The following is a 72,089-nucleotide window of genomic DNA, read 5'->3' on the forward strand; positions in this document are numbered from 1 at the left end:
ATGAAAATATTCCCAAATTCTTTCATTTAAAACCGCTATATTACTAACAACTCAACAGAATATGAGATAATGACTTAGCGTAGTAAAATCATCTTGAAAATCAATTTAACAAAATAATAATAATAGGGAAGAAAAACAAGAAATGACGGTAAAGTAGTAAACTAATGAAAATAACTCGATCCTCGAAATCAGTAAATCCAAAGATATGAATCCTCAGAATCTCATATGATAAATGCTGAAAGCTAGTAAATACACCAATGAATACAACACACAAAATTCATTGCGGCGCGCAATCTGATCCCACCGTACAAGTACAATCCTCCCTTATTTCACCTTATCAATATCAAGAATAATACATAAAATCCGTTGCGGCGCGCAACCCGATCCCACCGTATCAATATCGAATCCTCCCTTATTTCACCATATCACATAATCCTCCCTTATTCTACCCGTTGCAGCGTGCAACCCAATCTCACTGTATTATCATATATCAATATCATAATCCTCCCTTATTTCACCCGTTGCGGTGTTTAACCCGATCCCACCGTATTATCAAATTTCAATATCATAATCCTCCCTTATTTCACCTGTTGCGGCGTGCAACCCGATCCACAAGCAATTTAAATTAACAACAACAATCTAATAACTCAATTTATAAAAATTTCTAAAATCAAAGGGTATAGGTACACGGCAATAAAGTAACCACGTAATAATCAAAGGAAAGCAACAATTAACACAAAGTAACAAGGCAAGCTAAATATACAACAATTAAAGTGTACAAGTAAGACAAGTAAGGCAAGTAGAAATTAGGCACGGAGTCATGGAAGGGACGCAAAATTAAGAGGTAACAAGACAATAAGGAAGGCAATAAGTTCAACTCAAGCATATAAAGAAAAAATAACAGGAAAGGGGTACAATAAGTGCTAACAACATCAAATAGAGCATGTAAGTAAAGGCATGGAAAGAGTCTAGATAACCTAAGCCAGTCAAATACCACATATAGCCTGTGTACACACTCGTCATCATGCGTACACGACTGTCACATAACACAAATAGCACAATAAACTTGAATCCTAAGGGGTAGTTTCCTCCACACAAGGTTAGATAAGATATTTATCTCAAAGAAGCTAAACCGATATTCTAAATAACCTTCTCGTATGAAAAAACCTCTGGACAGCTCAAACCTAGCCAAAATAACTTCATATTGTAAATAAAAACCATATGAAATAATTCCGAATAATAAAGTTTCGATCTTTAAAGAAAACTAAAAAGTCAACCCAAAAGGTCAACCCTAGGCTCGCACTTCGGAACTCGATAAATTTATAAAAATCCAAACACACATTCCGATACAAGTCCCACCATACCAAAATTATCAAATTCCGACATCAAATCAACCTTCAAATCCTCATTTTATATTTTCGAAAGATTTTACAAAAATTCCCATTTTTTCTCATTCAATTAACTAAAACATGAAATAAAATCAAATTAGGATAAGGAACACTTACCCCAAACCAACACGTGAAAATCCCCTCCAAAATCGCCCAAATCCTAGCTCTCTAACTCAAAAAGTGATAAAATATCAAAAGCCCTCGAAATAGAGTTCTTTAAAACACTGCACAGTGATGCCCTTCTCGAACGCGAAAGAATACTCATTTTCGCGATGCACAATTTACTCTGCCATAAAATAAAGCTACGCGTTCGTGGAACTTCACTCGCGAATGCGATGAACAACTCCACCAGGCCTTCGCGAATGTTGTCATTACTTCGAGAACACGAAGAAGAATTCCTCAACTCCACCGAGCCCAGCTCAAAACACTACACGAATGTGAATGCAAGGATGCAAATGCGAAGAAGACCACCACTTACACTCTACGAATGTGAAGACCAAGACGGGAACGCGAAGAAGAAATGAAGCACCAGAAATCAGCAGAACTAACATGGTCCAAAATAGTCTAAAACCTGTCCGAAACTCACCCGAGCTTCCTGGGACCCCGTCTGAACATACCAGCAAGTCCCAAAACATAACACAGACTTACTCAAAGCTTCAAATCATGCATAACAATATCAAAACCACGAATTGCACCTCAAATCAAACTTAATGAACTTTCAAATTATACAACTCGCGCTGAATTATATCAAATCAACCCGGAATGACGTTAAATTTTACATGCAAGTTCAAAATGACACAATAGAACTATACCAACTCATGGAACCAAAATCTTAACCCGATATCAACAAAGACAACTCCCGATCAAACCTCTGAACCTTCCAAACCTTCAAATTTCTAATTTTCGCCAAAATGTGTTGAAACCTTCTAGAAATATCCAAATGCGAATCTGGGCATATGCCCAAGTCCAAAATCACCGTCCGAACCTAACATAACCATAAAAACTTCGATCCGGGGTCAAACACATAAAAGTCAAAGTTGGTCAACTCTTCTAACCTAAAGCTTCAATAATGAAATTCATTCTTCCAAACTAATTCTAAGTCACCCGAAAAACCAAAACCGACGATACACACAAGTCGTAACACATCATACGGAGCTACTCATGCCCTCAAATCATCGAGCGAAGTGAAAATTCTCAAAATGACCTATCGGGTCGTTACACTTCATCATTTCGATAGTTTCACTGGTGCCTCGTCTGGAGTTAAGGGTAGTTTTGGCAAAGCCAATCCTCCCAGGCCATTTTAGTCAACGCTTCAAGCACCCCACGATGCTTCAGACAGTCATGGTCCTTATGTGTCTTATCCTGAGCAGATAGCCTACAGTGCATCACCACATCCTACTACTGCACCTCCGATCCAGAGACATTAGAGTGGTTACCCAGGTCGACAAGGCAAGTTCCAAGGTTAAGAGTCACATCAATCGAGGACTTGTTATACTTGTGAAGATCTGAGGCACCTTGCTAGATTTTTTCCAATATCACAAGGTGACATGCAGCAGTAGAGTTCTACAGATGGCCAAGGAGACCGGAGATGATATTACTTTTTAGAAGGCTGTAGATATTGCCAGACGAATCGAGATGGTTCGTGCTCAGGAGAGGGGGGTGTTTGATAAGAGGCCTCGTCATTTCGGTAGTTTCAGTGGTGCCTCATTTAGAGATAGGGGTACTTTTGGTAGAGGCCATCCTTCCAGGCCATTTCAGTCAGTGCTTCAGGTATCTCACGGTGCTTCAGGGAGTCGTGGTCATTATGTGCCTCATTTTGGGCAGCCAGCCTATAGTGCACCATCACCTCCTATTAATATGCCTATGATTCAGAGTTATCACCATGGTTATCCGCCCCGTTAGGGTCAGCTTTAGCTTCAGCAGCCACAACAACAAGATGGGTGTTTTGAGTGTGGAGGTACTGGTCACATCAGGAGGTTTGGTCTGAGATTGTTAGGCAGCATGACACAGAAGAGTTTTCGTGCCATGGTTCTGGCACTGATTGCTCCACCACCCGCTCATCCAACTAGAGGCAGGGGTCAGGCAGCCGGAGGTGGAGGTCAGGCCTTCAGAGGTAGAGGTTAGGCCATTAGAGGTGGAGGCCAGCCAGCTAGAGGCCATCCCAGAGACATAGTTCAGAATGGTGGGGCCCAGCCCCGGTGTTATGCTTTCCAAGCTAGGCCTGAGGCCGAGTCATCTGACACTGTTATCACAGATATTGTTCCAGTTTGCCATAGATATGCTTCACTTCTTTTTGATTCGGGCTCTACTTATTCCATTCTACCAGTAGGGTTATTTCTTATGTGAAGGCTCGATGTATAGTCGAGAACGGATGTCTAGAATATTTGGCCTATGTTAGTGATTCAAGTGCGGAGGTTCCTTCCATGGATTCAGTACCTGTTATGCGTGAGTTTCCAAAGGTGTTTCCTGCAGATCTGTCAGGGATGCCACCCGACAAAGATATTGACTTCTGTATTAATTTGGCTCCGGGCACCCATCCCATTTCTATTCCACTATACCGTATGGCCCCATCAGAGTTGAAGTAGAAGTTGTAAGATTTGTTTGATAAGAGATTCATTAGAACTAGTGTCTCTCCCTGGGTGTGCCTGTGTTGTTCGTAAAGAAGAAAGATGGATCGATGAGGATGTGTATAGACTATCGGTAGTTGAACAAAGTCACTATCAAGAACAAGTATATGTTGCCGAGGATTTATGAGTTATTTGATCAGCTTTAGAGTGCCAAGGTATTTTCAAAGATTGATCTGAGGTCTAGATACCATCAGTTGAATATTAGGGCATCGAATGTCCCTAAAATGGCTTTTTGGACTCGGTATGGGCATTATGAGTTCCTAGTGATGTCATTTGGATTGACAAATGCCCCAGTAGCATTTATGGATTTGATAAAATGGGTATTCAAGCCCTATTTAGATTCTTTTATGATTGTATTCATTGATGATATCTTAATCTACTCCCGCAGTCGAGAAGAGGATGAGTAGCATCTCCTGATTGTATTTCAGACTCTTAGAGATAGTCAGTTATATGCCAAGTTTTCAAAGTATGAGTTTTGGTTAGACTCGTTCACTTTTTTAGCGCATGTTGTATCGGCCGAGGGCATAAAAGTGGATCCTAAGAAGATTGAGGCAGTTCAGAACTGGCCTAGAACTACTTCAGCTACACAAATTCAGAGTTTCCTGTGTTTGGCGGGTTATTATCGCAGGTTCGTGGAGGGTGCTCCGTATAGATAGTACGATGAGTGTGAGTTAAGATTTCAGAAGCTCAGGACTGCTTTGACTACGACGCCGGTGTTAGTGTTGCCCACAGGTTCAGGATCTTACATAGTGTATTGTGATGCATCTCATATTGGGCTCTGTGGAGTATTGATGCCGGATGGTAGGGTGATTGCATACGCGTTGCGGCAGTTGAAGGTTTATGAGAAGAATTACCCTGTTCATGACTTAGAGTTGGCAACCATTGTTCATGCGCTGAAGATTTGGAGGCATTACCACTATGGCGTGTCGTGTGAGGTGTTCACGGATCATCAGAGTCTACAGTATTTGTTCAAGCAAAAGGATCTCAACTTGAGGCAGAGGAGGTGGTTGGAGCTATTGAAAGACTATGATATAACCATTTTGTATCATCCCGGTAAGGCTAATATGGTGGCCGATGCCTTAAGTAGAAAGGTTGTGAGTATGGGTAGCCTTGCGTATATTCTAGTTGGGGAGAGGCCGTTAGCATCAGATGTTCAGGATCTGGCCAACTAGTTTATGAGGTTAGATATTTCGGAGCCCACTCGTGTTCTAGCTTGCATGGTCTCTCGATCTTATTTGTATGAGCGTATCAGAGAGCGTCAGTATGACGATCCCCATTTGCTTATACTTAAGGATACGGTGAGTCACGGTGGTGCAAAGCAGGTTACTATGGGAGATGATGGGTTTTGCGGATGCAGAGTCAGATTTGTGTGCCCAATGTGGATGGGCTTTGTGAGTTGATTCATGAGGAGGCCCACAGTTCCCGGTATTCCATTTATCCAGGTGCCACCAAGATGTATCAGGACTTACAGCAGCATTATTGGTGGAGGGTAATGAAGAAGGATATAGTTGTATATGTAGCTCGGTGTCTGAATTTTCAGCAAGTAAAGTACAAGCATCAGAGGCCTGGTGGTTTGCTTCAGAGGCTGGAGATTTCTGAGTGGAAGTGGGAGCATGTTACCATGAATTTTGTTGTTGGGCTCCCACGGACACAGAAGAAGTTCAACGCGATATGGGTCACTGTGGACAGGTTGACCAAGTCGGCACATTTTATTCCAATGGCAGTTACCTATTCTTCAGAGCGGTTAGCTGAGATCTATATCTGCGAGATCGTCCGTGTTCATGGTGTGCTAGTGTCCATCATTTCTGATCAAGATACACAGTTCATCTCACACCTCAGGAGGCCGTACAACCTAAGTTAGGCTGAGTATATCATATCACCCCCAAACAGACGGACAGTCCGAGCGCACCATTCAAATATTGGAGGATATGCTTCGCACTTGCGTTATGGATTTGGGGGTTCTTGGGATCAATTCTTGCCACTTGCATAGTTTGCCTACAACAACAGCCGAGCGCACCATTCAAAGATGGCTCCCTTTGAGGCATTATATGGGAGGCGGTGTCGTTCGCCCGTTGGTTAGTTCAAGCCGGGAGAGGCTCGGTTGTTGGGTACCGATTTGGTTCAGGATATCTTGGAAAAGGTCAAGATGATTCAGAATCGACTTCGCACAGCTCAGTCTTGGCAGAAGAGTTATGCCTACCAGAGTGTTGGTGATGTTGCATTCATGGTTAAAGAGAGGGCATTGCTCCGTATTTCACCTATGAAGGGTGTGATGAAGTTCGGAAAGAAGGGCAAGTTGAGCCCTAGGTATATCGGGCTTTTTGAGATTCTTGAGAGAGTGGGTGAGGTGGCCTATAGACTGGCATTGCCACCTAGTTTATCAACAGTCCATCAGTGTTCCATGTTTTCATGCTCCGGAGGTATCACGGTGATCCGTTCCATGTGTTAAATTTTAGCTCAGTCCAATTGGACAAGGATTTAACTTATGAGGAGGAGCTGGTGGCTATTTTAGCCCGGCAAGTCCGGAAGTTGAGGTCTAAGAGTTATCCTTCAGTTAGAGTGCAGTGGAGAGGTCATCCAGTCGAGGCAGCCACGTGGGAGTCCGAGTCAGACATGCGGAGTAGATATCCACTCCTTTTTACCAGTCCAGGTAACTTTCTATGTCCGTTCGAGGACGAATGTTTATTTTCGAGGTAGAGAATGTGTTGACTCGATAGGTCATTTAGAGCTTTGGCCTTCATTTCTATATTTTGAGACCTCGAATAACTCCGTTTAACCTTTCTCGATTTACTTGTGTAGTTCGTGTCTTTTTCTGAAAACTTTTTATTTGAAAAAAAATAATAAAATATGAAATTTAGCCTTAAAAAATGATTTGAGTTGACTACGATCAACGTTTTGTGTAAACGGACCCAAATAAGTATTTTGACGGTCCCGGTGGGTCCGTATCGTGATTTGGGACTTGAGCGTATGCCCGGAATTGAACACTTCTTGTGCAGATTCTGGTATTGGTCCCAGCGGTGCGTGAGGTACGTCAGCTCGGATCATTGCATACGGAGACTTGAGGTAGATCTGCTAGCGTCCGCAGACCTTGAAGTACCCTTCCTCTTACCTATTTTCCTGTTCATTTCCTGCGAAACAGTTGTATTTATTTTAGACTTTGTTTGTAGGACTTCTAGTTGCTCGTGTACTCGTGACTCCGGATCTTTGGGAGTAGATATTATCATATGACTATGTTGGTACCGTATCAGATTGGTTTTTTTTTTTTCTCGTTGCTTATCATTATTTTGTTTAAATTGTTAAAAAATAGCTATTTAACTATCTCACGTCGGCTTGCCTAGCAAGTAGATGTTAGGCGTCATCACGACCCCGGGGTTGGAATTCCGGATCGTGACATTTATACAATTTATGTGCATAACTATATACATTTATTTGTGCCACCAACTAGTTATTGTACGAGGCGGGGTGCGTAGAACTAAATTAAAGCAGCCGTAATGGCCCCATTGAGTTCGATTATTGGAGTATACTCTATTATTTGCATAGAAATACATGTCTTTTTGGATGTCATTTTGTTTATTTACGCTGAATTTTATTAGCACTTGAATTTTAGAAATAAATTTGAGGCAGGGTAAAATACTTAACCTCATTATGCATAATTAACACAGAGAGACAAGGGCATGATTATATCAAATAAAATCAAGCTAAAATAAAACTCATCAAATCTTGATTAAAATTAAATTGGTTGCTAACCTCCTCGACGTATTTCCATCGTAGGAAATAAACTTTCTTTTTATTTATGTTTGTTAGCATATATGCTTTTCGGACATAAGCACATGGTCAAGAATATCGGAAAATTGGTCGGATCTCTTATTTTTCATCCCTTTTTGTTCTCTTTCTTTTTTCTGTTCATTATTTTCTTTTCTTTTTTTCCGAAGTGTTTATTTATTAAACTATTAATCTTTTGTGGGGTTTGGGTATTGGGTGGAAGAGAGAGAAGAAGTAATTATTTTGCTTTGTTCGCCTCTTGTTTTTCTTTGTGACGTATGATTAGTTGATATTTTGTAGAAATAAAAAACGACTAAGGTTTTTCTAAACCACATGAGTTGTCATAGAATAGAAAGACATTCCATTAGATTTTTGGAATTAATAGACATTCTTTTGAAACAACTATAATAAGGAGCTAGTTTTTGGCAAATATTAAGAGAATATCAGAATAGTTATCTTAAGCTATTTCTACTAAACAGTTCTTATTGAAGTTTATGTATCATAAACTGCTAAAGATTTCGATGTAATTTTCGTAATAACTACGCCCAGTTCTATTAACGTAAGTTTTGTATAATAATGATAGCTAGTTGGATCCTATAACTTTGAAGATTTATACATTTTTTGAGAAACTGGAATACTTGCATTAATACTAAGAAACAGTCATATTACAATACGCTGAGATGCCTCTTGTATACATTTACATATGCTAGCAACTAGTTGGGTGGGGTGCTTAATACTAATTAAAGTTAAAGTAGATGCGATAGCCCCAACGCTAGTATTTGCTGATAAGTGGAGCACATGGATTAACACGTAGTAACATCAGAGGCGTTTGTCTCATTCAATCTCCACCGTCCAATACAGTTGTATTCTACCAGTCATGTAGATAGATTAATTGTATTATTTTGTCATGTGTAATAATTTAGTTGGGGTGGTTACACTTTGTTAGTAGTTAGCTAGTCAAGACATTAAGTATATATACATACGGTAGCTTGTACAGTAGAAGGTTAAGCAGAAATAACAGTTTATATTTTTCACATCTCAAAATATCTGGAAGCTTCCAATGAATTTTCACATGGTATCAGATCTAAGGACTCTCGATCCAAGTTTGCTTTGATTTTTGATTTTTTCAACATTAATTCTCAAAGTTTTATGGATTTGATATCCAGTTTCATCTAAATTCACTAGATTCTACTGCAATTTCAACGCTTTCATCTTCTGGGTCAATCCTGATTTGTTGGATTCTGCTATGATTTTTGCATTTTAACCTTCCATTTATGATTCTGAATCTGAAACTGTGGTTGAAATGGAGAATATAGACTGTGATCATCCGTACTACTAGTATGCATCTGAATCCCCTAGTATGACACTCGTTTCGGCTCCTTTCAATGGATCTAGATATAGAGGATGGAGGAAATCTTTGTTAATTGCATTATCGGCAAAAAATTAGTTGGGTTTCATTGATGGAACCTTACTGTGATGACCCGATAGGTCATCTTTAAATTTAATAATTATTTTTGTATTCTTAAACCTCAAATTACACCATTCAGCTTTTCTCGACTTGTGTGCACAATCCGCAAATTTTTTGAAAAGTTTTTATGTGAAAAATTGATTAAAATGTGAAATGAAACTTCAAAACTCATTTGAGTTGACTTCGGCCAATATTTTAAGCAAACAAACCTGGATCAGGGTTTTGACGGTCCCGGAGGGTCCGTATGGTGATTTTGGACTTAGGAGCGTGTCCGTAAAATTATTTGGAAGTCCTTAGTTAAATTAAACTTGAAATGGCTAAAATAGAAATTTAAGCTTGGGAGTTTGACCGGGGAGTTGACTTTTTGATATTGGGGTCGGAATCTGATTCGGAAAATTTGAATAAGTCTATTATGTCATTTATGTTTTGTGTGCAAAATTTGAGGTCAATCGGACTTGATTTGATAGGTTTCGGCATCGAATGTAGAAGTTAAAAATTCTTAAGATTCCTTAAGCTTGAATTGGGGTATGATTCGCGGTTTTAGCGTTGTTTGACGTGATTTGAGGTTTCGACTAAGTTCGTAGGATGTTTTAGGACTTGTTGGTGTATTTGGTTGACGTCCCAAGGGCCTCGGGCGGATTTCGGATGGTTAACGGATCAAAATTTGGACTTAAGGAAACTCTAAAATTTTGGCCTTCTAGTGTAATCACACTTGCGGATTTTTGACCGCAGGTGCGAGCTCACAAAAGCGAGTCTTGCATCGCAGAAGCTTGAGGTCCGCAGAAGCGGACGATGCCTCATAGAAGCGGACGATGCCTAGCAGAAGCACGACCGCAGATACGGCACACGCATCGCAGAAGCGGAAAGGGGGAAGGGGCAGCCTCGTCGCAGAAACGGACACTTCATCGCAGAAGCGAACTCTTATCCGCAGAAGAGAGCCAGCTCGCAGAAGCGACTACCATCTCCGCAAAAGCGAAACTGCAGATGCGGTTAAGTGTCCGCAGGTGCGGAAGCACTGGACAGATTACAAAATAGAGGGTTCCGACAATTTTTGTCATTTTGGACATTTCCAACATGGGTTGAGGCTATTTGTGAGCCAGAATTCATGGAAAAACTTGAGGTAAGTCACTTGTGATCATTGTTAGTCAATAATATTGAATCACCATCGATTATTCCGACTAGATTACGTGTTTTTGAAGTAAAAATTGAGGATTTGGGCCTAGGGATTTGTAAATAAGATTTAGGGATTTGAAGGTCGAGTTGATGTTGGAATTTGGTAAAATTTATATGGTTGGACTTGTGGTTAAATGGGCGTTCATATTTTATAACTTTTGTCGGATTCTGTGATGTGGGCCCGCTGTCAATTTTTGAATTGAATTTCAGATTTTGATTGAAAAATTTAGTATTTTCATATAGAATTAGTTTCTATAATTCGTATTGAGTATATTGAATTGTTTGTGACTAGATTTGAGGCATTCAGACAACAATTCGCGAGGCAAAGGTTTATTAGAATCTTGAGTTGGTTGGAAAGCGAGGTAAGTGTCGTGGTTAACCCTGACTTGAGGTAACGAGTACTTATGCGTTGTGGTTGAGTCAAAACATGCAGGTGAAATTTGTTTATTGTGAATAATTTCCTATTTAATTAAGATATTTCTGCTTAAGTTATTATTATTTATTTGATCATTTTTCATGAAATTATTGTTGAATAATTTGGAAGGTGAGGTCGATATTCTGGTATTGAATTGATTGATAAATATATATCCCCGTATTTTAATACTCTTTCGAATTTATATTATTATTTTCATGGTAAGGAAGAGTGTAAAAGCAAGAAAGGTGATGTCGTGTAATTTCACATTATTATTTATTAAATTATGAAGTGAGGAAGAGAGTTAAAGCACGAAGGGTGATGCCGTGCCATTTCCAGAAGATAGTTAAAGCACGAAGGGTGATGTCGTGCCATTTTCAGAAGAGAGTTAAAGAACGAAGGGTGATGTCGTGCCAATCTTATTATCTATTTATCAATTTATGGAAAGAATGAGAGTAAAAGTACGAAGGGTGGTGCTGTGACATTTTCATATTATCAGCTGATCATTTTATTGTTGATGAATTAATTGGCTGCTACGTGACACTTCTCCTGCTCAAATTTCTATTTCATTCCCATTCGCATGTTCCCTCCCAAATTTATAAAGTATTATTTATTGTGTTATTGTTGCTTTGTATTTGTATATACTCGTACAAGTTGTTTATGTACGTGTCTTGTCATAGTCTCGTCACTATTTCGTCGAGGTTAGGCTCGATAATTACAGAGTACATGAGGTCGGTTGTACTCATACTACACTCTGCACTTCTTGTGCAGATTTTGAAGTTGGTCCCAGTGGCGTACCATAGACCTGCTCGGATTCAGCCACCCAGAGGAGACTTGAGGCATAACTGCACACCGTCCGCAGTTCTGAAGTCCCCTTCTATCTTATCTTAATTGTGTATTATCTTTCAAACAATTTGAATTTTATTCAGACCTTTATTTGTATTATTTTCGTAGCTCGTGCACTTGTGACACCAAATTCCGGGATGTATTTGGATGATTCAGTTGTTATTGTCTTCCGCACTTTATTTCAGTAATCGACTTCCGTTTAATTTGATTTGTTTAAAAATGGCTAAGATTATTTTAACGTTAGCTTTCCTAGCAAGTAAAATGTTAGGTGTCATCACGGTCCTGAAGGTGAGAATTTCGGATCATGACACTTACTTAGGCCCAAAGATAGAACACCAGACCTTAAATCCTAGAATAGGTGTAATGACATAGTGTTCGCATGGTTGCTCAATTCACTAACAGTTGAAATTAGGTCAAGTGTAATTCATTCCAAATCTGTGAGGATTTTATGGAAACAGTTTGAGAACATGTATGGATAATCCAATCTAGCACAATCATTTGAATTGAAAAAATAATTGTTAAAAACTGTGCAAGGATCGAGTAACATTGCAACATATTTTAACAAAATGAAAGCTATATGGGATGAGATAAAACTCATTGACTCTAGGCCAATATGCACGTGTGTGGACTGTAAGTGTAGTACAATTGAGAAGAATCATGAAATTGAAGAAAGACAAAAATTAGTTTAGTTTCTGATGGGATTAAACGAGACATACATTGGAATTAGAGGAAACATCATGATGATGCAACCTTCCCCAACCATTGACAGAGCATATTACTTACTATTACAAGAAGAACGACAGAGGAGTATACAAATTATAGCTCAATATCCTAGTGATTCTAGTTCATTTGTTGTGCCTGGGCAATATTTTGGTCAAGGCAGGCAGAAACCTAATCCTAATAGAGGGAATGGGGCTGTCCCTTACAAAAATAACTAGGAACAATGAAAGAATCTTTTTTGTAACTATTTCCAGAAGCTAGGTCATACTATTGAGAGATGTTTTAAGCTCCATGGGTATCCACAAAATGCTAAAAATACTGGTAATAGGCAGAACACGTATCACTCTTCAGCTCAAGAAAATGCAGTGTTTTTAGATGAGAATGTCAGGCAGATGCATACTAATAAAACTGAAGCTACAATTGGAGTTACTCAAGGTCAGCTTGCTCAATTAATGGAAATGCTTCAACAAGTTAAAGTTGGTCAACACACAACATCATCTTCTGAAACTCATGCCACTGCTAATTGTGCTGGTATATTTCTGTCTCATTCCAATTCTCTTCCTCAATCTACCAAAACTCACTTTTCGATTATCGACTCTAGCCATCTGAACATATGAGCTTTGATCTAACCATTATGAATAGTGTAAAACACTTGGCTAGGCCTATCAATGCGACCTTACCTAATTCTCAAAGGGTCAAGGTCACACATGCAGGACAAGTCATTGTTCATCCTTAATTGACTCTACAAATAGTCCTATTTGTACCAGATTTTAAGTACAACTTGATTTCTATACATAAACTTTGTAATTAATTTCAGTCCATTCTTACCTTCAGTGATTCTTCTTGTTTCTTGCAGGGCCTTTCCTTAAGGAGGCCTCTGGTTCTTGGTGAAATCCAGGCTGGACTGTATCTTCTTCATTCTACTCATCATCCTGTTGCTTCCTCTGATTCCCTACAAATAGCTCAGAAAACTTTAGATTCTCAATTTTTTTCTAATAAAGTGTCTGCTAAGTCTCATACTTTACATTCAGTGTCTAATTCCATTATTTCTATGTCTAATTGTACTTATTCTTGCAGCGATTTATGGAACATTAGATTGGGGCATTTGCCTCAATCAAGAATGAAGTATATTCCTGGTTGTATGCAGCACAACTCTAGTATGAATGATTTTCCTTGTACTATATGTCCTTTGGCTAGACAACACAAATTGCCTTTTCCCATTAGTACCAGTTTCACCTCACATATTTTTGAATTGATTCATATAGATACATGGGGAACATATAAAGCAATACTCATGATGGCTTTAAGTACTTCCTCACTATAGTAGATGACTATGGTAGGGGTACTTGGACCTACATGTTTATTACTAAAAGCAATGCCTTTACTGTTTTGCAGTCTTTTATTTCTATGGTTGAAACACAGTTTTAACACCAAAATTAAAAAGATTAGGTCAGACAATGCCCTTGAACTGGGCAGTAATTCTACTACTGTTTACTTTATTTCTAAAGGCATCATTCACCAGACCTCATGTGTTGCCACCCTTCAACAAAATGGTATTGTAGAAAGGAAGCACAAATACCTCTTGGAAACATGTAGAGCCCTAATATTTCAGTCCAAAGTCCGTATTTGCTATTGGGTGAGTGCTTGTTGACTTCTACCTTCCTAATAAACAGGTTCCCTACCAAGATTCTTCAATACAAAACCCCTTTATGAGGTTCTTTTTTACAAACCTCCTCATTATACTTTCCTTGATTTAAGTGTGGGGTATTGATGATAGGCTATAATTGTGTATTTTGGCCATTAATTGCACTCTAATTTGCTGTACTTTACTAGTGTTTGAGCTTTAAATGGTATTATTTTTCATTAAGTGCGTGCTTTATGTTTTGTAGGAGCGATTCCGAGTTACGATGATGTTGTGGAGCGAATTCGAGCTATTTTGGATCTTTGAAGTATGAGTAAAAGCCCATGGATTACGTCGGGATCGTAATCGAGGATCAACGGACAATAATCCACTTAACGAAGAGAAACTGGAATTAAATAGCAGGAAGCCACCTAGGTGCGCGACCGCGCACTGGGCGCACTAGTGGAGCAGAACACTGTCCAAAGTGTGCGGCCATATGCACGATCACCTGCCCAAGTGCGAGGTCGCGCATGTCCAGTCCGGAAAACATTTCCAAGCCTATTTTGTAATTTTAGAGGCGACTCATCTTGACCTATATGAAGCCCAGCTTGTCTAAAAAGAGGGTATCTTAGATTTTTAGAACAACTTTTGGGAGAGAAGAAGGAAGGAAGCAACGAAAACGCAAAATACTTGATCAAATTCATTCAATACAGAAGTTTGTTTGAATTTGGAAATTGTAATGTCTTCTTGGTCTTCTAATACTCTTGCGATGAATACTTTCTCCATTATGGAGTAATCTTTCGTAGGGTTATTTACGGATGTTGTGATTTGACTATCGTTTTGGGTTTTACTCTATGTTAACTGCCCGAATTCATTAAATGGGTTATTAATTAAATAGCAAGGCTTATTGTGGGTTTACTTTAATCGAAGGAGAGGTTTTACTGATATTCGCATTGTTCCATATTGTTTGGGTTGATTTTACGCCTCTTCTAGGTGATCGAAAGAGTTTAGAGAGTTATCAATTGACTCAGTTTAGAAGAATAATCGAGAGATGTTCGTCGAAAGATCATTCATTCACTATTTTGTGCATATGTTCATATGACCTGTTATTAGGTTGATCAAAGGAATCTCATTCATTCAGAATAAGAATTTGAATCCCTAAAGTAGCCTAATCATCTGCTGAAATCGAAGGAGTCAATAGAAGTTAAGAATGAACTTAACCCAGAGTTACCCGGAACATTAGTTGATCACATATCTTGTCACAACCCTTACTTCTCACCCTGATATTAAATCATTGCTACTAGTCATTAAAGTGTCATTAGTTTCTTACAATTGATAATCTTAGTTTTATTTGTACGATAATAACATCAATCAAAGGTTTATTATCCTGGATAGTATTGAGTTGAAGATTTATTATAACATTATTTAAACTAATCCTTATGGAGACGATTTAATACAATACTATCTTTGACTAGCGAGCCTAAGTTTTATACACCGGTTTTGCGCTCATCAAATTTTGGCGTCGTTGCCGGGAATAGGCGATTAATAGTGTTTAAATTAATTTTCAGTGCTAATTCAGGAACAACTTTATTTTATTTTTATTTTTTTACGCTCTTCTCATCTGTGTGCAGGAAACATGTTAAGTTCAGTGGTATATGACTCGATCCTCTTCAAAGGATTTGGTGCCATACGACCCAGAGTTAGACAAGCACTTGAGGCAGTTGAGAAGAGAGAAATGATCGAGTGGATTGTTGTTAGGTCAGCCTTCAACTCAAAATACAATGGTGAACAACAAAGAAGTTGTGGACCTAGATACGAAAGAGGTAGCTCAGCAACAGGAAGCACGATTAGCAGCTGAAGCAGACGGTAGAATTGTAGATTAAACGGATGATGGGGGTCGAAGGTTCAATCCCAACCAAAACATGATCGAGGATGAATTTTAAAATGTAGTTCTGAGGCCTGGGAGATCGCTAGGAGATATTCTAAACCGGTGTACTACCAACAACAGTCTAGTTTGAGGACTCTACCAATCATTGCCAACAATTTTGAACTCAAACAGGGAGTCATCCAGACCATTAAGAACAATTGCATTTTCATACGCGTCCAGTCTAAACTCCAATGCATTCATCTGCGCCAACCTGTGTTCACCTACAAGACTAAGATCAAGATTAAGCATCTTCATTGCCTAATAAGCTTTATGTTCTATCTCAACGGGTAGGTGATATGATTTTCCATACACTAGTTTGAATGGTGAAGTCCCTATAGTTGTTTTGAACGCAGTTTTGTGCACCCATAGAGCTTCTTCCAACTTTGCCGAACAATCCTTAAGAGAAGCACTAACCGTTTTTCCAAGAACACGGGAGTTTAGACTGGACGCGTATGAAAATGCACGGATTTTCAAGAAAAGACTAAAAGGAGGCATGATCGTCTCATTAAGCCAAATGAGTTTCATGAAGGGGACAAAGTCTTACTGTACAATAGTAAACTCAGACTATTCCCCAGAAAATTTAGGTCTAGATGGACCGGACCGTATGTGGTGAAACATGTATCACCATATGGGGCAATTGAGATCCAGAACCAAGACGGAACGGAAAGTTTCAAAGTGAATGGGCACAAACTAAAACCGTATATTGCTGGAGAATTTGCTCAGTAATCCCTGAGCATCAAAATTAGTTGAGGATACCTGGTTGAGTCACCTGGGGGGAACCTCACGCATTTGGTCGCCAATGTTATACGAAGTGGGACGTGTGCGGCCGCACATATTATGGGGTGACCGCACACCTGGTCGCGCATTTTCACAAGTGTACTGCCTCAAGTGTGCGACCGCGCACCTACCGCGCTTCAGGTAAGTTTTTCCCTTTTGATTTTAATTTCGGACTTTCCCTTCTCAAAACCCCCCAATTCTAAAATTCCATCTTTCTCTCCCCTACACTAAACAACCCTAATTTGACCCCCCCCCCCTCCCCCGTCTTCTCTCACCCCCTCTCCGTAAGACAAACAACACTCTCTCATCTTCTCCCTTCACCCAACCTCACGCATTTTCTCTCCCAAGTCCCTTCAGGTAAGTGAAATGCTTTCTCTCTCTTTTTTTTAGTTATTGTATTTGATTTTGCTTGTGTTGTAGAAGATTTTGTTTTTTGTTTTATCTCTTTTTTTGCTCCTTTCTTGTGGGGTGGAAGACAAGTTCCAACATAGAGACTGACTATATAGTAGTTGGGTGTGACATTGGTGTATCTTTGGTTTATTTAGGGATGAAATTGAGTTGTGGGGGTTAGGAAGACCTGTGCTTGTTATGTGTTTGTGAAATTACCTTAATGAGATTATGTGTAATATTTTGACCAACTGTAAGGGTGAAGTCTGAGTATCCTCTCTTGGTTCCCCATGTGATTCATTAACTAATAGTTGGCGGTTTGTGCAGGTACTATGGCGCCATCCAAGAAACGAAAAACAACAGGTGCCTCCACAAGTGGTCAAGCGGGCACATCCCGATCACAAGCTTCGGCATCTGCTGGCCCGTATGATCAGAAAAAGTCTGTATCTTAGGAAGCCCAAGAACGAATCCAACACAAGGAGAGCAAAAAGCCCATACCGAAGAGGAGAATTGATATTGTGTCCCTCCAAAATGACTATCCCCGTGCATATCATGAATTGGTCAGGCGCGACTTGGGGATATTCTTTGAAGAACCTGACGAGGCGAACTTAATGGTTGTTCGGGAGTTTTATGCAAACTACCGGAAACATGACGCACATGTCTGCACAGTCAGTAAAAAGAGTGTGGACTTCTCCAAAGAGGCCATCCGAAGGACCTATCATTTGTCGGAATTCGAGGAAGATCCGGATACAGGTGACTACTACGCCACGCATAACAGAGAACCATATATGTGGCGACTGTTCTTCGCAACCATTTGTGTACCTAGCAAAGAGGTAGTGTGGATAAAGGAGGGGCAAAATTTTCACTTGGCTTTGCTAACCTTTGAAGGGAAGTGATGGCTCTACATTATCAATAACCGCCTGCTGCCTTCAGGAAACACCACTGAGGTGAATGGTCCTAGGGCGGCTTTGATTTGGTGCTTTGTCAATGGCCACGATTTTAACTGTGGCTTGGATCCTTTAGGATGAGATGTTGATTCATTGTCCTGTGCAGTGGTATGGGTTCTTTTTCCCATCATTAGTCACTCGGTTATGTCGTGGGGCACGAGTACTGGAAAACAGGGACTTGGATAGAAAAGTAAAGCGCGAACATAAATTCTGGGCTGATAAAGTTATAATCGGGAAGAACCCTGCAGGGCCTGCTGAGGTGGATAGCGAGGAATCTGATGCGCCAGAAGAGGGCAATGAGGATGTCGTTGCTTCTCTACCACATGAGCCGGATGTTTGGGTAACTTCAGGTGGCAGTTGGGACATGGGAATGAGCGCTTTAGAGCAGGATATGGCGGGAAAGCGTACCTCTGTCACTGATTTGGGTACTCGAATGGACGCCCTTGCTACACAGAATGCCAAATCCGAGAAGACGATCATGGCATGGCTACGTGCACTTGGCCGGGCTTGTCAGTTGGACCCCAGAACCATCTCCGATACGGATTGACTTGATCAGGGGAGTTTTCTTCATCTTTGCATTTTTCTTCATGTGTCATAGGGACATGCCACCATTTAAAGTGTGGGGTGGGTATGTAAGGCCCCGTGAAATATTTCCTAAAATTCGGGGTTTCGTGATGTCGGGGTAGGCGTAGAGGTTAATAATAGTAGATCAAGCCATGATCAGACGCCATGCCGCACACATAGTGGTGACTGTGCTGGAAATTATAATGAAATTATAGTTATAGTTGATGTCTCAAATGAGATGACCAAACCGATCGGGTCGTGATCGGACTCCATATAAGAATATGGTGGTATTGTGAATTATGGTATATCGGCTCTAAAGATCACCCAACCTAATAACATGGAAATTGACTTGAGAACCTATGTGATCCTTATTTGATGTTTTAGTATTGTTTGAAGCTCTTATTGAACTCATGACTGTTTCCCCCTTGTATTATTATTCATTCTATTGAGATGGTGTTTAGTTTTACATACTAGTACTATTCGACAGTACTAACGTCCCTTTTGCCGGGGGCGCTGCATCTTTAAATGAATGTAAGTGGTTCTGGTATTTTCGACAAGGATCTTAGGGGAGCTATCCAGATGCTGACACAGATAGTGGCTTCTCAGGCCCAAATATCAAATGTTGCACCCACTTCTTCTAGCCAACAAGGGGATTCTAGTGGTTCCAGAGTGAACAGGTTTCTTTAGTTGGATCCTCCGATGTTCAAGGGTGCTAATCCCAAGGAGGACCCATAGTACTTCATTGATGAGATGCATAAGACTCTCCGGGTTATGCACTCTACCGAGATGGGGGGAGTGAGGTTGGCCGCCTAGCGCCTGAAAGGGGTGGCCTATTCTTGGTTTGAGCTGTGTGAGGACTCTCGAGAGGAAGGGAGACCTCCAGCGAGGTGGAGTAAGTTTGCTGACGCTTTCATAGACCATTTCCTACCTGCCGAGACTAGGGCAGCCCGTGCCACAGAGTTTGAGAACCTTAAACAAGGTAGTAAAAGTGTATGGGAGTATCACATGGAGTTCGCGCGTCTGTATAAATATGACATTCTCATGTTGCCTACTATAGAGGCTAGAGTGCGCCGGTTTGTGCAAGGCCTTATCCCCTTGGTTATCAATGAGGCCGCCACAACTTCCTTGAATTATGATATAAACTATGGGAAGATGGTAGCATTTGCTCAAGCTATAGAGAACAATTGAAGAACAGAATGGAGCGACAGGGTAACAGCAAGGCCCGGTCTGCGAGAAACTTTGGGGAGTCATTTGGTGGGGGCAAGATCAACTTTTAGGGGAGGGTAATCAGGGCCATCCCAGTCATTTTCTCAGTCTTCAGCCAGTGCACCGCCAGCAGGGTCCAGTCAGAAGCAGGGAAGTCATTTCAGGCCCAATCAGGGCAGCAGAGGACCCTACCAGCAGAGCCAATCATGAGAAAGATTCCAGCAGCAGCGCAAGCCCCCATGCCCCAGGTGTGTGAAGATGTACTTGGGGATCTGCTACATGGACCTACCTATATGTCACGGGTGCAGATTGAGGGGTCATATTCAAAGGGAGTGTCTTTCAACCCGCCAGGGTGCGGGCAGGGGCACAACACAGCCATCCAGTTCTGCAGCTGCTACATCTTCAACACCCCCTCTAGCTCGAGACACTCTAGCACCAGTAGGGCATGGTGCAGCTAGGGGTGGTGCGCAGGGTTCTGGAGGACTCAGCCGTTTCTATGCTATGAGTGGTCGCCAGAGTGCAGAGGCTTCTCCAGATGTTGTCACAGGTATATTGACTGTCCAATCTCATGATGTATATGCTCTTATTGATCCTGGTTCCACTTTGTCCTATGTTACCCCTTATGTTGCTATGGAATTTGGGATAGAAATGGAATAGCTTCCTGAGTCGTTCTCTGTATCTACTCTGGTTGGCGAGTCTATTATGGGCACTTTAAATTTCTGGTAATGTCTTTTCAGGACCTGGTATGGGCACTTTGAATTTCTGGTAATGTCTTTTGGGCTAACAAATGCCCCAGCAGCTTTCATGGATCTTATGAATCGGGTTTCAAGACTTTTCTTGATTCCTTTGTGATAGCGTTCATTGACGATATTCTTGTATATTCACAAGGTCGAGAGGACCATGCTGATCATCTCGGGGGAGTTTTGCAGACTCTTCATCAGCACTAATTGTACGCGAAATTTTCAAAACGTGAATTTTGGCTCGAATCTGTCACATTCTTGGGTCATGTTGTCTCCAGAGAAGGAATTAAGGTTGATCTTCAAAAGATTGCAGCGGTGAAGAATTGGCCTACACCTGCAATACCAACCGAGATTCGCAGTTTCTTCGGCTTAGCAAGGTATTATAGGAAGTTTGTGAATGGGTTCTCTACTCTTGCCTCTCCGTTGGCTAAATTGACTCATAAAGCGGTTAAGTTTCAATGGTCCGATGCTTGTGAAAGGAACTTCCAGGAGTTGAAATCAAGATTGACTACGGCGCTGGTGTTGACCCTGCCAGAGGGTACAGATGGGTTTGTGGTATATTGTGATGCTTCAAGGATGAGGCTTTGGTGTGTGCTAATGCAACACGGCAAGGTTATAGCTTATGCTTCTAGGCAACTCAAGAATCATGAAAAAGCTATCAAACACATGACTTAGAACTTGCGTCGGTGGTTTTTGCATTGAAGATTTGGCATTATTATTTGTATGGGGTCCATGTGGATGTATTCACGGACCACAAGAGTCTTCAATATATTTTCAAACAAAGCGAGCTGAATCTGAGGCAGAGAAGATGGCTTGAGTTACTCAAGGATTACGACATTGATATCCTATATCACCCGGGAAAAGCCAATATTGTAGCGGATGCTCTTAGCCGAAAAATCTATGGGTAGTTTGGCTCACTTGGAGGCATGTCAAAGGCAGTTGGCCAGGGAGATTCACCAGTTAGCTAGCTTGGGAGTTCGTCTTGCTGGCTCTATTAAAGGAGGGGTAATTGTACAAAATAGGGCTGAATCATTGCTTGTCGTGGAAGTCAAAAAGAAGCAATACCACGATACATTGTTGGTACAACTGAAGGAGGGGATTCATAAACATAAAACTATGACCTTTACTCTTGGCATGGATGATGGTACACTAAGGTACCAAGGGTGACTATATGTTCCAAGTGTAGATGGTCTCCAGGAAAGAATCATGATCGAGGCTCACACTTCCAGGTATTCCGTGCACCCGGGCTCTACAAAGATGTATCATGATCTCAAAAAAGTCTATAGGTGGAATGACATGAAAATAAATGTGGAGGACTTTATGGCAAGGTGTCCGAATTGTCAGCAAGTAAAGGCCGAACACCAACGGCCTGGTGGATTGGCACAGAACATAGAAATTCCAATGTGGAAGTGAGAAATGATTAATATGGGTTTTGTGGTAGGACTACCACGTACTCCGTGCAAGCTTGACTCAATTTGGGTGATTGTGGACCGACTCACGAAATCAGCACACTTCTTGCCAGTTAAATCTACCGACATAGCGGAACAATATGCTTAGTTGTATATCAAGGAAATAGTCAGGTTGCATGGCACTCTAGTTTCTATAATCTCCGATCGAGGAGCTCAGTTCACGACAATATTTTGGAAGAAATTTCAGCAAGGTTTGGGTACTCAGGTGAATCTTAGTACAGCCTTCCATCCACAGACCGATGGGCATGCAGAGCGGACTATTCAAACAATTGAGGACATGTTGCGTGCTTGTGTTCTCGACTTCAAGGGTAGATGGGACGATCATTTTCCACTCATATAGTTTGCTTATAACAACAGCTTTCATGCTAGTATTCAGATGGAACAATTTGAGGCATTATATAGTAGGAGATGTAGATCTCCCATTGGGTGGTTCGAGATTGGGGAAGCTGAGTTGATAGGACCAGACCTCGTGCATCAGGCTATGAAAAAGTTTAAAATGCTTAAGAAGTAGTTGAAAACTGCTCAGAGTCATCAAAAATCCTATTCGGATGTTCGTCGTATAGACTTAGAGTTCAAAGAAGATGATTGGGTATTCTTGAAGGTTTCCTCCATGAAGGGTATAATGCGGTTTGGAAGGAAAGGTAAATTGAGTCTGAGGTATGTCGGGCAGTACAAAATCATTCAGAGGATTGGTCAGGTGGCGTACAAGCTTGAGCTACCAACCGAGATGTCATTAGTGCACCCGGTGTTCCATGTGTCTATGTTGAAGAAGGTAGTTGGAGATCCGTCAGCTATTGTGCCGGTTTAGACCATTGAAGTTAATGAAGAACTATCGTATGAAGAAATTCCCATTTCTATTATTAATCAGCAAGTCCGAAGGTTGAGAAATAAAGAGATTGCATCCGTGAAAGTGCTATGCCAAAACCAGCAGGTTGAAGAGGCTACTTGGGAAGCCGAGGAAGAAATGAAGAAAAAGTATCCTTATTTGTTTGAATAGCCATGTATTTATAAAGTCGTAATTTATGAAAATTCTAAGAGTTACTTTCCATGAATTATGGATTATTTGTACAGTTGATATTAAGGATGTTCCTTTCCTGGTAATATATTGCTTGTGAGGCCACAGTTGTCGTTGATATGTTTTAAGGATGTGTTTCTGGGCTCTCTGACAGGTGGATAGGCCTAGTTACAAGGAAAACTCTGGTGAAATATTTGTAAATTTAGGGAGTTAGCCAAATTTGGGATTATTGGTCTGTGGTGTAAAAACTGAGTTGCATAAGATGCTAATAGTGAACCTTGACCCTCACTCGAGGACGAATGATCTTAAGTGGGGGAGGATGTAAGGCCCCGTGAAATTTTTTCTAAAAATCAGGGTTCCGTGATGCCAGACGTTTTGGATTCAACAGTGAGCTGGGGAGTTGAAGGAAAATATTTTGCAGAAATAGGTATTTCTGCGGCCCATTATGCGGCCACATAATCACTCTGCAGGCCGCCCGTAGAGTGAAGCAACTACTTGGGCCATTTTGATGTCAATTTCGCAGCCAACTATGCGACCGCATAACCATTTCGCGGGCCGCACTTTTGTCGCACAATCAGCCTTAGGATTTTTGCGAAGGGAGGTTCAGCGGTACATTATGTGACCGTAGAATAGGTCTGCGGGCCGCATAACTACCGCAGACCCAGACAGATATTTTCTAGTATTTGGCACCAAATTGTGCGGCCGATATGCAGATAGCATATCCATTCTGTGGTCGCATATGCAACAGCATACCCTGTTCCGGAGCTTCATTTTGGGGGGTTTTAAACCTGGCCCTATTTCGTTAAAACATATGCCATAGTCCATTTTGAGTATATTTCTGATATTTTTAGAGTGGGGAAGTAACCTTCAACCTAATATCCAACAATTCTTGCTCAATCCTTGAAGATTATCAAGAAAGTCTTCACCCTAAAGGTAAGAATCTATGTCCTAGCTCTCAATTTCGAAAATTTACAAACAAAATGGGATAATTTGAAAGACAATTCTTAGGTATGGGAGTTGTTATCTTGCATGCATGTGTTATCAAATAATGTAGGAAGGTTGTGGGTTAAAAATGGTAGAGAATGGGTTGAGGAGTGATGGAATCTTTCGTAAAAGGGCCTTAAAATATTAATGCACGCCTAGGGTTTGATAATGTGCTCAAATGAGCTAGATTCATGACCATCTTCCTAATTTTGGTCCAACTTGTTATATTTCTAAAATAGATCGAAGTGCTAAGAATTCTGGAACGTTTTAAAGTCTAAAGGAAGATCAATTGAGGTATGTTGGTTAAACCCCCTTCTTCTTAGAATCGAATCCCACGGTGTTCATGTAATTAGTGTAAGTCCCAAATTGATCATTATAGAATTGGCTATTCCTAATGTGTTTGTGTTGAAGGAAGTATGTTCAATATTTATTCTAAATGCTTCATCATGTCATTTTTCCATTTGAGGATGTGTTCAAAATATGGAATATTATGCCAACTTGTATGAAAAGCCTTTAGGTGCCTAAGATTCCCAAATTGCTCATATGTGAATTTAATGTCTTGAATGGGAAGTCTTTTTGTTGTTGATAATGATAATGATGTTTGAATGTGGAAAGGGGAACTGGAATTATGAAATACAGCCAAGTTCCAAGAATGACTTTATAATTGTGGTCACTAGTGCCAATGAATTGAAAGGGTGTGAAAGAAGTATGATGTGAGAAGATTGACTGAAAATGGTAATGTCTCGGGTGAGACGGCCTAGCCGATCGGGTCGTGATCGGACTCCGTATAAGAATATGGTGGTATTGTGAATTATGGTATATTGGCTCTAAAGATCACCCAACCTAATAACATGGAAATTGACTTGAGAACCTATGTGATCCTTATTTGATGTTTTAGTATTGTTTGAAGCTCTTATTGAACTCATGACTGTTTCCCCCTTGTATTATTATTCATTCTACTGAGATGGTGTTTAGTTTTACATACTAGTACTATTCGACAGTAGTAACGTCCCTTTTGCTGGGGGAGCTGCATCTTTAAATAGATGCAGGTGATTCCATAGCAGGCAGTGTTGATCAGCGATAGTGGTACATCCTCTTCCCAACAGACTTGGTAGCCCCACTTTATCCCGGTCATGTATTGTATCTTTTCTTCATATTATAATCATGTTTTGAGATATAGCCGGGGTCTTGTTGCCGGTACTATTATAACTCTTTTATATATCTCTTAGAGGCTCCGTAGACACTATGTGGGTTGTACATGGGTGCTAGAAAAGTCAAACAGATTATGTTGTATCTTGAATCTTAAAAATGATGTAACTAATGAGACGATTCAGTATTGTATATATGATCTTCCTACTGTCTAATTAATGTAATCATGTCTTCTCTTGATCATGGTTGAGTTGGGTAGAAAGTATCTAACAGGCCTGCCCGACCGGGTTTACTCGGTTGAGCGCCGGTCGCACCCCCGAGTTTGGAGGCGTGACAGGGGAATATTTGTATGTTGTATATATATGAGTTTTGTTTTGGTAGTTGTAATTTGTTTTGGTTAGTTGTATATACATGTATGTTGTATATACATGAGTTTTGTTTTGGTAGTTGTAATTTGTTTTGGTTAGTTGCAGTAGTTAGAAAAAGAAAAGAAAAAAATACCTAAATATCCCGACGATTGATATCATTCGACGGGTTTCTTGAGGGAATAAATACGAAATAAAAAGACAAAAAGATTTTCTCCTTTTAGTTAGTGTATTAATTCCCCCTTTGTTTTTTTTGTGCCGCAGTTCTTTTTCAAGGGTTTTGATTGATCCAGGTGTAGTTAGTTTTTTTCTGTTAGGAGTAGGTACCCTTAGCTCTGGTTTAAATGGAAGCAACATCTCTGGACTCTATTATGCCTTGAGAATAGTGAGTGCTCTAGTTGTGACGCTTAAGCTCAGTTTTTGACTCTTGTAGAAGTACCTTAAATTGTATGTTCTTGACTTTGCTTAACTGCTTTGATTGGAGTGTCTTGATGAGTCCGATACTAAGTGAGTATGTGCCATGTGTGGGTGAGGTTTTGTATTATTCTGTGTATTGCATTCGATGTGTAGAACTTGTCATGTGTGTTTGCAAAGTGAAATAGTAGTTAATTCAGTCTTGGAAGTGAGATAGGCATTTCTTTGTCGAACCAGTTATATACCTTATCCACCTAATTTTTATGTATCTTAGTTAACCCCTTTGAGCCTATAATCTTGTTTCTTTGGCAACCAAATTTCGAGCCTTACTCATTTGCATGAATTTGAACCGTTTACTTCCCATTAACACTTGAAATTGTCGTGAACTTTCTAGACGTTGAAGTGTGGGGTGGTTGGTTTAAATTTAGAGTGAAACTAATAAAATAAGGATACAGGTGCACTAGTTTGAAAAAGTAAGAGCCACTTAAATTAAAGAAAAAAAAAAGTGAATTGTTGTGCAAAATATTCTTTGATAGTGGTGACCCTTGATGTAAGTGTGCTTAAAGAAGTAGGGGTTAAAATATATATTGATGTGAAGGTGGAGTATGGTTTGACATAAGTATGGGGTCTTGAATGGTTAAGTATATGTATTAAAAGTGCTTAGGGAGGTGTAGTCACTCTCATATCCAAATGTATTCTACCCGTCCCGCAGCCTACATTACAACCAATTAAAGTCCTAATTGATCATTAACTGAATGAACTCAATTAGTAGAGTAGTACACTACGGGCAAGCCTATGGTACGTCTTTTGTGGCATATGAATGTTATTTCTGAGAGTAATTGAATTTTTTCTATCTTGAGTTCCTAATTGTTCTTAATGTCTTTTTTGTGTGGAATTACTCTCTATGGTTGTGTGAGGGCACTGGATTCACGAAGAAAAGGTAAAGCTTGACCTCTATGTTAGAGTAAGTGAGCGGGTTATAGATAATGCTTGGTACTTTTGAGTCAAATCTTGAGGTTAAGATGTTACGATATTGTACCTAATCTGTTTGAGTGATGTTGAAAGTATTCTAGGTGAAGTGTAATTTGATTGCTAGAGGGCGAGCAATGGTTTAAGTATGGGTTATTGACGGTAGGCTATAATTACGTATTTTGGCCATTAATTGCTCTCTAATTCACTGCACTTTACTAGTGTTTGAGCTTTAAATGGTATTATTTTGCACTGAGTGTGTGTTTTATGCTTTGTAGGAGTGATTTCGAGTTACGATGAAGTTGTGGAGCGAATTCGAACTATTCTGGAACTTTGAAGTCTGAGTAAAATCCCATGGATTAAGCTGGGATCGTAATCGAGGATCAACGGACAATAATGCACTTAACGAAGAGAAACGAAGAATGGAGCAGGAAGACACCCAGGTGCGCGACCGTGCACTGGGCACACACTGGGCGCGCTAGTAGAGCAGAACACTGTCCAAAGTGAGCGGCCATATGCGCGATCACCTGCCCAGGTGCGCGGCTGCGCACGTCCAGTCCGGAAAACTTTTCCAAGCCTATTTTTGTAATTTTGGAGGAGACTCCTCTTGACCTATATAAAGCCCATCTCGTCTAGAAAGAGGGTATCTTGGATTTTTTGAACAACCTTTGTGAGAGAAGAAGGAAGCAACGCAAAACGCAAAATACTTGATCCAATTCATTCAATACGGAAGTTTGTTTGAATTTGGGAATTATATTGTCTTCTTGTTCTTCTAATACTCTTGCGATGAATACTTTCTCCATTGTGGAGTAATCTTACTTAGTCTTATTGACGGATGTTGTGATTTAACTATCGTTTTGGGTTTTACTCTATGTTAACTGCCCGAATTCATTGAATGAGTTATTAATTGAATTGCAAGGCTTATTGTGATTTTACTTTAATCGAAAGAGAAGTGTTTCTAATATTCGCATTGTGCCATATTATTTGGGTTGATTTTACGCCTCTTCTAGGTAGTCGAAAGAGCTTAGAGAGTTATCAATTAACCCAGTTTAGAAAAATAATCGAGAGATGTTCTTCGAAAGATCATTCATTCACTATTTTGTGCATATGTTCATATGACCTGTTATTATCTGTTGAAATAGAAGGAGTCAATAGAAGTTAAGAATGAACTTAACCTAGAGTTACCCGGAATAATAGTTGATGAAATATCTTGTCACAACCCTTACTTCTTACCTTGATATTCAATCGTTGCTACTAGTCATTAAAGTGTCATTAGTTTTTTACAATAGATAATCTTAGTTTTATTTGTATGATAATAACATCAATCAAAATTTTATTATCCTAGATAGTGTTGAGATGAAGATTTATTAAAATATTATTTAAACCAATCCCTGTGGAGATGATTTAATACTATACTATCTTTGACTAGCGAGCCTAAGTTTTATACACCGGTTTTGCGCTCGTCATTGCTTATGCTTTGCTTCTACTTTATCTCAACATTGAGGAAAGCTTGATCATATGGCTGATGCTTGCATATATTTGGGATATCTTTATGGAAAAAAAGGTTATAAACTTTTAAACATCCAGACTCGCAAACTATTTTTCTCCAGGAATGTTATTTTCCATGAGACAATTTGTCCCTTTTCCATTTTACAAGATGTGCATCCACCTCTATTTCCGGCACCTATTTCTTCTCCTGGTTCTATTCTTTTGTCTATTCCTAATGCTTATATTCCTCCTCCTATCCCTTGTCCCCCATCTCATGCTAGTTCTCTTGTTTCTCCTCCTTTCCCTGTCACTTCTGCTACTTTTCCTTCTCACATTCCCTAGTTGTCTCCTCACTCTTCTCACACTCCTGTTCCTAGTTCCCAATCCTCTATTAATTCTTCTCCTCCTACTTTCAAACTCCCCTGTGCAGGTCTTCTAGGGATCATAAAACCCCTGTCTATTTGGCTGATTATGTTTGTGGGGCTATTCATCTCACTAATGTGTCCACCTCTTGTTTTCTTTCTCTAGTTACTCCGCTACATTTTTCTTTTGCTACCTTATCTTCTTCTAATCAGAAATTAATGAGTTCTTTACCTCAATTCGTGAGCCTACTTCCTACTCTGAGGCAGTCTTACACCCTGGTTGGCAAGAAGCTATGGATAAGAAAATTGATGCTCTGTTGGCTAATGAGACTTGGGAAGTTATTCCCTTGCCTATTGGAAGGAAGGTTATTCCTTGTAAGTGGGTCTATAAAGTCAAGTTAAATTCTGATAGAAGTATAGAGAGGTTGAAAGCCAGGCTCATTATTAGAGATGATACCCAGCGAGAAGGTATTGATTTTACGAAGACTTTCTCTCATGTGGTCAAGATGACCACAATTAGGTGCATTTTAGCTCTGGCTATTAAGAAGGGTTGGGGTTTATATTAATAAGATGTTAGCAATACGTTCTTACATGGGGATTTGCATGAGGAGGTCTATATGAGGTTTCCTGCAGGTATTTCTCCTCTTGCTCCTAATTTGGTTTGTCTTCTAAAGAAATCTCTATATGGTCTTCGTCAAGCTTCGAGGCAATGGTATTCTCGCCTTACAGTTTCTCTTAATTTCAAAGGGTTTACTCATTCGTTGAATGATTTTTCTCTTTTTTATAAGAAATCTGGGGATTCAAAGGACTTGGGGCACTTATCTTATTTTCTGGGGATGGAAGTTCTTCGTGAAGCTTCTGGGCTCATCTTGAGTCAGCGTAAGTTTTCTCTTGAGCTGCTTTCTGAATTTGACTGCCTTGGTATCTCTCCAACTTCTTCTCCCCTGGATCTTTCCATTAAGTTGCATGCTGATGTTGGTACTTCTCTTTCTGATCCTACTGTGTATCGTCATCTTTTATGAAAATTGAATTTATTGACACAAACATGCCTAAATTTGCGCTTCACCATCCAGCACTTGAGTCAATTCATGCAAGCTCCGTATGACTCCCATTTGTCTGTTGCTATGCATTGCCTCCGCTATTTCCTCCTTGATCCGGGCATGGTTTTTTTCATGTCTGATGTCCCTTCTTTTGATTTGATGGCTTTTTGTGACTCTGATTGGGGGTCTTGCTCGAATTCTCTTCGTTCTATCAGTGATTTCTTCATCTTCCTTGGTGGTTGTCCTGTTTCCAAGAAACAACCATCTTTTTCGCTTTCCTCCGCCGAAGCTAAATATAGATCCACGAGTTGAGTGGTGGCTGAGCTTACTTGGCTTGTTCATCTCCTTGATGACCTCTCAATCCCACTAACTTTTCCAGTTCCTCTCTACTCTGATAGTTAGACTGCGATTCATATCGCCAAAAAACCCGTCTTTCATGAACGCACGAAGTATGTGGAGCTTGATTGCCACTTCGTGCGTCAACAGCTTCACTCTAGATTGATTTCTCTCTTCTTTGTCCCTTCGTACTCATAGCTTGCTGGCATCTTCACTAAACGCCTATCTAGTCCACTCCATCGCTCCTTGCTAGGCAACCTGGGGGTTCAGTCTTCACCCTCCACCTTGAGGAGGGGTGTTGGCGATGAAGACTCTAAAGTTGTCGATTGAACCCTCAACATTCCCACAGACCTACGTTGACGGGTAGGGTTTTCTCTCAAACTCTCATTTGGGATTTTGCATTAATGAAATAATCACAAGGCCAGGCGTGTAGCTGATAAGTGGAACACATGGATTAACACGTGGCAACATCATAGGCGTTTGTCTCATTCAATCTCTACCGTCCAATACAGTTGTATTCCACCAGTCATGTAGATAGCTTAATTGTAATATTTTGTCACGTGTAATAAGTTAGTTGGGGTGGTTACACTTTGATAGTAGTTAGCTAGTCAAGACATTATGTATATGCATACGGTAGCTTGTACAGTAGAAGGTTAAGAAGAAATAACGGTTTACATTTTCTACATCTCAAAATATCTGGAAGCTTCCAATGAATTTTCACAATTGGCCGAATTTTGTTAGTAGTTAAATTTTTGAAATAAAAGTGAGACACGATAAAAACTCAATCCCACTAATGATCCATTTTATTTTTATTAAGATTAAGATACATATAGAGAGACTCTTAATATAAACACTAAATAATTAAAACTGTTTATTTTCTCAACATCTGAATATACAACTTATTCTTATTTAAAAACTAATAAATACTAAATTTAAGGAAATAATAAAATCTTATATCAACAAAATATTAGAGAAATTTTAATTTATATGGTGTTTCAAAAGCTGTTTGTTGAGTAAGCACACACTAAACACTAGTGACGGTAACATTGGTGGCGATGTTCATCAATTTTAACGGTGGTAAGCTAATGGCTGGTGGTGATTTTGATTGGTATAGGTAGCTAAAGATGGTTATTGTGTGTAATGGTGGCGGTAATGGTGAAAGCCGTTTCTCATGGTAGTTGGCGGTGGTCGCGATGGTTGACGATGACGGTTATGGACCTTAGGTTGATAATAGCGATTGTGTTGTTATGATAGTTAGAATAGTGTTAAAAAGTTACCTTCACAAGAATCTTTAAGTGAACGTCGACTTAGTGTTTTTAAAATTGTGTACAAAATTTGAATTATTCGAACCTATTAAGAAAAAAAAAAAGAAATCGTTATAAAAAGATATCACGACCCGAAATTCCAATCACGGGGTTATGATGGCGCCTAACATCCGCTTGTTAGGAAAGCCAACATTAGCTCAACAGTTATTCAATATAACACTTTAGAAAGCAAATTATTAAGAAATAAGATTGAAATGCCTTGAAATACATAATGAAATCCGTAAACACGCAGTCTAGTCTAATCCCAAAAATTGGTATAACAAATGCATGAGCTACTAAAAGTATTACAAACCGGGCCTGAAATAAAAAAATATTTGCCCAAATCAAAATAAATAATAAATAGATAGTAAGGGGACTTCAGAGTCTGCGAACATTGTGCAGCTCTACCTTAAGTCTCCTAAAACACCATTGGGACCAACATCGGGATCTGCATAAGAAGTGCAGAAGGGTAGTATGAGTACAATCGATCTCATGTACTCCGTAAGTACCGAGCCTAACTTCAACGACGTAGTGACGAGGCTATGACAAGGCACTCACTATAAATTTGTACGCGTATAAATAGAAAATAGTAACAGAATAGAGAAACATCAATTGACATGAAAATCGGAATAAGAAATACACAACAGAGAGCCCCAGAATATCATCAATGCTCAGTTTCACAACTGTGATGACCCAAAAGGTCATCTTATGTTTTAGAACTCGAATCTGCGCTCTTAAGCCTTAAAAATCTTATTTTTACCCTCATCGATTTGCGTGTGCAGTCCGGGCAGATTTTTGGAAAGTTTTTATGTTGAAAACTAATGAAAATAAGAATTTTTGCCTTAAAAGTTAATTTTAGTTGACTTCGGTCAATATTTTTGGTAAACGGGTCCGGTTCCGTGCTTTGATGGTCCCGATAGATCCATATTGAATTATGGGACCTGGGCGTATGTCCGGAATCAAATTCGGAAGTCCCTAGTTTGAGTTATGAATTTTTGATGAAAATTAAAAATTTAAAAATTATTTTTTTTAAGAATTGATTGATATTTAGCATTGTTAGTATCGGGTCCGTATTTTGGTTACGGAGCCCGATACAAGTTCGTTATGATATTTAAGACCTATCTGTAAAATTTAGTGAGAAACGGAGTTGATTTGACGTGATTCGGACATCCAGTTGAGAAAATAGAAATTTTAAAGTGTTATTGAGAATTTAATTTGATTTGGTGCTAAATTCATAGTTTTAGGTGTTATTTTGGCGATTTGATAGCGCGAGCAGGTCCGTATGATGATTTTAGACTTATGTGCATGTTTGGTTTGGAGCCCCGAGGGCTCGGGTGAGTTTCGCAAACGGGTAGAGGCAATTTTCAAGAGCCATTTTCTTCCCCAAAGTGTTGGTAAGTAATTCTAAACCATTTTCTTTCAATTACCCATTACATTTTATGAATTATCAACCTAAAATCTAGAGTTTTCATGGTAGAATTAGGGGTTATGGTAGAAACTAGGAATTTCGAAAATTTGAGGATTTAGACCCCAATTTGAGATCGGATTCCAAAACTAATTACATATTCGGGCTCGAGGGTGAATGGGTAAAAGAATTTTGGTCTGAACCTCGGGTTTTGACCAAGCGGGCCCGAGGTCGATTTTTTGACTTTTTGGAAGGAAATTTGGGGAATTTAATTTATGAAATATAATTGATTCCTTTAGCAATATTTGATATTATTGAGTCATTTTTGAATAGATACGAGTTATTTGGAGTTGAATTCCAAAGGAAAAACAGTGATTGAGAATTAAGTGGCCTTCGGAGTGAAGTAAGTGTTGTGTCTAACTTTGGCTTGAGGGAATAGGTATTGTGTGAGTATTTGCTATGTGTTTTGTTGTTGAATACGATGTATAGTTGAGGTGACGAGCATCTATACGTTGTGGTCGAGTCATAGCATGCGAGTGAAATTCCATTTCTTGCAAATTTGTAGTCTTAAATCATGTTATCCATGCTTATTATTGTTGTTGAAATGTTGGAAGACTTGTATCCTGTTCTACCAAGATCAATAAAATTGTTAATATTGATTCGAGGTTGAGATGTTAAATTGTGAAAGTAATCATTCATGAAATATTGATTTTTTGTGAAATTTCTCTCTATCCGTTATTATTGATTCTATGAATTGTGAGGAAGAGTGTAAAGCACGAAAGATGATGCCGTGCATGATTTATTTATATTGTGAGGAAGAGTGTAACGCACGAAGGATGATGCCGTGCATAATTTATTTATATTATGAGGAAGAGTGTAAAGCACGAAGGGTGATGTCGTACATTATTTATTTATATTATGAGGAAGAGTGTAAAGCACGAAGGGTGATGCCGTGCATGAATTATTTATATTGTGAGAAAGAGAGTAAAAGCACGAAGGGTGATGCCGTGTAGTCTTATTTGTTATTTGGTGAGGTTGAGAGTAAAAGCACGAAGGGTGATGCCGTACAGTTTTCCTTGGGGTTTTAATTGCTCAATTCGTTTAAGGATTTCTGGTTTAATTCTGTCTTTTCATTATTCACACTCTTTATGTTGTATTCCCCCATTGTATGTTCCCTTCTCATTATTTCTGCGTTATTTCTTTATTTACTGTTGTTGCCACTAGTATGATTATACTGTTCAGGTTATATGTGGATATTTTGTCCTAGCCTCGTCACAACTTCGCCGAGGTTAGGCTCGACACTTACCAGTACATGGGGTCGGTTGTACTGATACTGCACTCTGCACTTTCTGTGCAGACTTTGATACCGGTTCGGGTTGATCGCGATTTTGCTATTAGTCCGTTGTCCGGAGACTCAAGGTAGATCTGTCGGCGTTCACAGACCGTTGTTCATGATTTACTGATCATCGTTGCCTTCAGTACCTGTTCAAACAAAAAGATCTTAATTTGACGCAGAGAAGATGGTTGGAGTTGTTGAAAGACTATGATATCACCATTTTGTATCACCCCGGAAAGGTCAATGTGGTGGCCGATGCTTTGAGTAGAAAGGCTGTGAGTATGGGCATTCTTGCGTATATTCCGGTTGATGAGAGGCCATTAGTTGCATATGTTCAGACTTTGGCTAACCAATTCGTGAGGTTAGATGTTTCAGAACCTAGTCGAGTTCTAGCCTGCACAGTCGCTCGGTCTTCTTTATATGAGTGCATCAGAGAGAGGCAGTATGATGATCCTCGTTTACTTGTCCTTAAGGACACGGTGTGGTACGGTAATGCCAAACAGGTTGCTATGGGGGAAGATGGAGTTCTGCGAATGCAGGGTCGTATTTGTGTGCCTAATGTGGATGGGCTTCGTGAATTAATTCTTGAAGAGGCACACAGTTCCAGGTATTCTATTCATCCAGGTATCGCCAAAATGTATCAATATTTGCGGCAACATTATTGGTGAAGGAGAATAAAAAAGGATATAGTTGCATATGTAGCTCGGTGTCTAAATTGTCAGCAAGTTAAATACGAGCATTAGAGACCTGGTAGGTTGCTTCAGAAGTTAGAAATTCCTGAATGGAAATGAGAGCGTATCACTATGTATTTTGTTATTGGGCTCCCACGGACAGGTTGACCAAATCAGCACATTTCATTCCAGTGACAATGACCTATTCTTCAGAGAGGTTAGTTGAAATTTACATTCGTGAGATTGTCCGCCTTCACGGGGTGCCCGTGCCTATTATTTCAGATCGAGGTACGCAGTTTACCTCACATTTCTGAAGGGTTGTACAGCGTGAGTTAGGCATGCGGGTGGAGTTGAGTACAACATTCTATCCTTAGATGGACGTGCAGTCCGAGCATACTATTTAGATCTTGGAGTATATGCCCCGCGCCTGTGTTATTGACTTTGGAGGTTCTTGGGATCAGTTCTTGCCGTTAGCGGAGTTTGCCTACAATAACAGCTATGGAAGGCGATGCCGTCTGCCAATTGGATGGTTTGAATCGGCAGAGGCTCGGTTATTGGGTACCGATTTGGTATAAGATGCCTTGGATAAGGTCAAGATTATTCAGGATCGACTTCGCACAGCTCAGTCTAGGCAAAAACGTTATGCCTACCGTAAAGTTCGTGTTATTGCATTCATGGTTGGAGAAAAAATATTGCTTCGGGTATCGCCCATGAAGGGTGTTATGAGATTTGGGAAGAAGGGCAAGTTGAGCCCTAGGTATATCGGGTCATTTGAGATCCTCGAGAGAGTGGGGGAGGCAGCTGATAGACATGCGTTGCCTCCAGGGTTATCCTTAGTTCATCCGGTATTCCATGTGTCGATGCTCCAAAAATATCATGGTGACCAGTCCCACGTGTTAGATTTCAGCTCTGTCCAGTTGGACAAAGATTTGACTTACGAGGAGGAGCCAGTGGCAATTCTAGCCCGGCAAGTTCGCCAGCTGAGATCAAAGAGTTACCCTTCAGTATGAGTGCAGTGGAGAGGTCAGCCTATTGAGGCAACTACTTGGGAGTCCGAGTCCGATATGCGAAGTAGATGTCCCCACCTTTTCACCAGCCCAGGCACTTTTCTATGTCCGTTTGAGAACGAACGGTTGTTTTAGAGGTGAAGAATGTGATGACCCAAAAGGTCATCTTATGTTTTAGAACTCAAATCTGCGCTCTAAAGCCTTAAAATCTCATTTTTACCCTCATCGATTTACGTGCGCAGTCCCGGCAGGTTTCCAAAAAGCTTTTACGTTGAAAACTAATGAAAATAAGAATGTTTGCCTTAAAAGTTGATTTTAGTTGACTTCGATCAACATTTTTGATAAACAGGCCCGGATTTATGCTTTGACGGTTCCGGTAGGTCCGTATCAAATTATGGGACCTGGGCGTATGTCCGGAATCGAATCCGAAAGTCCCTAGCTTGAGTTATGAATTTTTGATGAAAATTAAAAATTTGAAAATTATTTATTTTTAAGAATTGTTTGATATTTGGCATTGTTAGTATCGGGTCTGTATTTTGGTTCCGGAGTCCGGTACAGGTTCGTTATGATATTTAAGACCTGTATGTGAAATTTTGTGAGAAACGGAGTTGATTTGACGTAATTCGGACGTCCAGTTGAGAAAATAGAAATTTTAAAGTGTTCTTGAGAATTTTATTTGATTTGGTGCTAAATTCATAGTTCTATGTGTTATTTTGGCAATTTGATCACACGAGTAGGTCCGTATGATATTTTTAGACTTATGTACATGTTTGGTTTGGAGCCCCGAGGGCTCAGGTGAGTTTCGGATAGGCTACGGGGTGATTTGCACTTAGAAAATCTGAGATTTTTGCTGCATCAGCTGTTCTGGTGTGCCCTTCTTCGCGTTCACGTAGGTAGTGTCGCGAACACGAAAGGTAAAATGGGGCCGGAGAATTTTCTTTTTCGCGAACGCAAAGGACTGGTCACGAACGCAAAGCATTGAGGATGGTACCCTTCGCGAACGCGATATGTCTCACGCGAACGCGATAGTTTAAGGGACCTGGGGGAGGGGGGTCATGTTCTTCTACGCGAACGCGTCCACGGGGTTGCGATCGCGAAGGCTTGGGGGAGCTGCCTTACGCGAACGCGTAGAAAGACTCGCGAACGTGAAGGCCTTAGGCCGCTGTGCATCGCGAACGCGACAGGCCTCTCGCGAACACGATGAAGGCCTATCCAGTGATTTAAAACAGACTCCAAACACGGGTTTAAGCCATTTCTTCAATATTTTTCAAGAACCAAACGGGTAGAGGCGATTTCAAGAGTCATTTCTTCCCCAAAGTGTTGGTAAGTGATTCTAAACTATTTTCTTTCAATTACCCATTACATTTTATGAATTATCAACCTAAAATCTAGAGTTTTCATGGTAGAATTAGGGGTTAGGGTAGAAACTAGGAATTTCAGAAATTTGAAGATTTAGACCCCAATTTGAGGTCGGATTCCAAAACTAATTACATATTCGGGCTCGGGAGTGAATGGGTAAAAGGATTTTGGTCCGAACCTCCAGTTTTGACCAAGGGGACTGGGGTCGATTTTTCGACTTTTTGGAGGAAAATTTAGGGAATTTAATTTATGAAATATAATTGATTCCTTTAGCAATATTTGATATTATTGAGTCATTTTTTAATAGATACGAGTGATTTGGAGGTGAATTCCAAAGGAAAAGCTGTGATTGAGAATTAAGTGGCATTCAGAGCGAGGTAAGTGTTATGACTAACTTTGGCTTGAGGAAATAGGTATTGTGTGAGTATTTGCTACGTGTTTTGTTGTTGAATACGATGTATAGTCGAGGTGACGAGCATCTATACGTTGTGGTCGAGTCATAGCATGTGAGTGAAATTCTATTTCTTGCAAATTTGTAGTCTTAAATCTTGTTATCCATGCTTATTATTGTTGTTGAAATGTTGGGAGACTTGTATCCGGTTCCACCAAGGTCGATAAAATTGTTAATATTGATTCGAGGTTGAGATGTTAAATTGTGAAAGTAATCATTGATGAAATATTGATTTCTTGTGAAATTTCTCTCTATCCGTTGTTATTGATTCTATGAATTGTGAGAAAGAGTGTAAAGCACGAAGGATGATGCCGTGCATGATTTATTTATATTGTGAGGAGAAGTGTAAAGCACGAAGGGTGATGCCGTGCATAATTTATTTATATTGTGAGAAAGAGTGTAAAGCACGAAGGGTGATGCCGTACATGATTTATTTATATTGTGAGGAAGAGTGTAAAGCACGAAGGGTGATGTCGTGCATGAATTATTTATATTGTGAGGAAGAGAGTAAAAGCATGAAGGATGATGCTGTGCAGTCTTATTTTTTATTTGGTGAGGTTGAGAGTAAAAGCACGAAGGGTGATGCCGTGCAGTTTTCCTTGGTGTTTTAATTGCTCAATTCGTTTAAGGATTTTCAGTTTAATTCTGTCTTTTCATTATTCTCACTCTTTATGTTGTATTCCCCCACTCTATGTTCCCTTCCCATTATTTTTGCGTTATTTCTTTATTTACTGTTGTTGCCACTAGCATGATTATACTGTTCAGGTTATATGTGGGTGTTTTGTCCTAGCCTCGTCACTACTTCGCCGAAGTTAGGCTCGACACTTACCAGTACATGGGGTCGGTTGTACTGATGTTGCACTTTGCACTTTCTGTGCAGACTTTGATACCGGTTCGGGTTGATCGAGATTTTGCTATTGGTCCGCTGTCTGGAGACTCAAGGTAGATCTGTCGGCGTTCACAGACCTTGAAGTCCCCGCTTGTCTTTTCTGTTCTACTGTTTTTTTCATTCAGACAGTTGTATTTCTTTCAAATTATTACTTGTAGTAAATTCTAGAATGTTCATGAATTGTGACTCCAGATTCGGGTGGTAGTAACTAATACAGTTTTATGATATTCCGCACTTATTATATTTCATCTTAGTTAATTATTATTAATTATTAAATGGAAATAAGAAATTGGTTAATGACTCTCTAACGTTGGCTTGCCTAGCAAGTAAAATATTAGGCGCCATCACGGTCCCGTCGGTGAAAAATTTCGGGTCGTGACAACAACACAATATGGTAACATAATCAACAACCAAGAATAACCATAATACATCTTCTCCGTTGAGGCGCGCAAACCGATCCACACAAAATAATAATACGGTTGCGGCGTGCAATCTGATCCCATATATATAACATTAATACGATTGCGACATGCAATCCGATCAAATATATAATCTCAATATTGTCTCTGATGCAACCCGATCCCATATATAATCTCAATACCATAGTGGTGTGTAATTCAATCCCAATATCATATCAATATCGTTGCAGCGTACAACCCGATCAAACATATACTTATTATAATACTACAATCAGTTACGGTGTATCTCAAACATAATGCAAAAGGGAATTAAACAAATAAAGTCTCTAAGACGGTTAAATATACATAGTAGAGTGAAATGAAAGCAAGTAAGGCAATTAAATAAGTACAAACATAAGACAAGTAAAAGCACCTAACTAACAACATATAAAATCATAAAACAAGTAAAGGCGGTCAATAAATGAAGGCATATATACATGGAAGCATATAGCAATTTGAGGCATGTAATGAATGAAAGCATGAATTTAACAAGTAAAGGCAAATAGCAATTAAAGTACAGTATGAGTAATAACATGGAATTAAAAAAAGCATGGTATAAATGAAAACATGCGATTAAGTAGCCCCTCCCCCATGTGTAACCCATGACAACACATATACACTCGTCACCTTGCATATACGCCATCCCCACACATAAATCAAGTATCAAATAGACCAATCAAGTTCTAATTCCCTCAAGTCAAGGTTAACCACAACACTTACCTCTTTCGAAACCCAATCAATAATCAACCACAATGTTATTTTTAGAACAAGCCTCCAAACCAACCGAATCTAGCCAATTATCATTCAAACAATTCAAAACAAGCTTTAGAAACTACCCACATTCGGCCAAATTCTGATTACCCACATTTGGTTCATTTAATCTTGTACATAATCTTAAAATCATTTGGTTGTTATTTATTTAATATTTTGTGAAGGTTACCTTTAACAATCTCTATTCATCACTATCGCACAATCACAACTACCAATTTCGCCACACGACCATCATGAGCCAACAAGCTTTACCTTCAGTTGGTGATACACGACTACTATCACTAATTAGCTCATGACGAAGGGCGTGCCGACGAGGGCGGGTCAAGTAAGACTATCATGCTTATAGGCTGGTAAACTTATAAAAAGGGGGGCACATCACCTTAGGTGATTTCCACATAGGAATGGGAGAGAAAAGTAAAGATACATGATACATTCGCTTTTGAGCTCGATGATAAAATAGCCCAGGGGATAAATCCATGATGTATTGTTGGGCTAAAACGGGCAATATATGCCATGTACTTGGATCTTGACAACCAACCATCACTTTTAACATCCACCTCCTCTAGCTAACCTTCACCAGAAAACCATCATTCTAACCACCTGTATTGCTGGACACCAAAATCAGTTACTACCATAAAAATTACCTCTACCTCCGGCCATCATTACACAACCACCACCATCAGCTAGCTTCCATAGCATAACAATCACCTTCAACCACTTCCTCCAACTGTTTTCCCTGTCCACCAGGGACGAATTTAGGGTGCGGAAGAGTGTTCATCCGAACACTCTTCGTCGGAAAATTACACCATTTATATAGGGATAATTTTATTTTTTACGTATAGATATAATATGTTGAACCCCTTGACACAAGCCAAAAGCTTGGCTTAGTGGTCATGGGTATTCAGATTTTGTAGAAGGTCGCAGTTTCAATTCTCTCTTCAATCTCTCTACCTTGCTGCTGCTTTCTATTCTTCTATCATGGCATTAGCATCCCGGGTAAATTCCTTGTTCTTTCTAACTTTTTCAGAATTTTTTTAGTGTTTTTTTTATATTCTTAATTTATGTTAATGGCTCTTGTTTGTTGCTTTTTGATTCTTGAATCTGTAGACTTTAATAATTTAAATTATTGAGTTTTCTACTACATTTGCCTTGATAAACTTATGAAAAATAATTGTTGATTTTCTTTAGAATTGAGATACTTTTCACTCGATCTTTGGTGATAATTGCTGATATTTTATTCCCTTCTGCTACATATGTTACCATGATTAATATTGTTTAGGAAGGAAAAAATCTCAATCTCTTACTATCCAAATAAAATAAAATATAAATCGCTAGTACGTGTACGTTTTCAACATATCGTTAGCATGAGTTTCGACTATAGTTTAGTTCCTATTTAGATTTAATTTTTTTTATGCACCCATTTGATATTACATTTGGATTCAACAAATTTCGATGAACCCCTTCGATGAAATTTTTACTGTTCACTTCTTTATAATATTGAACACTATTGTTCAGAATCCTGGATCCGCCACTGCTGTCCACCACAACTATATATCTATCAATGCGATCAATCACCTCCTTCAACCACCGTCCTACAATCATAGTTGCCAACCATCACTACTACCATCGATCAATTTATTATTTTTTTTAATAAAGATAAATTACACACATCTAGATGCTGGAAAATAATTTTGTTGTCCTTCGGGACGGCCCAGTTGGTTTGGAGGGGGTTATCCATAGTGATGACCTGGGATCGATCCACCCACAATGCCTTATGGGTCTGAACTTGTCGCACAAGGCTTGCCTAGTGCGGTTTACATCCTCTGTATGGTTTGCAGGCTATTACACAGTGGGGGGTTTACCTAGTGCACACAGAGCGCTCACCATAGATAAGTGGCGGAGCCACCTTATAGGAATGGGTGTCAAATTGACACCCCTTCGCTGAAAAAATATATATATATATATGGATAAAAATAAATTTTATATATATATATATATATATATATATATATATATATATATATATATATAAACTATGTATTGACTCCCTTTAATTTCCTGGTATGTTTACTTTTATATATTTTGATACCCCTTAATCAAAATTCTAACTCCGCCATTGCCACAGAGTGCTCACCCGAAGGGCAGAGGCTGTAGCGGCTGCGGGTTTTTCTGGAGTTCCAAAAAAAAAATCTTTCATTATAAAAAGTCTAAGAATTACACAAATACAACAATAATCCTCTTTACATAATTATATGAATAAATAAATTGAACTAAGATTAGAGTTCTTACTGCTTTTCGTTCTATGTGAGGTTCTAAACGAGATTAGACCATTCGCCAAAGAATTTTAATTAAGTTGGTTATGAATTTCGTGACTCTTTCTTAAAGAATTTTTTCAAGGATGAGATAATAACTCTCCATTGCAGTATCCCTCCAGTTTATCAAGTGTGCCTTTAATTTTATTACACCTGTCAACTTCTAGATCTAAGGGTCAATACTTGTTTAACTAATACACCCCCTTAGACGATGGTTAAATGAAAGAAATCTGGATCAGTACCATTTATTAGGATAACACTCGCATCCGAAAATTTTGCTGAGGAAATTCCTTTTGGTTGGAGAAAATATTTTCTTACCATAAAAAGCATATGTTCATTCAAGAGAGAAATGGAGATCAAGAATAACAGAAGATTACACTTTTTACATGGTACAATACCAAACGATTGCAAGGAAATAGAAAATCATGCAGTGAGCAAAAAATATTCTGGAGATTAATAGTTTTTCACACTGACAATTTTCACTACAAGAATCATAAATTTGATGAGCCTACTCCATGTGTTTTTTTAAATTTGATCTGGCAACTGAATATAGAAGGATCAATCTTCTACTTTTTGTAGTCAGCGATACAACAATTTGAAAGAGCTTGGGTTTAGTGGGGGAAGGGGTTTATTTTTTCGTGGGAGGGGGGGGGGGTGGGGGGTTACTGATTTTTGGAGACATGAACCATAAAAAATTAAAAAACAATCATGAAAATGAGTTTTATTATTCTTGCTGGTAAGTAGTGAATCTCCAGGAGGAGCAACAAGATTTTAGCCTAGATATTATGTGCCGGAAAGAATAAAATTTATAATTAGTGGGTCTTAACCATGGTTTAAGAGAGTGTATTAGTTAAACAAGTATTGACCCTTAGATCTAGAAGTTGACAGGTGTAATAAAATTAAAGGTGCACTGGATAAACTGGAGGGATACTGCAATGGAGGGGGCTGCTTTCGGAACGTTAAAGCATGAGACAACATTGAAACTTTCGTTGATGACCTTGTTGTATACACCCTCTCTCACCCCTTCACTCCCCCCCCAAAGAAAAGGTTGCCTTCCAAATAGATTCGTATCTCATTGCAGAATTTTTTATTTCAATATTGAATTGAATGGATATATACTATATACAAATTATAGTAATCGAAATAGAAGATAATAAATAACATTTCAGTTGGTGGAACTCAATCATACCTTCAACCCAACTGGCAATTTGGCCAATATATTCATATTTGTTAGCTACTTTGTCATCCACCATTTCCCAGCATCATTACTTAAGAATCTAGTATTTACTTTTAAAAAAATGATGAGTTCTTTTCCTTTAATATTGACTTAGCAAGAATGTATCTAATGATAATAAGTTATTGTAGGGGATCTTATCATACCTAAGCACTTGGTATTTTAGGTACTTTATCTTTCATAGTGTCTTGCTGGACATGATTTTCTTACCGAACGACGACAGATTTATTGGATTAATCGATAGAATTTTTCATACACATACTTTTCTTCATACACAAATCCAAATCCTGGTTCTATTTAAAATCCAACGTGTGACCAATTCACGCATCGTAAGACCTAACCAAAAAAAGATCTATATTGTTATTCAAAGGAATGGAAAAAAAAAAGGGGTAGCCCGGTACACATACGAAGGATCTCGCATTCATACAGAATCCGGGGAAAGATCGCACTCTAAGGGGTGTGATGTAGGTGTTGTGTTTTTATTTGATTAAATAAAGAGGTGTGAATGAGAAATGAAGGAAAATAGAAAGTTTGAAGTGTTTCTTTTTCTAAGGCACTTTGTCCCTCATCGAAAAATGAAAAAGAAATTATTGTGCTTATATAAGCACATCTTCTAGCTCTTAAAAGAGTTAACAAGAAGTGGTGCCTCGCGCCGTTGTCATCGTTGCTCTGATTGGGTTGATTGATTGATAATTTTTTGAACTAAAAATAATTTTTTGAACTAAAATTTATTTCATGTTTACCATTATTTAATTTCTTTACTGATACTTTTTCGCAGAAGTTTAATTTAAAATTCGCGGTTCCTAATGGTCAAATTCGCGCCTAACAGAATTTTAATTATGTTCGACAAATAGGTATCTTGGCACCTGTTGAAACCCAAATCGTTGACTATAAATACAGAGGAGTAGCCTCATTTTTCACCACAAAATTCTGCAAACTCTCCCCTCTTTCTTTTGCATTCCAGCATTAGTATAAAAACATAAGAATCAGTGTGGTTTACTATCGTTTTTTGAGTTCGACGAAGTTATGTAATTTTCATTGCCGGTATTACAGAATAGTTGTTCCATCATATCCTGGGAAGAATTAATCAAATAACCTTGGGCAATAATGAGGGGATAAAATTCCTTAAGAAAACACAGTTTTCTGTTCGGCTTGAAACATTTAATTATACTATTTCTATTTCTGTTTTTGTTTTCTGTTTTGTTTTGTAGAAATTATTTTCGAACACATATTTTAACAAACTTATGGAATTTATTATTTATTATGTGTTCATCTTATATTCTGTTTTGAAAGATTAAAATCCTAGTGATTTTCTACTTCTATTTTTGGAGATTAAAATCTTTAAATTTTCTACTCCAAGTTTATATTCGATTTGAAGATATAAAAAATTCACCGATTTACTAATTTGGTTGTGTCAATTACTTTTACATAAAAATGACAGTAGATACAAAACAACAAAATGATTCTGTTACAATGACTAATGCTGCGAGCAATACTACTGCAATGGCTACTGCGTCTTCAAGTCGCACAATGCCTACACCAGCAGAAAAGCTTGAAAAAATTTTCGGCGTGGATTTTAAGCATCGACAGCAGAAGATGTTCTTTTATCTGACCACACTGAGTTTGTAGCGACTTATCAGTGAGGATGTCTCGGTCTTGGCAGAGGGAACTCCTGAAAATGAGCGATTAATGGTCACCAAGGCATGAAAGCATTCTGACTTTTTGTGTACAAAATATATTTTATGTTGCTTAGAAAATAATTTATACAATATTTATAGCGCCATGAAAACATCAAGAGAGTTGTGGAATGTTATTAAAACGAAGTACACGACTGAAGATGCTGGACTGAAGAAGTTTGCGGCCGCCAAATTTCTGGACTTCAAAATGGTTGACGGCAATCTGTCATAACGCAAGTCCATTTTTCATGACCTCCTTGCTGAAGGAATAAGCGGAATCAATATTTTTATTCAAGATATTTATTATTTTACTAATTATAAATTTATGATTGAAGGTATGGTCATAAATGAAGCGTTTCAAGTTGCGGCATTTATTGAAAAGTTATCTCCATTGTGGACGGACTTTAAGAATTACTTGAAATATAAGTACAAAGAGATGACGTTTGAAGACCTTATTATTCATATACGGATTGAAGAGGACAATAAGGCTACTAAAAAGAAGTCACGTGGAAACTCAATAATTATGGGAGAAAATATTATTGAGGAAGCTTCTACAAGTAACAAAAAAAGAAATGTGATAACCAGATAGGTCATTTTCAGTTTTAGCCTTTATTTATGTGTTCCGAGACCTCGAATAGCTCCATTTAGCCTTTCTCAATTTACGTGCGCATTCAGTGTCTTTTTTCGGAAAATTTCTAAGTGAAAAATTGATGAAAATGTGATATTTTGCTTTAAAACTTATTTGAGTTTATCACGGTCAACATTTTGTGTAAACGGATCCGTATCAGTATTTTGAATTGAATTCGTAAGTCTCTAACTTGATTTAAAGTAACTTGTTGAAAACTAGCAATTTAAAGGTTTAAAGAATTTCTAAGTATAACTATAGGTTGACTTATTACTACCGGGTTCAAATTTCGGTTACGAAACTTGGTATAGGTTCATTTAAGTATTTATGACTTGTGTGCAAAATTTTGTACAAAACGAAGTTGATTTGGCGTGATTCAGACGTCCTACTGTAAAATTGCATGTTCTTGAGTTTCTTAGAAAATATAATTCATTTTGATATTCGATTCATAATTCTAGGTATTATTTTGATATTTTGATCACACGAACAAGTTCTTAGGATTTTATTAGATTTGTGTGCATGTTTGGTTTGGAGCCCGAGGGTTCGGGAGAGTTCCGGATAGGCTACGGAGTGATTTTTGGACTTAGGCTACTGCTAGTTTGGAGTCTGCTGGTGTCTGATGTTTTGTGCTTCGCAATCGCAAAGCCACGTTCGTGATCACGAAAGGGAACTTGGGGATAGGATGGTTTTACTCTACGCGAACGCGAGGAACAGGTCGCGAATGCGACCACCCACACGCGAACGCGAATCTTTGTGGAGATTCTAGAGGAGCTGGGCAGTGTTCTACGTGAACGCAATGGCCAGGAGGTCATAGCCATCGCGAACGCGTAGGGCATCTCGTGAACGTGAAGGCCTAGAGTGCTACTGTGCTTCGCGATCGTGTCAGGTTCTTCGCGAACACGATGAAGACCTGATGCCAGTGATGTAAAATGTTCAAAACACGGGATGTCACCCATTTTCACTATCTTCTCATTAGAGCTTGGCCTAGAGGCGATTTTGAAAAGAAATTTCATCGCTATTTCATAGGTTAGTATACGTTAACTCATTTTCTTCCATTTCCATCAATACCTATTGATTTATAACCTTAATCTATTCTCTTTCCTGGTAGAAAATTAGGGATTTGGGAAGAATTGAAAGTTTTTGTAAATTTGAGATTTAGACCTCAAATTGAGGTCGGATTTCGAATCTAATCACATAATCGGGCTCGGGGGTGAATGAGTAATTAGGTTTTGGTCTGAATCTCGGGTTTTGACCAAGCGAGCCTGGATTTATTTTTGTTGACTTTTTAGGAAAAGTGTAAAGATCTTAGCTTTATGTATTGTAATTGATTTTCCTTGCATTGTTTGTTGATATCAAGTCGATTTTGGTTAGATTCGATTGGTTTGGAGGCGAATTTTAGAGGAAAGTCCCAGTTGAGCTTTGATTTACTTGCGGAGCGAGGTAAGTGTTGGGTCTAACCTTGGTTTGAGGGAATTAGGAACCCTTGAACTATATATTATGTGAATTAAGTGTGTATCGACATATATGCGAGGTGACGAGTGTATATACGCCGTTAGAATAGTTGTTTCCATGCTTTCCCATATTTCATTAATTATCGTATTACATGTATTAACGGTTACATGATTTAGTTGCTTTCTATGTCGTAACATGTTACTTGTCATTAATTACTCTTGTATTGAAATGTTCGTCTCTTCCATGATTTCATGATTAATTGCTACTTACCTTAATTGTCTTACTTGTACACTTTAACTATCATATATTTGGCTTGTCTTACTTATTTGGTACGGGGTTTTTTGTTGCTTTGCTTTCACATTCTTTAATCGTACAAATTCTTGTGAATTGAGTTGTTGAATTGATTACATATATTGATTTTGGTTATGGATCGGGTTGCACACCGCAACAGGTGGAATAAGGGAGGATTGATGTTGATATGGTAGGATCGGGTTGCACGCCGCAATGGATTTCATATGTGATTTTGATATGGTGAAATAAGGGAGGATTATGATATTGATTCTGATTATATGGTGGGATCGGGTTGCGCGCGCGCAACGGATTTTACATGTTATTCTTGGTATTGATATGATAAAATAAGGGAGGATTATGTTTGTACAGTGGGATCGGGTTGCACGCCGCAACAGATTGTGTGTGTTGTACTCATTTTTGTATTGTGTTAACTTTTAGTATTTTCATATGAGATTATGAGGAATGATATTTTTGGTTTCACTGATTTCGAGGATTGAGTTTGCTTTCATCAGTTAACTGCTTTGTCGTTATTTTCTATGTGTTCCTTTCCTATTATTATTATTATTATTATTATTATTATTATTATTATTATTATTATTATTATTATTATTATTATTATTATTATAATAATAATAATAATAATAATAATAATAATAATAATAATAATACATGGGGTCGGTTGTACTCATACTACACTCTGCACTTCTTGTGTAGATTTTGGAGTCGGTCCTAGCGGCGGTTAGTAGATTTCTCAGATTGATTCCTTGACTGGGACTTGAGGTACAGATACACGGCGTTCGCAGCCTTGAAGTCCCCTTCTACATTATTCTAGTTGTTTATTTCATTTCAGACAGTTATGCATTCATTCAGACCATTATTTGTATTACTCTAGTCGCTCGTGTACTTATAACACCACTTCTGGGATTGTATCTAGACATCGCTGTTATTTTGGTTACTTTAATTGGAGCCATTAGTTTCTTGGTATCATTTAATTAGATTTGTTAAAATGGCTAAAAACTATTTCTAACGTTGGCTTGCCTAGCAAGTGAAATGTTAGGCGTCATCATGGTCCCTAGGGCGGGAATTCCGAGTCATGACAAGTTGGTATCAGAGTACTAGATTGCCTAGATCTCACGAGCAAGCTTAGTAGAGTCTCGAGGATCGGTACGGAGACATCTGTACTTATCTTCCAGAGGCTATGAAGTTTAGAAAAAATTTCACTTCTTTCTTTCTCTATCGTGCGATTTTATTCTATCATTGATGATTGAACCATTTTATTCTTGTTCTCTCGTATATGGCGAGAACACGCATAGCATCTACAGTCGCACAAGATCCGAAGCCCCCTGTGGCAGCTACTACCAGGGGCATAGGCAAGCCGAGGCTGAGCTAGACGCAAAGGCAGAGCTCAGCCTAGAGCTCAAGCAGCAGCACTCGCAGTGGAGCCTTAGATTGATCACGAAGAGGAGGTTCCAGGCCAGACTGTACCCATCGGACCGGCTTAGGTCCCGGAGGGGTTCATAGCCACTCCAGTGTTTTAGGACCCTCTAGTTCGTTTGCTTGGCCTTATGGAGAGTGTGGCTCAGACCGGTACATTACCGGTGGCACCGGTCATCTCTTGGGCTGGGAAGGAGCACAGACTCCCCCTACTCACACCCCGGAGCAAGCGGATCCCCAGTATCAGACTCCAGCAGCCCCACCCTTTTAGGATGGTTCAGCCGGTTATTGCGGCACAGGCCGTTGATAGGCCCGCTATGTCTTTTGAGGCTTTGTTGAGGTTGGATAAGTTTACCAAGCTCTTTCCTATTTATTTCAGTGGTGCACTTTCTGAGAGCCCATAGGATTATCTAGACCGCTGCCACGAGGTGTTGCGGAACATGGGTATAGTTGAGACCAATGGGATCGATTTTGCAGTATTTTAGATGACTGGTTCTGCCAAGAGATGGTGTAGAGATTATATGTTGGCTAGACCAGTTGGTTCGCCTGCACTTACATGGGGTCATTTTTCACAGCTATTTCTAGAGAAGTTCATCCATGTCACTTTGAGAGAAGATTACTGCAGGATGTTTAAGCGTCTTCAGCAGTGTAGTGTGACTGTTACCCAGTACGAGACTCAATTTTTGGACCTAGATCTCCATGACATTATCTTGCTCCCTACTGAGAAGGAGAGAGGGAGGAGATTCATTGATGGGCTCACTTTCACTATTAGGCTACAGATGGCCAAGGAGGCTGGAGATGATATTACTTTTCAGAGGGTCGTAGGTATTGCCAGACGGATCGAGATGGTTCGTGATCAAGAGAGGGGGCTGGTATCTAATAAGAGGCCTTGACATTCCGGTAGTTTCAGTGGTGCCTCATCTGGAGGCAGGGGTACTTTTGGTAGAAGCCATCCTTCCAGGCCATTTCAGTCAGTGCTTTAGGTATCTCACTGTGCTTCGGGGAGTCGTGGTCCTTATGTACCTCATTCTGGGCAGACAATCTACGGTGCACCATCAGCTCCTATCAATATGCCTTCGTTTCAGAGCTATCACTGTGGTCAGCTTCACCTTCAATAGCCACAGCAGCAGGATGGGTGTTTTGAGTATGGAGGTACTGGTCACATAAGGAGGTTCTGACCGAGATTGTTGGGTGGCATGCCACAGCAGATTTCTCGTGCTAAGGTCCTGACACCGGTTGCTTGACCGCCCGCTCAGCCATCTAGAGGCGGGGGTCAGGCAGCCAGAGGTGGAGGTCAGGCCATTAGAGGTAGAGGTCAGGCCGTTAGAGGTGGAGGCTATTCAGCTAGAGGTTGTCCCATAGACGTAGGTCATAGTGGTGGGGCCCAGCCCTGATGTTATGCTTTCCCAGCTAGTCCTGAGGCCGAGTCATCTAATGCCGTTATCACAGGTGTTGTTCCAATTTTCCATAGAGATGCTTCAGTTCTATTTGATCCGGGCTCTACTTATTCCAACGTGTCATCCTATTTTGCTTCATATCTGGTTGTGCCTCGTGATTCTTTGAGTGATCTTGTGTATGTGTCCATGCCTGTGGGAGATTCTATTATTGTAGATCGCGTCTATCGCTTATGTGTGATTACTATTGGGAGTCTTGAGATTAGCGTAGATCTCCTACTTCTTGATATGGTAGATTTTGATGTTATCTTGGGTATGGATTGGTTGTTACCTTATCATACTATATTGGACTATCACGCCAAGATGGTGACCTTAGCCATGCAGGATTTGCCTCGATTAGAGTCGAGAGGGACTCCTGGCCATTCTACCAGCATGGTTATTTCTTATGTGAGGGCTCAACGTATGGTCGAGAATGGATGTCTAGCATATTTGGCCTATGTTTGTGATTCGAGTGCGGAGGTACCCTCTATGGATTCAGTACCTGTTGTGCGTGAGTTTCCAGAGGTGTTTCCTGTAGATCAGTCGGGGATGCCACCCGATAGATATATTGACTTCTGTATTTATTTGGCTTCGGGCACTCAGCCTATTTCTATTCTACCATACAGTATGGCCCCGCCGGAGTTGAAGGAATTGAAGGAGCAGTTGCAAGATTTGCTTGATAAGGAATTCATTAGACCTAGTGTCTCGCCCTGGGGTGCGCCTGTGTTGTTCGTGAAGAAGAAAGATGGGTCGATGAGAATGCGTATAGACTATCAGCAGTTGAACAAAGTCACTATCAAGAACAAGTATCCGTTGCCAAGGATTGGTGACTTATTTGATCAACTTCAGGGTGCCAAGGTGTTTTCGAAGATTGATTTGAGGTCTGGCTACCATCAGTTGAAGATTAGGGCATCCGATGTCCCTAAGACGACTTTTCGGACTCAGTATGGGTATTATGGGTTCCTAGTGATGTCATTTGGGTTGACAAATGCCCCAGCAACATTTATGGATTTGATTAACTGGGTGTTCAAGCCCTATTTGGATTCTTTCGTAATCGTATTCATTGATGATATCTTGATCTACTCTCGAAGTCGAGAGGAGCATAAGCAGCATCTTCAGATTGTACTTCAGACTCTGAGAGATAGATAGTTATATGCCAAGTTTTCAAGGTGTGAGCTTTGGTTAGACTCAGTCACCTTTTTGGGGCATGTTGTATTAGTAGAGGGCATAAAAGTGGATCCTAAGAAGATTGAGATAGTTCAGAACTGGCCTAGACCTACTTCAGCTATAGAGATCCGGAGTTTCCTGGGTTTAGCGGGTTATTATCGCCGATTTGTTGAGGGTTTTTCATCCATAAAAGCCACATTGACTAGATTGACCCAGAAGGGTGCCCCATTTAGATGGCTGGATGAGTGTGAGTTAAGCTTTCATAAGTGCAAGACTGCTTTGACTATGGCCCCAGTGTTGGTGTTACCCACATGTTCAGGATCCTACACGGTGTATTGTGATGCATCTCGTATTGGGCTCGGTGCAGTATTGATGCATGATGGTAGGGTGATTGCATACGCGTCACGGCAATTGAAGGTTCATGAGAAGAATTACCCTGTTCATGACTTAGAGTTGGCAGCCATTGTTCATACACTAAAAATTTGGAGGCACTATCTTTACGCCGTGTCATGTGAGGTATTCACGGATCATCAGAGTCTACAGTATTTGTTCAAGTAAAAGGATCTTTACTTGAGGCAGATGAGGTAGTTGGAGTTGTTGAAAGACTATAATATTACCATTTTGTATCATCTCGGGAAGGCCAATGTGGTGGTCGATGCCTTGAGTAGAAAGGCTATGAGTATGGGTAGCCTTACGTATATCCCAATTGGTGAGAGGCCACTTGCATCAGATGTTCAGGCTTTTGCCAGTCAGTTCATGAGGTTAGATGTTTCGGAGCCTAGGCATGTTTTAGCTTGCATAGTCTCTCATTCTTCCTTGTATGAGCGCATTAGAGAGAGTCAATATGATGACCCTTATTTGCTTGTCCTTAAGGGCAAGGTACAGCATGGTGGTGCCAAGCAGGTTACTATTGTAGATAATGTGGTTTTGCAGATACAGGGTCATATTTGTGTCCCCAATGTGGATGGGCTTCGTGAGTTAATTCTTGAGGAGGCCCATAGTTCCTGGTATTCTATTCATCCGGGTGCCGCCAAGATGTATCAGCACTTGTGGCAGCATTATTGGTGGAGGAGGATGAAGAAGGATATAGTTGTATACGTAGCTCGGTGTTTGAATTGCCAGCATGTAAAGTACGAGCATCAGAGGCATGGTGGTTTGCTTCAGAGGCTAAAGAATCCTGAGTAAAAGTGGGAGCTTATTACTTTGGATTTTGTTATTGGACTCCCACGGACTTAGAAGAAGTTCGACGCGCTATGGGTCATTGTGGACAGGTTGACCAAGTCGGCACATTTCATTCCAGTGGCAGTTACATATTCTTCAGAGATCTACGTCACGAGATTATCCGTCTTCACGGTGTTCCCATGTCCATCATTTCCGATCGAGGTACCCGGTTCACCTCGCACTTCTGGAGGGCCGTACAGCGCGAGTTAGGCACACGGGTGGAGTTAAGTACAACATTTCACCCTCAGATAGACGGACAGTCCGAGCGCACTATTCAGATATTGGAGGATATGTTTCGCGCTTGTGTTATGGAGTTTGGGGGGTTTTGGGATCAGTCCTTGCCACTTGCAGAGTTTGCCTACAATAACATCTACCAGTCGAGCATTCAAATTTCTCCGTATGAGGCATTGTACGGGAGGCGATGTCGTTCGCCAGTTGGATGGTTTGAGCCGGGAGAGGCTCGGTTGTTGGGTACCGATTTGGTTCAGGGTGCCTTGAAAAAGGTCAAGATTATTCAGGATCGACTTCGCGCCGTGTTGCGACCAAAAACACTCACTCAAGTATACATGGTTGTCAAGTAATAAAGTAGTGAGTAGAGTGTCGTTCTCATGAAGACTTATGATTAACTTTTGACTAAGTCAAACTCAAACAACTTATCGATTCAACAGATTTCTCATAAAATATATAAGTGACTAATTTAATACCTAAAACTATCAAACAATGAAATGACTAGAAATCAACCCCAACACTTAAGCAATTTAGGATAACAATCAGTAGGAGAGGATATTCCAGGGTCATAGGCTAGCTAACAATCATGTTGTGTTCTTGGCTTAAAATGACTAATTAGTTTATTTGGAGTGTTGATTGACAGGGTTGATATTACTCATAAGAAACTGTCGAGTTCTTACTCGCCTATTCAAGCTAACTTAATGCCTATATGTCTATGGAATTAAGATTAAAAAGAATGCATGTATAATTTCTGTATTTCAACCAAGCAAGGCAATTAGGTATATGTCTATCCTAATTGCGAATTTGTTCCCCGATGCCCAGGTTCAAGAACTTGTTGTATTTAATTCTATATGCAATCCAGAATTCCCACTTTCGAGTTCAACTCTAGATTCGTAGATAGTATTTCACTGTTAGCTACTTTGCAAAATAATTAAAAACTGAATCAAATAAACAACCCAATATGATAAACTTAAACTCGCCAAATTAAACTTCAAACATCAATATTCATGTAGCACCCATGACTCCAGAATAATAGGGTTCTTAGCCATTCATGTTCATACAATCATCAAAAATAATATTTTCAAACATAAAATCAATGAATACTAGAAGAGAAATGGAAGAATTGATCAACTCCGTCCTCCCGAGTGTTTCGTCCTTTTGTTATCCTCTCAAAGTCACCCCCCCCCCTCAAAATAGGTTTAGGTTGGATTTTATATGAGTTGGGGCATCTTGGGATCGAAATAACCGAGTCCTACTTGAATTAGGAGATGCTCGCATTTTGAGCATCCAGAGCAGCGTGGGGCGCTGGCCCTAGCGCTCAGCTTTCCAACAACACTGCAAAGTGCACCCCACGCTGCCTGTAGCCCTCAAATTTGCACTTTTGCCTTTTCTTCCCATTATCTCTCCAATTCGTGCCCTTTCATCCCAAATTGCATCCGAATGATTCTTACACATAGAAATACCATAAATTAGCAAAAATCATTATATTATGCATCTCAAATCTATGAGGCATGAGCAAAATGTGAGGCAATATATACCAAAATATGCATACATTAAGCCAAATATCACACCGCTCAGTCTAGGCAGAAGGGTTATGCCGATCATAGAGTTTGTGATGTTGCATTCATGGTTGGAGAGAGGGTATTGCTCCGGGTTTTACCCATGAAGGGTGTGATAAGGTTCCGAAAGAAGGACAAGTTAAGCCCTAGGTATATCGGACCCTTTAAGATTCTTGAGCCCTAGGACAAGTTGAGCCCTAGGTACATCCATTGTTCCATGTGTCCATACTTTGAAAGAATCACGGCAATCCGTCACATGTGTTAGATTTTAGCTCAGTCCAATTGGACAAGGATTTGACTTATGAGGAGGAGAGGGTGGCTATTCCAGCCCGGCAGGTCCGGTAGTTGTGGTCTAAGAGTTATCCTTCAGTTCGAGTGAAGTGGAGAGGTCATCCGATCGAGGTAACCACTTGGGAGTTCGAGTCGGACATGCGGAGTAGATATCAACACCTTTTCACCAGTCCAGGTACCTTTTTATGTCCGTTCGAGGATGAACGTTTATTTTAGAGGTGGAGAATGTGATGGCCCGATAGGTCATTTTGAGTTTCTGCCTTTTATTTCTGTGCTCCGAGACCTCGAATAGCTCGGTTTAACCTTTCTCAATTTGCGTGCGCAGTCTGTGTCTTTTTTCGAAAAAGTTTTATGTGAAAAATTGATGAAAATATGAAATTTTACTTTAACACTCATTTAAGTTGTCCATGGTCAATATTTTATGTAAATGGACCCTGATCAGTATTTAAATGGTCTCGGTGGGTCTGTATCATGATTTTGAACTTGGGCGTATGCCCGGAATCGAATTCGGAAGTCCCTAACTTGATTTAACGTAACTTGTTGAAAACTAGCAATTTAAAGGTTTAAAGATTCCTAAGATTGACCGTAGGTTGACTTTGTTGCTACTGGGTTCAAATTTTGGTTCCGAAACTTAGTATAGATTCATTTCAGTATTTATGACTTGTTTGCAAAATTTGGTGCAAACCAGAGTTGATTTGACGTGATTCGGACATCCGGTTGTAAAATTGCATGTTCTTGAGTTTCTTTGAAAACATCATTCATTTTGATGTCTGATTCGTAATTCTAGGTGTTATTTTGATGTTTTGATCGCACAAGAAAATTCGTATGATGTTATTACACTTGTGTACATGTTTGGTTTGGAGCCCGAGGGGCTCGGGTGAGTTCCGGATAGGCTTTAGAGTGATTTTCGGGCTTAGGCTACTACTGGTTTGGAGTCTGCTAGTGCATGGTGTTTAGTGCTTCACGATCGCGAAGCTACTCTCGCGATCGCGAAGGGGAACTAAGGGCTGGGGTGGTTTTACTCTACATGAACGTGGGGAACATGTCGTGAACGTGAAGCTTTAAGGGGCTTACCCTTCGCGAACGTGAAGCATTATGGGGGAGCTGGGCAGTGTTCTACGCGAACGCGATCATAGGTCAAAATACGAAGGCTAGAGGCAGAGACATCACGAACGCGTAGGGCATCTCGGGAATGCGAAGGCCTATAGGGCTGTTGTGCTTCGCAATCCTATCAGGTCCTGGACGAACGCGATAAAGACCTGACGCTAGTGATTTAAAATGTTCCAAACACGGTATTTTGGTCTGAATCTCGAGTTTTGATCAAGCGAGCTCGGGGTTGACTTTTTTGGAAAAGTGTAAAGATCTTAGCTTTATGTATTGTAATTGATTTTCCTCACATTGTTTGTTGATATCAAGTCGATTTTGGTTAGATTAGATTGGTTTGGAGGCGTATTTTAGAGGAAAGGCCCCGGTTGAGCTTGATTTGCTTGCGGAGCGAGGTAAGTATTGGGTCTAACCTTTATTTGAGGGAATTAGGAACCCTAGAACTATATGTTATGTGAATTATATGTTTAACGGCGTATATGCGAGGTGACGAGTGTATATATGCCATCAAAATAGTTATTTCCATGTTTTCCCGTATTTCATTAATTATCTTATTCCATGTCTTAACTGTTACATACTTTAGTTGCTTCCTATGCTGCAACTTGTTACTTGTTATTAATTTCTCTTGTATTGAAATGTTCGTCTCTTCCATGATTCCATGATTAATTGCTACTTGCCTTAATTGTCTTACTTGTACACTTTAACTATCATATATTTGGCTTGTCTTGTTGCTTTGTATTAGTTGTAGCATTCTTTGATTTGGTACGGAGTTCCTTATTGCTTTGCTTTCACATTCTTTAGTCATAGAAATTCTTGTGAATTGAGTTGTTGAATTGATTACATATATTGATTTTGTTTATGGATCGGTTTGCACGCCGCAACTGGTGGAATAAGGGAGGATTGATATTGATATGGTAGAATCGGGTTGTATGCCGCAACGGATTTCATATGTGATTTTGATATGATGAAATAAGGAAGGATTATGATATTGATTCTAATTATATGGCAGGATCGGGTTGCGCACCGCTATGGATTTTACATGTTATTCTTGATATTGATATGGTGAAATAAGGGAGGATTGTGTTTATACGGTGGGATTGGGTTACGCGCCACAACGGATTGTGTGTGTTGTGCTCATTGTTGTATTGTGTTAAGTTTCAGTATTTCCATATGAGATTCTGAGGACTGATATTTCTGGTTTCACTGATTTCGAGGATTGAGTTTGTTTTCATCAGTTAACTGCTATGTCATCATTTCTTGTATTCCTTTCCGTTATTATTATTATTATACTGCGTACAGGTTATTGTAAGTGACCCGCCTTAGCCTCATCACTACTTAGTCGAGGCTTGGCTCGACACTTACAGATTACTTGGGGTCAGTTGTACTTATACTACACTCTCCACTTCTAGTGCAAATTTTGGAGTCGAACCTAGTGGTGGTCAGTAGATTGCCCGGATTGATTGCTTGATGAAGACTTGAGGTACAGCTGCACGACGTTCGTAGCCCTGAAGTCCCCTTCTACATTATTCTAGCTGTTTATTTCATCTCATACAATTATGCTTTCATTCAGACTATTATTTCTATTACTCTAGTCGCCAGTGTACTTGTGACACCAGTTTTGGAATTATATCTAGACATCGCTGTTATTTTGGTTACTCACTCTATTTCAGTTTTATTTAGTTTCTTGGTATCATTTAATTGGATTTGTTAAAAATTACCAAAAACTATTTCTAACGTTGGCTTGCCTAGCAAGTGAAATGTTAGGTGTCATCACGGTCCCGAGTGTGGGAATTATGGGTCGTGACAAGAAAGAAGCCGTCTGGACCAAAGAATTACCCAAGCAAGAAGAAGTTCAAAGGTAATTACCACAACTATGAAAAGGTTGGACATAAGGCTATGGATTGTTGTGCACCAAAGAAGGACAAGAAGAAGGTCAAGCAAACATGGTTGAAAAGAATGATGAAATGGAGGACTTATGTGCCATGCTATCTGAATGCATCTTGGTAGGAAATCCCAAGGAATGGTGGATTGATTCTAGAGCCACTCGCCATGTTTGTGCTAACAAAGAGTTATTTGCCTCTTATGTTCCCCCAGGGCCCGGCGATACTATCTTTATGGGAAACTCTGCAACAACCAAAATTGAAGTAGTTGGAAATATATCTTTGAAGATGACTTCGGGCAAAGTTATGACTCTAAACAATGTTCTCCATGTTCCTGAAATTCGTAAGAAGTTGGTCTCTGCTGGACTTCTTATCAAGAATGGATTTAAGTGTGTGTTTGTTTATTAAAAAAGTTGTAATAAGTAAGAATGATGTGTATGTAGGAAAAGGTTACCTAACTGTGGGCCTTTTCAAGTTGAATGTAATAGCTATTGATATCAATAAAGTTCAAGCTTCTTCTTACTTACTTGAGTCAAAGAATTTATGGCATACATGTTTAGGTCACGTCAACTTTAAAACTATACGGAAAATGATTAACTTAGAAGTATTGCCTAAATTTGAATGCGATAATTCGAAATATCAAATATGTATGGAATCTAAGTATGTTAAACATCCTTACAAGTCAGTTTAAAGGAATTCAGATCCTTTAGACTTAATTTACACAGATATTTGTGATATGAAGTCAACACCATCTCGCGATGGAAAAATAGTATTTCATAACTTTTATTGACGACAATACTAGATATTATTATATTTACTTACTTAATAGTAAATATGAAGCAATTTATGCATTCAACTAATACAAAAATGAAGTTAGAACGCAACTAAACTAAAATATCAAAATGATAAGAAGTGATAGGGGTGGCGAATATGAATTTCCTTTTGAAAAAATATGTTTGAAATATGGTATTATTCACCAAACAACTGCCCCCTACTCACTGCAATCTAATGAAATTGCGGAAAGGAGGAATAGAATGTTGAAGGAGATGATGATAGCTTTATTGATAAATTCTGGTTTACCTCAGAACTTGCGAGGGGAAGCTATTCTTACAGCAAACCGAATACTCAATCGAGTTCCCTATAGCAAAATACAATCCATTCCATATGAAAAATGAAAAGAAAGGAAACCCAACTTAAAATATGTTAAAGTGTGGTGGTGTTGGCTAAAGTGCAAGTTCCTAAATCCAAAAGGGTAAAGATTGGACTGAAAATCGTTGATTGCATTTTCATAGGATATGCGACAAATAGTAAAACATATCGTTTTCTGGTTCAAAATTCAGAAAATCCTGATATTCATATTAATACGGTAATCAAATCAGATAATTCTGAATTCTTTGAGAATATTTATTCGTATAAAAATGAATATGAGTCTTCTAGTAAAAAATCTAAGCGACCTCGAGAAGAAGCAAAGAAAAGTACTTTTAGTGAGAAAAATCTAAGACGTAGTAAATCAAAGGATAACTACTTCCTTTGGATCAAATTTTCTAACATTCTTGTTGGAAAATGAGCCTCAAACGTTTAAAGAAGCAATGTCTTCCTCGGAAGCACAATATTGGAAAGAGTCTGTGAACAGTGGGATAAAATCCATATTAAATAATCATACTTGGGAATTGGTTGATCTTCCTCCAGAAAATAAACCTTTGGGTTCTAAGTGGAATTTCAAAAGGAAAATGAAAACTAATTGGTACTATTGACAAATATAAGGCAAGATTAGTTGTCAAAGGATTTGGACAACGAGAAGGTCTTGATTACTTTGATACATACTCGCCGGTAACAAGAATTACATCTATTCGGGTGTTAATAGCGTTAGCCATTGTGTATGGTCTTGAAATCCATCAGATGGATGTGAAGAGAGTCTTCTTAAATGGAGATTTAGAGGGAGAAATTTATATGGAATAACCTAAAGGGTTCGTAGTTCCCTAAAAAGAAAAGAAGGTGTGCCGACTTGTTAAGTCACTTTACAGATTGAAACAAGCACCCAAACAATGGCATGCAAAATTTGACCAAACAATGTTGGCAAATGGATTTAAGATCAATGAGTGTGATAAATATGTTTACATTAAGAACGCTCCAAATCACATAGTCATTGTATGTTTATATGTTAATGATATGTTAATAATGAGCGAAGACATTGTAGATATACATGCTACGAAGCGTATGCTTGCTAGTAAGTTTGATATGAAAGACATAGGAGTTGCTGATTTAATTCTAGGAATTAAAATCCATATGAGTACTCAAGGTCTAGCATTGTCTCAATCTTATTATGTTAAAATGGTACTTCAAAAATTCAAATACTTAGATTTCAAAGTTTCAAAGACCCTGATTGATGTAACTATTTCTCATACAAAGAATCTAGGTCAGAGCATATCTCAACTGGATTATGCTCGTGTGTTGGGAAGTTTAATGTACATCATAAACTGTACATGACCAGATATAGCTTGTGCAGTAAGTAAACTGAGTCATTACATCAGTAATCCCGACCAAACTCATTGGATGGCAATGACCGACTTTTGGGGTATCTAAAACATACCCATGATTATGCTATGCATTACAATAATTATCATGCGGTAATTTAAGGATATAGTATTGAAAATTGGATCACAATATCATCATAAACAAAATCCACAAGTGGATGCATTTTTACCATTAGTGGAGGAGTAGTGTCTTGAAAATCATCCAAATAGACATGCATCGCTCGCTCTACAATGGAGTTTGAGTTTATAGATTTATATAAGGATGGAGAAAAAGTTGAATGGCTCCGGAATTTCTTGAAAAATATTTTATTTTGTCAAACCAGTGGCTCATATATGCATATATTGCGATAGTCAAGAGGTAATAGGAAGGGCTGGGAGCGTTATGTAGGACGGGAAGTCTTGTCACATACGACGAAGACATAACACTGTTAGACAACTACTCTCTAGTGGAATTATCATAATTGACTACGTAAAGTCAAAAGATAATGTGTCGGATCCGCTTAAAAATGCCTAACTAGAGAGGCGGTTGATAAATCATCAAAGAGAATGGGACTATGGCCGAGGACAAGTTATTTTGGCGGTAACGCTACCTAAAAAACTAGAGATCTCAAGATCTAGGTTCAAGGAGGTCAATCAAACACTAATGGCAGTTCATCATTGTCAAATAAAAGTTCAACATTGTCAAATAAAACTTTCATCCATTCTCGTGATGAAGACAATGTTCAATACGAAGGATAAAGCATTAAGACTTTGTAATGGTTTCTAAATTTGATACGGAGTATATAAAATAGTGTATCTACGGGATAACACGTTTAAGAATCACTTATGTAAGTGCGAAGTATAAACCGCTTCAAGGAGAATTATGTAAGGCTAGTTCTCTACGTACTTATAAATCAGGCGGTGTTCATGGCTGAAACGAACACAACAATGAGAACCATAGACAATAAAAGGGTTGATTGTGTGACTTATGCTGTCTAGGTATACACCAAAGTTCGAAGGTTCAAAGATATTAAATCTACCGATTGACTGAGTATATCCGACATAAGTTCACTACAGAAAGTTCAAGATGCGTTTAATCCTTGTTTGTAAATCACGCAATTTTTCATGCATACATATTTTCATAGAGCCATTTTCCATTCATGTAGGGGATTGTTGGATTTTTATTTAATTCAATAAAGAAGTGTGAATGAGAAATAGAGGGAAACGATTTGGCTTCCTGTTACTAAGGCACTTTGTCCCTCATCGGAAAATGGTAAGGAAATTATTGTGCTTATATAGATAAACACATCTTCTAGCTCTTAAAAGAGTTGAGAAAAAGTGGTGTCTCGCGTCGTCGCTAGCTTGGCTTAGCTTCGGCTTCGGATTTGGTCAATTGATATGATTGATTGATAATTTGTTGAAAAAAATTTATTTCCTGTTTTTCGTTATTTATTTTTTTCTGATATTTGCGGTTCCCAACGGTCAAATTCGCGCCTAGCAAAATTTTAATTCTGGCGAACAGAAACCATTTTAAACGAACAGGTATTTTGGCATATGTTGAAACCCAAATCGTTGGCTATAAATACAGAGGAGTAGCCTTATTATTCACCACAAAATCTGCAAACTCTCCCCTCGCTCTTCTGAATTTTTGCATGGTTTTCCAAAAGCAAACTGTAAGCATCAGTGTGGTTTACTGCCATTTGTTGAGCTCGATGAAGTTCTGTAATTTTCATTGCCGGTATTACAGAATAGTTGTTTCATTCTATTCTGGGAGGAATTAATCCAATAACCTTAGGCAACAGTGAGAGGATTAAATTCCTTAAGGAAACATAATTTTTTGTTGGGCTCGGAACTTTTAATTATACTCTTTCTATTTTTGTTTCTGTTTTCTGTTTTGTTTTGCATAAATTAATTTCGAACACAGATTTTAATAGTAGGCAGTCTACCCTGATGCAAGAATCAGTGGTTGATTTCACGTCCCAAACCCGTAATATATAGGTCATACGGAGACAACTTTCTCGTTTCTCCCTGGCTCCTCTACTGTTATTCAAAGGAATGATGGATAGTAAATTATAGTGATATTTCTTGTACTAGATATACATATATGAATTTGATTGTTGCAACAAAAATGATCTACTTTTAATAAAATGTATTCTCTGCAGATGAAAATAGTCTCACAAGTATTGGCAATAAGAAGAACTATGTCTCTAATTGTTAACTACTTTATCATATTCATAGGAACCTTATCTCTAATATTGGATTAGCTTTTCCAAAGCGTCAGCTGGCATTGTCCGGCTCAAGACTGATCCCAGTTTCTATATGGAAGAAAGTTATCTGGGAAAAGCCTCCTTATGGTATAGTTAAAATCAATACTGATGGGAGCTATATTAATGAAACAGAAAAAGATGGAATTTGAGGCATTATCAGGAATGAAGGGGGTGATCTAATTATGGCTTTCTCCTTTCCGGTAAATTGCAAAAGCAACAATGAAGCTGAAGCACTTGCGGCTAAGTTTGGAGCTGAATGGAGTTGGCAGAATGGATATACCAATTTCATCTGGAACTTGAATCTATGACTATCAAGGATATGCTCTCTAAACATAACCTGAACAATGCCAAAATGAGAGACATTGTTAAAGACAAAATGCATATTTTAAGTCGAGCTAGTGCCAACACTACTCACTGTTTTAGGGAAACTAATCAGGTAGTTGACGCCCTGACTAAAAATGCATCTGTTAAGGGAGATTCAGGCTTTTAGCTATGATTTTTGCCTTTCAAAACCTCGCCAGAGATGCAAAGGCCCCCTTTCATTTGGATAAGTGACATATGCTCAGCTTTATGATAAGGCTAATTTTCATATTAGTTAATTGCAAAATAGATTAGGCTGGAAGCATGCATCTTTAGCTTCTCAGTCAAATTGTTTTTGAAAGATTGACATCTTCAGTATTGGATGTAACGGAGGTCGGGTCTAGTCCCCCTCCTTTGTTTCTTTGTGACGGAATACAAGCACACCCAATCTTTAGGGTGTGATTAAGATTTAAAAAACAATATTACACTCTTTAGACAAAAATTTGGACCATTTCTTGATTTGTGTATGTCATCATTGAAGAGAAACTGTCATACCCCAACCTTGAGAGGTGTGACCGGCACATGACGCTCGAAGGCCCGTGGAAAACTACTGATATCTTATATATTTTTTATCATGAAACCTGAGACATCGAGGCCTCCAAGTAATAAATACCAGAATTTAAAATGTCACGGCCCAATTCTCCTATAGGTCGTGATGACGCCTAACATCACCGCTAGGCAAACCTACGATGAATTTACTACGTGATTACTTCCTTTAATAGGCTTACAGGTAATTAAATTCTATTTATTTAGAAATTGAGAAATAGAAAGAGAGTTAAATGAATAAAATGAAAGTATCTGAATGCAAGCATAAATATGTTAATACTCCGAAACCATAAAGTCTACTAAAAAGTGTGTGCCAAGATCTGGTGTCACAAGTGTATGAGCAATAGTAGAATATACAAAACTCTAACTATTGTTTGAAATAACATAGACAGAAAAATAAGTACAAAAGAAAAGGCTCTAGGTGTTGTAGAACGACTCAGGATGCAGCTCACCACAAGGCCTCCGGGTAACAGAGGTATGCGTCGGTATGACCACCAGATGCACTTGCCTCAGATCCTGCATGGTTAGTGCAGAAGTGTAGCGTGAGTACATAAATAACATGTACCCAGTAAGTATAAAGTCTAACCTCGAAGAAGTAGTGACGAGGGGTCGACATCGACACTTACTATGGGCTACCAATAAAAGTATAGAAGTTTTAAATAAACATGGGATATGTAATCAAAATAATAACTAAATAACAAGCAGGAAGTAAATAATTCTTTCACACATGGTAAGTCCCAAATTAATTCCATCATGTATACCTTTAACCTCTCAAGCCATTAAATGATATCAAACATATAATTAAACTCTGAGTATTTACGCGCACGATTATGCCGAGGTCGTACGGCCCGATCCAAAATAATGTGTACACTACCGAGGGTCAAGCGACAAGAACCGTAGATGAATCTATCTACTGCCGAGGCATTTAGCCCGCTCCACAAGAAGAGAGGATATTTATAAGCATTTGGCTTAAACGTTATTAAAGTTTAACACACAATGTAGTACAAATTCCATTAAAGGTCTTTCACAATTCCTCTACAAGTTCTAATATAATTTAGGCGCTTTAATTAACAAATAATGTGCGACATTTCAAATAGTTCATGATTTGGATCCTAAACTACTCGGACATAGCATAAATAGTAGTTATGCACAGACTCTCATCACCTCGTTCGTACGTAGCCCTCACAATTAGAGGCAAACATTAATTTCAATCACCTATGGGGTAAATTCCCTCTTACAAGGTTAGCCAAGAGACCTACCTCGTCTCAAAGCTCACTTTCTGGCCTTAAATTCACTCCAAACGCCTCAACTCGGTGCTGAACAACCCGAAACTAGTCAAATATTGTATAAATCAATCAATATATGTTCAAAAGTTTATATTCTAACTATTAGAGTGATTATCCAACCCCAATTGAAAGATTCCTAAAATTCGTCCCCGGGCCCCCGTGCCTGGATTCCGGAAATGTTCGAAGAAAGTTGCTACCCATAAACTCACGAACTCAAATATAAAATTTTTACTCAATTCCATAACCATTCCTGTGGTTAAACCCCATTTTTATCACACCTAGGTTTTTCATCTAAACCCATAATTTTCACAACTTTTCATGTAAATTTCTATCCATAATCTATGTATTAAACTCACATTGCATATAAATTAGTTACCTCAATTAGCTAGGTGGAAATTTCCCTCATTAAAGCTCCAAAATCGCCCAAGTGTGTAATAAATGAACTCAAAATAGCCTAAGCCCCGTTTTAAAAGGACCACTCTGCCTCCAGCGATTTCGATTCTGCTGACGGTCAGGCGTATCTGCGGAACCTCTTCTACGGAGGCCATGTCGCATCTGTGGTCAGGCCTGGCCAGCCTTCAAGCGCACCTATGGTTGCTTCCTCACAGAAGCATGTTCACTTCTACGGAAATGTTACCACTTCTTCGGTCTACAAGCCCATGGCCCACGCCGCTTTTGCGATAGAAATCTCGCACTTGCGGCTTCGCAGATGCGGCCCTTTCCTCGCATCTGCGACCACGAGTCAGCCCCTCTCCCTTGAGCTTCTGTGGCCGTGGGCACGCTTCTGCGAGCTCGCATCTACGGCCGAAAGCTCGCATATGCGGGCACACCAGAATTAGTGCACCAGCATCCCTCTTGGGCTCTAAATCGATCTGAGCATCGTCTGGATTGCACCCGAGGCCCCCGAGGCATCCTTCATACATACCACAAGCTCTAAGTCATAAAATGGGCTCGCTCACACCCTCGGAACACATAAAACAACATCAAAACTAATAATCACACCCCAAACCAAACTGAATCAACTTATGAACTTCAAGTTCTTCCAACTTACTCTGAACGCGCCCAAACATGCTTAAACTACTCTGAATGACACCAAATTTTACGTGCAAGTCTTAAATCACCATACGGAACTATTCCCTATCTCGGAATCACAAACGGAACTCGATAACACCAAAACCTAGTCCAAACCAAATTTAAGAAATTTTTTAAACCTTCAATAAGCAAACTTTCAACCTTAAGCGTCGAAACGCTCTCGAGTCACCCAAAACTTGATCCGAACATACGCCCAAGTCCAAAATAATCATACGTACCTATTGGAGCTATAAAATCCCAATTTCGGGGTCGTTTACTCAAAATGTTGACCAAAGTCTAACTTAGCTTTTTAAAAGCCATCTAAGGAACTAAGCATTCCGATTTCAACCCGAACCCTTCCAAATCCCGAATTAACCATCCTCGCAAGTCATAAAACAGTAAAAGCACATACGGGGAGTCTTATTTAGGGGAACTGGGGCCTAGGAAGCAAAACGACCGGTCAGGTCATTACATTCTCCACCTCTTAAACAAATGTTCATCCTCGAATGGGTCTAGAATCATACCTGAAGTGCTTAATAAGTGTGGATATATGCTCTGCATGTCCTCCTTGACCTCCCAAGTCGCCTCCTCAACTGGTTGGCCCCTCCACTGAACCTTTACCGTATAAATGTTCTTGGACCTCAACTGACGAACTTGCCTATCAACAATGGAAACTGGATCCTCCTCATAACTCTGGCTCTCATCTAACTGCACCGTGTTGTAGTCCAACACATGCGTCCTGTCAGCATGATACCTCCGGAGCATAGACACATGGAAAACTGATTGAACTCCCGATAGTTTGGGAGGCAAAGCAAGCTCATAAGCAACCTCTCTAACTCGTCTCAACACGTCAAATGGGCCTATAAACCTTGGGCTTAACATGCCCTTCTTTCCGAACCTCATGATCCCCTTCATCGGCGAGACTTTCAAGAGATCCTTCTCGCCCACCATAAACGATAAATCACGTGCCTTCTGATCCGCGTAACTCTTCTCCCTAGACTGCGTTGTGCAAATATGCTCCCGAATCAACTTTACTTTTCTAAAGCATCCCTCACATAATCAGTACCATATAACTTAGCCTCGCCGGGCTCAAACCATCCGATGGGAGAACGACATCGCCGACTATATAAAGCCTCGAATGGATCCATCTCGATGCTAGACTGATAATTGTTGTTGTATGCAAACCTAGCCAAGGGCAAGGATCGATCCCAATATCCTCTGAAGTCAATCACACATGCTTAGAGCATATCCTCCAAAATCTCAACTGTCCGCTCCAACTGCTCGTCGGTCTGCGGATGAAAAGTTGTGTTGTTCTCTACTCGGGTCCCTAGCTCACTCTGTACTGCTCTCCAGAAATGCGAAGTAAACTGAGGGCCTCTATTTGATAAAATGGAGATAGTGAACACTATGCAATCGAACAATCTCCTGATTATAAATCTGGGCCAACCTCTCTAAAAGATACGTGGTCACAACCGGAATGAAGTGTGCCGACTTGGTCAACTTGTCGACAATGACCCAAACTGCATCAAACTTCCATAAGTTCCGCGGCAACCCAACTACGAAGTCTATAGTAATGCGCTCCCATTTTCACTTAGGTATAGTCATCTGCTGGAGTAGACCACCTGGCCTCTGATGCGCATACTTAACCTGCTGGCAATTTACACACCTCGCAACCTACTCAACTATGTCCTTCTTCATTCGCCGCCACCAATAATGTTGCCTCAGGTCGCGATACATCTTCGTAGCACCCGGATAAATAGAATACCGAGAACGGTGTGCCTCCTCTAGGATCTTCTCTCACAAGCCATCAATATTAGGAACACATAGGCGACCCTGAAGTCGCAGAACACCATCCTTACCAATAGTTACCTCCTTGGCACCACCCTGTAGTACCGTCTCCCTGAGAACCGACAAGTGCGGATCATCAAATTGGCGAGCCTTGATCTTCTCGAATAGTGAAGACTGAGAAATGACGAATGCAAGAATTCGACCGGGCTCTGAAATATCAAACCTCACAAGTCTGTTAGCCAAGGACTGAATGTCCAAATCTAGTGGCCTCACCTCTGCTGAAATGGATGTCAAACTACCCATACTCTCCGCTTTTCTGCTCAAGGCATCCGCAGCTACATTAGCCTTGCTCGGGTAATAAAGGATGGTGATATCATAGTCCTTTAGTAACTCAAGCCACCTGCGCTGCCTCAAATTGAGATCCAACTGCTTGAACTAGTGATGCAAGCTGTGATGACCAGTGTCAACCTCACAGGACACCCCATAAAGATAATGCCTCCAGATCTTAAGAGCATGAACAATCGACCAACTCCAAATCATGTATAGGGTAATTTTTCTCATGGGGATTCAACTAACGTGAAGCATATGCAATAACTCGCCCCTCCTGCATTAATACATAACACAAACCAATATGTGAAGCATCGCAATACACAGTATAGATCCCTGAACCAGAAGGCAACACTAACACTAGTGCTGAAGTCAATGTGGTCTTGAGCTTCTGAAAGCTCGCCTCTCAATCATTGGACCATCGGAACGGAGCACCCTTCTGGGTTAATCTAGTCAAAGGTGTTGCAATAGATGAGAAGCCCTCCACAAATCAATGATAATAACCTGCTAACCCTAGGAAGCACCTGATATCATTCGTTGTGGTAGGGCGAGGCCAACTCTGAACTACCTCGATCTTCTTGGGGTCTACCTTAATACCCTCGCCTGATAAAACATGCCCCAAGAATGCCACAGAATCAAACCAGAACTCACACTTGGAGAATTTAGCATATAACTTCTATTCCCGCAAGGTCTGAAGAACGACTCTCAACTGTTACTCGTGCTCCTCCGTGTTACGTGAGTATATCAAAATGTCATCAATGAAGACAATGACAAACAAATCAATATAAGGCCTGAACACCCGGTTCATCAAATTCATAAACGCCATCGGGGCGTTAGTCAAACCAAAGGACATCACTAGAAACTCATAATGGTCATATCTAGTCCGAAAAGTAGTCTTCGGAACATTCGAATCCCGAATCTTCAACTGATGGTACCCCGATCTCAAGTCGATCTTAGAGAACACCCTGGCACCATGCAACTGATCAAATAAATCATCAATACGCGGCAACGGGTACTTGTTCTTGATTGTAACCTTGTTCAACTGGTGGTAATCAATGCACATCCGCATAGTCCCATATTTCTTCTTCATGAATAACACTAGTGCACCCCAAGGCGATACACTCGGCCTGACGAACCCTTTTGCTAGTAACTCTTCAAGCTGCTCCTTCAACTTTTTCGGAGCCATGAGGTACGGTAGGATAGATATGGGCTGGTACCTGGAGCCAAATCAATACAGAAATCGATATCACGACCTGGTGGCATGCTTGGAAGATTAGAAGGAAACACATAGGAGAACTCTCGGACTACGGGCACTGAATCAATCACCGAAGTCTCTATGGTAGTATCCCGAACATAGGCTGAATAAGACAAACAACCCTTCTCGACTATGTGTCGAGCCTTTAGAAAAGAAATAACCCGACTAGATGCACTGACAGACGAACCCTTCCACTCCAATCTAGGCAACTCTAGCATCGCCAAGGTAATAGTCTTGGCATGGCAATCAAGGATGGCATGATATGGAGATAACCAGTCCATGCCCATGATGACCTCAAAGTAGGTCATGTCAAGCAACAAAAGATCCGCTCTAGTCTCATAATCACAGAATATAATAATGCAGGATTGATAGATCTGATCCACAACTACAAAATCGCCCATTGGACTGGGCACATAAACAGGAGTACCCAAGGACTCACGAGAAACACCCAGGAAATGAGTAAACAAAGATGAAACATATGAATATATAAACCATGGTTCAAATAGTACCGAAGCATCCCTACCGCAGACAGAAATAATACATGTGATCACGGTATCTGAGGCCACTTCATATGGTCTGGCCGGAAAAAAATAGAACCTAGCTGAAGCGCCGCCTGACTGGCCTCCACCCGACTAGCCTCCACCTCTAGGGAGACCCCTACCCACCTGCTCTCCGCCTCAGGGTGGTCGGATGGCTGGTGGGGCAGCTGGTGCTGGAATGATAGGCTGCTGACCCTACTGTACTGCCTTGCCCTGAAGCCTGGGGCAGAACCTCCGCATATGACTGAGATCCCCGCACTCGAAATAACCTCTCGGTACGGTGGATTGCTGACCTGAAGTCTAACCCTGATGGCCTGAATACCCACTGGAGGAACCCTGGATAGCTGGTGGGTGGTAAGAACTCTCTGGCATGGCACTAAAATAAGGTCGCACTGGAACACCCTGAGGAGGCGACAGTGGTGGATAAGTGGGCCTTCTAGGATGGCCCCTCACGAACTGACCCCTGCCCCGAGTCGGGGCACCACTGAACTCTCTAGAATAATGAAATCATTTATCCCTCGCCGCATGCTCTCGGCTCCACTGACGGACACCCTCGATCCTCCGAGCTATCTCCGCAATCAGCTCGTAAGAAGTCCCCATCTCCACCTCTCGAGCCATGGTGGCCTGGATACCAAAGTGCAACCCGGCAATAAACCTCCGCTCTTTCTCTGCATCGGTAGGAAGTATCATAAGTACATGGCAAGACAACTCAGAGAATATCGCCTCATAGTCGGTCACTGACATCTGACCCTGCTGGAGCTGCTCGAACTAAAATTGCAACTCTTCCCTCTGAGAGGGTGGAATATATTTGTCCATGAAGAGGCATGTGAACTGATCCCAAGTCATGGGAGGGGAACCTACTGGTTTGCCAAGAAGATAGGAGTGCCACCATCTACAGACCCCGCCCTCCTGCTGCCACCATGACTGAAATCCATCCCATAGGACTCCAATATCGTCATGTTGTGCAGTATATCCCTGCACCGATCAATAAAGTCCTGGGGTCCTCATGTCGCTCACCTCCAAAGGCAGGAGGATGAATCCTGGTCCACCTGTCCAATAGCTTCTGCGGATCGCCAGCCGCAGCTGGTCTGGGCTTCTCAGGTATAGCTGCTGCCATTGGCTGAGCTCCACCCACGGGTAGTATGCCCGGGGTGTGATACACGACAGCTGCATGCCCTGGAGCCTGAGCAATAGGGGTCTGTGCTCCCCCTTCCACCTGAGATGTGGCTGGGTCTGCTGGAAATAAACCAGCCTGAGTCATAGAATCCATGAACCGCAGTATACGGCCCATGACCTCTTGGAATCCCGGAGTGGACATGAAATCTACCGGCACTAGATCTGCTACAGGCACCTCTCCCTGCTTCTCAATAATAGGATCTTTCACTGGATCCACTGGTGGAATAGCTGGAGAAACTCTGGGATGTCCTCGTCCCCTACCACGGGTTGGAGCCCTCCCTCGGCCTCGGCCTCTAGCAATAGGGGGAGCAGCTCCCCCATGGTCTAGAACATCCATTGCGCACGTTCTCACCATAAAAGAGAATAAGAAAAAGATAATTAGTACCACATCAACTTCACGATAGGAGATAAAGAAAGAGTAGTTTCCTAACACCCTATAGTCTCTCGAAGATAAGTACGGACGTCTCTGCACTAATCCGCAAGACTCTATTAGGCATGCTCATAACTTGTGAGACCTACGTGAACCTAGTGCTCTAATACCATGTTGTCACGACCCAATTCTCCTATAGGCCGTGATGGCGCCTAACTTTGCCCCTAGGCAAGCCTATGATGAATTTACTACGTGATTACTTCCTTTAACAGGCTTACAAGTAATTAAATTCCATTTATTTAGAAATTGAAAAATAGAGAGAGAGTTAAATGAATAAAATGAAAGCATCTGAATGCAAGCATAAATATGTAAATACTCCAAAACCATAAAGTCTGCTAAAATATATGCCAAGATCTGGTGTCACAAGTGTATGAGCACTAGTAGAATATACAAAACTTTAACTATTATTTGAAATAACATAGACAGAAAAATAAGTACAAAAGAAAAGGCTCTAGGTGCTGCAGAACGACTTAGGATGCAGTTCACCACAAGGCCTCTGGGTAACAGGGGTGTGCTCCGGTATGACCACCAGATGCACCTTCCTGAGATCATGCATGGTTAGTGCAAAAGTGTAGCGTGAGTACATAAATAACATGTAACCGGTAAGTATAAAGTCTAACCTCGAAGATTTAATAACGAGGGGTCGACATCGACACTTACTATGGGCTACCAATAAAAGTACAGAAATTCTAAATAAACATGGGTTATGTAATCAAAATAATAACTAAATAACAAGCACGAAGTAAACAATTCTTTCACACATGGTAAGTCCCAAATTAATTCCATGATGTATACTTTTAACCTCTAAAGCCATTTA

General features: G+C 39.9%; 1 long non-coding RNA gene across 1 annotated transcript; it reads right to left on the reverse strand.

Annotated features, from left to right (window-relative positions):
- Window positions 1-12,313: 12,313 nt before the first annotated feature.
- LOC107812435 (uncharacterized) lies at window positions 12,314-14,141 on the reverse strand. The gene is made up of 2 exons (XR_012708985.1): window positions 13,225-14,141; window positions 12,314-13,076 (listed from the first exon to the last, which is right to left on the reverse strand). It is a non-coding gene; the product is annotated as an uncharacterized LOC107812435 (long non-coding RNA).
- Between the last annotated feature and the right edge of the window lie 57,948 nt (window positions 14,142-72,089).

Source organism: Nicotiana tabacum, chromosome 4, assembly GCF_000715075.1.
Source record: "Nicotiana tabacum cultivar K326 chromosome 4, ASM71507v2, whole genome shotgun sequence".
Taxonomy (NCBI): domain Eukaryota; kingdom Viridiplantae; phylum Streptophyta; class Magnoliopsida; order Solanales; family Solanaceae; genus Nicotiana; species Nicotiana tabacum.